The following is a 72,089-nucleotide window of genomic DNA, read 5'->3' on the forward strand; positions in this document are numbered from 1 at the left end:
TGCCTTGTGCATAGTGTCAGCCATAATAATTGTATTATTATTACTAGTATCAGTAGTATTCTTAGTACTACCTTTGAATCATCCTGTATGTTGAGGGGAGTTGGAGCAAGGACATGATATTCACATATGGGATGAAAGATCAAGATCATATCATTGAGTCTTTCTCTGACTAGGGATGGAGACCTTTAGTGCCTTCCAGAGTGCAGTGTACAAAAGCAGCATATTTTCAAGAGAAGCCACTCATTCTGCATCCCTGTGGTCACCAGCCCTAGGCCAAGGGGAGTTCTGACTCAGAGCTTGTGGGAACAATGTGCCAATGGACAGGCTCACCCGTGGATGTAAAATAAACTGCTCTTTTATGCACATATACTAAAATGAGGTTAGTCTAGAAGTGTTTAGAAGGCTAAGTTCTAGTTTTCATGGATAAGGGCTCTATGCAAAAATCATTTAGATTATATATATGTTCCAAAGAAGAATAAAGTTTATTTTATAGAAACAAAGTTTAATGGAAATTTAAAAGAGTAGAGAACACATTGTTCTTATTTATTTGTGGTGGACTTTGGAAAGGAATGTGATTTTATCAAGTAGCTAAAATGCAGGGACTATTCTAAGAGAGGCAGGGCAAAGTTACAAGGGGGAAATCACCAGTAATGTACACAGAATTTTTTACTGGACCACAATACATGCATTTGTATGAAAATATTGCAGATGTTAGATGATGAGTAATTTGAAAGTCTTAGTGTTCATAGAGAATTTAGAAACTTTGTACAATCTTTGATATTGTGCCTGGATATTTAAACTGCTAGCACATGGTTTTGCTGCTTCTTCTGGGACAGTTGTAGTGGTGAGTAACAGATGAGATAGCCTGTTTTATCAGTGGACACCTCTGACTGATAATCAAGTCTCTTCTACATTCATCTAAAATGATACCTCCTTGTAATGTACCACAGTAGGTTATAATTATTTTATATAAAGGAACTCAGGATATGAATTATTTTCCCTTCAAAAATACCACTTTTATACAGAGATGTTATCTACAAAACTTTCTTTTCATATACTTTGATTCTTCTAATCCTTTTTCCATTTCTATAATTATAAGGTCTTTGTCATCTTTCTTTTGTTTCCTTCTCTCCATTTCTTTGTATGTATAGACTTCTACCTCAATTCATACTTGACAATAGGCAAATAAATGCATTTTCAGTACTCAAAGACAGATTTAGTTAAAGTAACCAGCATAAATATTACTTTAAAAAATGTATTTGTTAAATGGTGTTGGGAAAATTGGACAGCTGCATGCAGAAAAATGAAACTAGATCATCAACTTAGACCACACACGAGAATAAACTCAAAATGGATAAAAGACTTAAATGTGACTCATGAATCCAAAAAACTCCTAGAAGAAAATGTGGGCAACAAAATTTCAGACATCATATGCAGCAGAATTTTCACTGATACATCACCTAAGGCAACAGAAACAAAGGAGAAAATGAACACATGGGACTACATCAAACTCAAAAGCTTCTGCACAGCGAAAGATACAATCATCAAAACGGAAAGGCTACCCACTGTATGGGAGAGCATAATCGCCAATGATATATCAGATAAGGAGTTAATTTCCAATACATATAGAGTGCTCATACAACTCCACAAAAGGAAGACAAAGAACCCAATTAAAAATGAAAAGAGGAACTAAATAGACACCTGTCCAAACAGGACATACAAATGGCTAAGAGACAGATAAAGAAATGCTCAACATCACTACTCATCAGAGAGATGCAAATTAAAACAACAATGAGGTGTCACCTCACCCCTGTGAGAATGGCCGCCATCAACAAATCATCAAATAACAAGTGTTAGCGAGGGTGTGGAGAAAAGGGGACTCTAGTACACCGCTGGAAAACAATATGGTGCTACCTCAAAAAATTAAAAATTGAACTTCCATTTGACCCAGTGATCCCACTTCTAAGAATATACCTTAAGAAGCCTGAAACACCAATCAGAAAGAATATATGTACCCCCATGTTTGTATCAGCACTATTTACAATAGCTAAGATCTGGAAACAGTCCAAGTTTTTATCAGTAGACAAGTAGATAAAAAAGCTGTGGCACATATACACAATGGAGTACTATGCAGCTGTAAGAAAGAAAGATCTTTTATCCTTTGAGACTACATGGAGGGACCTGGAAAGTATCACCCTAAGTGAAACAAACCAAACAGAGAAAGACAAGTATCATATGATCTCACTTGTTTGTGGAATATAATGAACATAACAGTCTGAGGAACAGGGTAGTTCCAGAGACGTGGAAGTGGGGTACAGACTGACAATCCCCAGAAGAGGGGGTGGTGGGGGAGAGATAAACCACAGAACTTATATGTATGTATGCATGAACAATGGACATGGACAACAGGGCTGGGGACAGGGCGGGGAGGGAGGGGGAGGGGGGAATTAATGGGGGAAAAGAAGAAACATCTGTAACAAAAATTAATTAATAACAAAAAAACAAAAGGGGTGGGGAGAATCTAAATCTTGAATCGCCATCTTTTTTTCAAACAGAAATAAACTTCTATAAAGTTTCAAAAAAATTTATTTGTTGCATTCATGTGTTCCATATGACAAGCAGCTAAGGACATGTGAAAAGAGAATTTCTGTGCATTTTCTCCTTTAAAGTCACAACATATTAGTGACTCTTTCTTGTCTGCCCCTGGCAATATGAGCTGAACCCTCTTCTCTATGATCCCAAAGGCTTCTGATTAACATGCTGAATTTTGTTATAGCCCATTCCTACATATACCAATTCTGTGTTTGCGTGTCTTTTCAACTAGATTACATAGTCTTTTAAATTAAGAAATATTTTATTTACCTTTGTTTCTTCAGTACCAATTATAGAATCTTGAACATATTAGGCACTTAATGAATTTTAGCAAATGAACAAATATTAACTAATCTCTGAAATATTGCCTATTTTTCTATGATACATATTTATCATTGAGATTCAGAGAAGTAAATGGAAATATCCAGACACATTTTAAAGGAATAGACATCCTGAAACTCAAACGAGTTCATACCTACCTCTAGGCACTTTAGAACACTTATGAGCACTTAGGCACACTTTTACACATTATTCATAGGTATAGCCCATTCAACAGAGCAGTGAGGATCTTACATATGCTCTCATAAACATAACCTCGTCAATCTCCTTCTTTCTGTGAGGGTCACCCCCTCAATACATCTCTCAGATGTGATAGTTCGAGTTATCTATCCCTCACATGAGTCTTCAGCAGACAGGCAGGGTCCCATTAAAAATGTGATAAATGGGCTGAAGCTTCTATGTCAGTTTTCAGGTGACAGAACACAAATGAGTTAAAACTCTCCCCTCACCTGCACCACAAATTCCATTTGTTTGGATGTATATGACTAAGTTCCACATTGTGTGATATTGGATAAAATATTTAGACTACTAAGTAACCTACCCAAGTTCAGTCTTTTCATATGAATCTTAGGAATTGTAATGAAAAATAACCTAAAAATCTTTGTGAGTATCAATTAGATAAAATACGATGCTCTCAGGGCATCAGATAGCAACAGTAGGATCTGACTACATAACTGATTTTATTTTCTCATTGGCATGCTCTGGACTCATGTGAGGTCCAGGCTCCACACTGAAGCTTTTCAAGCTGCCTTAGAAACAGACTTGTTATCTCCCACTTAGAGTTATGGAGTTGAACTTTTGTCATAAGTGCAGTACACTTTCTTATTCCTATTAGAATTAACGTTGCTGGTTTTGTTTTCTGCCCCTCTGTCAATAATACTTTTGGATATAGTTTTCTTATAGTCATAACATCTGATAATGATGCCCAGAGGCTTGGGTGGGCTATCAGAGAAGTCAAGGCTAGTGAACAGAACAAGGGGCCACAGTAAGAAGTCAGAGTAAGGGAGGGACTGGGGAGCATGTCTAATGAAGGAGTATTCACAAGATAAACAGAGACTAAAGAAAGGAAGAGAATGATAAAAATAATATAGACACCAAGTCCTGAGTGATTCCTATAAAATTCAGGAGTAAGAGAGATAGAAAACAGGAGGATCTGTTGTTTAAAATGTATTTGTGGGAGAGTTCTGTATGAGAGATATGTGTTAGAAAGAGACATGGAAAGGATGGTCAAAATGAAATGCAAGTGGACGCTAACATTACCAGGTGAAAGTTATTGGGAAATTGCAGGACAACATTAACAACTATGTATTGACAACAATGCTGTGGGGGGGGGGGGTAGGGAAGAGGGTGTTAATGGGGGAAAAAGGGGAAACATCTGTCTGTAACAAAAATACATTCATTTTAAAATCAATAAAAATATTAAATAAATAAATAAACAAACACAAACAAATAAATAAAAGAGACATCCATGCGAGAAATATTAGCCAACAATAAAGAGGAATAAACTATTGAAAAACACAATAACCTAGATGAATTGTAACGGCATTATGCTGAGTGAAAGAAGCTACTCTCAAAAAGTTACATACTGTATGATTTTTGTTGTATAGCATTCTTGAAAAGATAAAACTACAGTGATAAAAAGCAGATCAGTGATTGCCTGGAGTTAAGAGGGAGATGGATATACAACCATGAAAGGCAGTATGGAGGAATTGTTTGGAGTATTAGAACCGTTATGCATTCTGAACAAGCCAATTTTGTAGTATGCCAATTAAGAGAAAAGAGGAACCAGGTCTAATACTCTTTGCAGATGGAGAAGCTGAAAACTGAGGTGAGGCCTGGAGAAGATCATGTGGCTAGAGAATGTTTCTGGAGACACCTTGCCCCACATACACACATCATCATCATCATCATCCCCCACCCCCTCACTCACACACACATACACACTTGCACACACAGCCATGCTCGTGTCTACCAACCACCCATGAAGGAAGGGGAAGGGGACAAGACCTGGAGAAAGGAGCTTCTTGTGGTTTAGTTAAACTTTAATTAAATGTTTGGAAATGTGGAGAAAAAAGTTTTTTTTTTCAGATTTCAGGAAAAAAAATAAAAGGAAATAAAAACTTTAGCATCTTTATTACCATGCTTAAATCATTAAGTGTCTAAAACTATCACCTCCCATCCCTAAACCAGAATTGTTATACAATTGCCAAATTCTGTGTCTTTATACAAGATGTTTGGAAGCTGCATGCTGCTTAGATATTTGTATCCCTGCTCAAGAACCGCTGAGTTGGCAAGAACACACAACAAATTAATCCATGTAAAGCTCTTGGATAACACCTGAAACAAGGTATTGTCTATGATTATAAATTAAATAAGTCAGCCCTGGCCACATCACAAAAATAAAACTGTTTATTTCTTTTTTAAAAAGACTGCTTTAGCAGCTTTGAAAGTTTATAGAATGGCAGATTCTTGGAAAGATCAGAAACTGATGGGAAAATATAATTACTGATCTGGCTGCACTTGTAATATGATAGAGAATAAACTGTCCTGATTTGATAATCACTCTGGAGAAAAGCACAGACATGACTCCTGCTTTCATGTCAGTACTGACTCAAGACTTCTGCGTAGTTTCTCATGGTTTAGCAGAAGTCAGGGTGAGAGGGGAGGCTAAGAGACCTGTCTGGGAGCTGCACCTATTTGGAAGGATACAATTTTTACTTAAGTCCTACTGTAATTGTTCTGATATATGACTGGATTGGTAGATAAATATTGATTTATTAATTGAAAATATTTTTCAAAGAAAGAAATCATTTTAAAATGTGTTATGAGTTTTATTTAAATCTATATACATGCATTTATTTTTAGAAATCAATATTTTCAATATATATTCTGTTTGTTTGTTTTTTTTCATTGATTTTGACAATGTATACGGGCTGTTTAAATATCAGTAGAGTGTAAAATTATATTATGGCATCTCTTGCTACCTACAGCGTGAGTGAATTTGGGTTATCGGCTCAATTCCATCACTTTTTTATTATTTGTAGCTAGGTTTCTCTTTCTTTCACTGACTGTAAGAGTTTTGTACCATACCTGCTTTTATTTTTCAACACAATGCTTCTAAATTGGCACCACACTTTTATTGTTGTAACCTGTCTTCCTGTAACAATCATGGGAATAGTATTGAAATTCCCCATCTTGGGAAATAAAGTAATGCATTGCATTTCCCACTTTTCTTTCTTTTTTTTGTTTTTGTTTTTTGTTTTTTGGTACGTGCCCCCAGCGGGAACCGAACCCGGGACCCTCTGGTCCGCAGGCCGACACTCAACCGCTGAGCCAAACTGGCCAGGGCTCATTTACCACTTTAATAACAACCCTTCCCTTGCCTAAAGTTTAACACCATCACACTTTTTCTTTTTTATTTACTGATATCTCTGCCACAGTCAACAGGAATGTAGGTTACTGCTATGTAGTTCATATTCAAAAATGATGTTCATTGCAGACCAAATGGCAAAGATAACTAACAACCTATGTCCCTAAATTAAATATACTCAGTATGCCAACTTTAGAAAAATTAAATAAATGGTACATAGAGAAAAACAAGCAAAATGACAATGACTGCAACCTTCAGGTCCAACTTCCCAAGAAGCATCACTAGCCATTTGCATAATGACTGAATCCTTCAGGATTAATTTATTAGTTTTGAGTTGTCCTGTATCCAAATATTCCTCCCACTTTGGATACATTCTTCATTATTTAGCATTTAATGTTTTATTAGTTCTCTCCCATCACAAAAGCTAAAAGGATGTAATTTTTCCTCTCCTCAAACCCCAAATCCAGGGCACAGTCTTATCCAGATTCCAACATTTAGATTCTATAATTTAGTTCAAAACTGATATTAAAAAGTAAAGAATACGATGTAAAGAATGGAAGTTGTAACAGCTCTAGGGTTCATATCTATGCCACCAAACCTCATGCCCTGTTTCTGCTAAAAAGGAATTGATGGAAATCTACTACTTGTTCCATGGGAAATGCTTTATTCCCTGAACCTTTGAAATTATTTTTGAATGTCACCCCACCCTTTTTCCAGTAAATGCCATTTATTAGTTGAAGAAAGCCAGAATTAGTTTCTCTAACTTGCAAATTCTGTTGATTATGAAAATTTCAAATAATACAGAAAATCTTATAGGTGGTATTTTTTATATTAGGTATTATCTGGCTTTGTATTGCTAATAAAAATGTATGTTATAATGTATATATAGTATGTTATATAGGTTATAACATGTATTCTAACAAACATTCTATAAATATATATTCTATTCTAATATTCATATGCTAATACAAGATTAATATTAGAATATATATGTATAAATATATAAATAAATACACACATACACACACACACACATATACTCAAGCAAACTTTTAGCTTTATATAATAATTAAAATCTCATCAAACTCTGAAAAAAAAAGCATGTATATAAAACCAAAGTTCTCTTCCAATAATGGAAAAGGGCAAAACATTCTAGAACTCTCAAGATTCTGAAGTAAAAGATCAAGCCCTATTGTGCACAGAAAATAGGCGAATGATGCTTCTCTGAATCTGCTTGGTCTTGATGCTGTATATAATGGGGTTCATGAATGGAGGAAAGAGAAAGTAAACATAGCTCATGGTAATGTGGACCACATGTGGTACATGTTTTCCAAACCTGTGGATGAAAGTCAGGCCAATCACAGTGATGTAAAAGACCAGGACACAACTAATATGGGAGACACAGGTGTTGAGGGCTTTTGCTCGCTCCTCTGCAGAAGCGATTCCCATAACTGTCTTAAGGATTAAAATATAAGAAAATATGATAATCAGAGCATCTAGGAAGATAGTCAAAGCAACTAGAATAATTGGATATACACGATTAAATGTAATATCAGTACAGGCGAGTTTCATGACATCTTGGTGGAGGCAAAAGGCATGGGAAAGAACATGGGAATGGCAATATGGGAACCAATAGAGAGGCAGAATTGGGGGTGCAATGGACACAAAGCCCCTCATCAGTACCCCTAGTCCTACCTTCATCACCTGGGAATTGGTAAGAATGGAGTTGTACCTCAGAGGGCTTCGGATGGCAATGAAACGGTCGTACGCCATAGTAAGCAAGACCCCCGATTCTACAATGGCCAGGGTGTGTATGAAATAGGACTGAGTGAAGCAGGCATGCTGGGCAACTTCCCTCTGGTTCAGCCACAAGACTCTCAGGACTGTGGGCATTGTAGTTAGTGTCATTCCGAGGTCCGTACCTGCCAGCATAGCCAGGAAGTAGTACATGGGCTCATGAAGACCGTGGTCCTTCTGAATGAGGAAGAGAAGTGTGCCATTGCCAAAAAGAATGGAGAGGTAAATAATAAAGAAAGGGACAGAGATCCAGTGGTGCATTGCCTCTGAGCCCAGGAAGCCAGTCAGCAAGAAGGGAGTAGAACTGCTGTTGGGCCACATGGTAGGTTTTGCAAGTGGAGAAGACTGTCTTCAGGGGTTATGACCTCGAAATACTTAGCAGTCCATCTTCTTGTAGCACATCATCAAGCAGTTATTCCCTTCCAAATGTACAGGATTTTGTGGACTGCCTTACTCTTAATTAACTATGTCTGTATTCACAAAACCTTTGCCTGGAATAACAAAGAATAATAATATTAATCACGTTAATAAGTGTCAACAATGTGCCCTTCAGCTTGCAACATTTATTCCATCAATCACACAACTTACATCTATGTTTCTAGTCTTTACTCCTAGTCCCCAAAATTATTTCTTTGGCTCGATGTCACTGTCTTCACTATCTGACTCCTCCTCTCATTATCTTTCCTACAGACCATTAATGTATTTCTTTCCAGTTTGGACCAATTCAGATTTTCTCTCCAGAAACCAATCAGATATTTGCTTTAAAGATTAATCACTAAGGAAAATAATTAATCAATATAAATGAGTCCATCACCATATAAATGTTTAAGAAATATTAATATCAACATTGCCATCTCAAGTGGCCTGTGAGTAATGAGGTGACTCATGAGGTTCCAGAGAAATCAGAACAAGTGGGCTTAGTTGGTAAACTCATTTTTGAAAGGTGTGATTTCTCAGTGGGCTTGAGATTCAGGATGAGAGATCTGTAACACCAGAGACAACATATAAACAAAAAAACAAGATGGTTGAGAGCTCCTAAAAAAACATACATACATACATACATACATAAATTTAATGAAAACAGACTCCTAGAACAAAGGTAAGCCTAATACTTATATTGAGCTTCAGATTTTAAGAAAAATAAGTATCTTAAAAGATAAAGCAATATCAAATTTAATGACTGAACGCATGTACTTTATAGAACCAGTTCTGGAAAGAAGATAAAAACTCAGATTTAAAATCATATTGCTGGTGGAGACAATCATATAGATATTCTAATATTAATAAATATAGAAAGTATAAAACTTAAATTTGAGTTCTATAGGAAACTTTGAAATATGACTTATAATTATGTTCTTATCCAATCAAATGAGCTTATTTTTGTTTTTGCATATAACCAAAAAGTTTTGTGGCAAGTTCATTACAAAAACAAAAAGAACCATAAGAGAAACATTAGCTTCTCCCAAATTCAGTGGAATCTATATGTGCCCATAGTCTTTTAAATATTGTTTTCTCTTATAAATATCACTAATGTCATCTTTGAAGAGGAATTAGGAAGAATGAAGTGATAGTAATCTTTGTACCACTTCCATTTCACAAAAATCTTTGAAAGCAAGAATAATTCTTTTCTGAAAATTGGCACATGGTGTCATCTTTAATAAGGAGCAGTGGTTGGTGGGGTTAAATGGGTAGGGAATAGATGAATGTGTTTTGGAAATGATCACCACTACAGGGGATACTGTAAATTACAAAAAGCTCAATCTAGGCTCTGAGGTAACAAACATTGTTTATGTGGGAACTGATTCCTGCCAACTAACTAGATCCACTGAACCACAACGGATGTGGGGTGCAGCCTGACGGCACTTAACTACCTCTACACAGAAGTGATGTGTAGATCATCATAAATCATAATTCCTACCTGCTCCATTCCCTTAACCTTCTAACATTGCCTGTCTAACAAAATGTATGAAGTGAAAAGATAGTGAATGAATAAATGCCACAATCTATTGTATGGGATAGAGACAAATGATCTCTTTGGACCAGCTGTTGCCCAAGAAGTAGACCAGAGGGAGGAAACAGGATAGCATCCAGACTTGCTTTTTAGTGTATGGTATTATCAAAGGCTAATATATGGGTTTTGGATTTTAAATGGATTTTGGTATTTGAGCTGAGCAAGGTTTGGGTATCAAAACCATGTGGTAATCCCTCTGGCTAGAATTATTATGATTCACTAACATTTTTTGAATGAATATGTTAGAAGAATACTCTATTTGTTATCTGCAGTCCCTGGCAGCAGCCACATTGATATTTAATTATGGCAAATTTGGCAGTGCCAGGAACTGTCCACATATCCCAAATATGCCAGGGGGAATCACATATAATATGTGGTATATGACATTAGTGACAGTGAAATTTCTCATCATCATCAGGCAAGCCCAGAGACTCTCTCATGGATGCAGAGATGGCAGGAATCAGCTATCCCATCACCCCACTCTGAGGGTCTTATTTGGGCTGAGTCTCAGAAAGCAGCTAGCCCTTAGTCCTCGATAATTTCTGGAAGTCACAAAGACACATCAACTAGAGTTTCTTCAACTTGCCATGCTGACTAGAGGCTGGAAAACATTTCATAAACCAGTAATAAAGACATAAGAAGTTGAAGGATAAGGAAAAGAGAAGAAGGCACATGAAGATCATGTTGGGAAAATAAGAAAATCTTCTTTTCACTTCTGGGTAATCTTTAAGCATTCCATGTAATCAGTGTCTCCTGATTTTCCACGTTCTTCATACAATTACCTATTGCCTGAGAACACGTGCTCCATCAAGGGAAGTGTGTGTGTGTGTGTGTGTGTGTGTGTGTGTGTATGCTGTGGTGCTGGATAAAGAAATCTGGAACATCTCAGCTTTGAAGTGACTGATTAAATCTTTTCTTTGGTATGAATTAAGATGGAAAAGTAGATGTGGAGAGAAAAGCTATAAACGTAGGAAAACCTCTACTTTAGTACAAAAAGAAATATCTCAAAGGAGATGGACAGTGAAGTAGGCAGAAACATAAGAGAATCATAAAGATGATCTGTTATTACAGAGCCAGCGGAATCTTTAAAAAAATAAAAAATAAAAAAAAATAAAACTTAGGTAGTGCTGTAGCTTAATAGAGAAAGATAATGTTAGAATTGCCAAATATAATAAAAATGAAATGTATCCATTGTTTTCAGCAAACAGGTCTTTGCTGATCTTAATTTCAGTAGAATAATAGGAAATAGATGCCTAATGATTGTGAAATGCAAAGTGAATAAATAACAAGCAGTGAAAACAATATGTTGTTTACATTCTTCAGCAAAGAAAATTGAGCATTCAAGAGGTTTAATAATGTGTCCAAGGTCACACAATTCATATGTGACATACTGGAATTCAAACTCAAGTTTATATGACCCCCAAATTCATGTTCTCAACCTACATACATTTAATATAAACAATAGTTCTCCTGTCCAAGAGTGTCTTGTCATAGGGTAATCCCATCCCTGAATTCTTCATCTTATTTTAAAAAATACTAAAATGTTTTCTTACCCTTTGCAGAAGAATTGCGTAACTATGTAGAAGAGTTCTGCTTTTTCAATTGTTTAAAAAATTAATTTATAGTTAACATTCTATATTCTATTAGGTGTATAACATACTGGTTAGACATTTATATAACTTATGAAGTGATCCCCCAATATGTCTTGCACCAACCTGACACATTATATAGATATTATTGACTACATTCCATAAGCTGTACTTACATCCCCTAGAAGAGTGCTTAAAGCATTCATACTGCATCTGAGCCCCTGGACTTCCTCACCTAAACCACAGCTTTCTTTCTGTGTTTCCTAAGCACCGTCTGATGATTGTTTTTGTGGCTGTATCCTCAGTATGTGTTCAGAGTCCTGATGAGAGGTATATTTGTTAAAGAAACAGCTCCCAAGGGAGTATTTCCAACTCATTTCCACATAGGTTATTTGGGAATACCAAATAATCCTCTTTTTCCTTCCATCTGAGAAAGATCTGGGTTAATGAAGTTGGTTCTTGCGCCTTTCATTTCTCCTTGGGAGCAAGAATCTCTAAGAGAAGTGATGTCTCTAATGTCAGATAAAATAAGTTCTAATTCACTCCCAGGTGTTCTATGTGTGTATGGGGGGGGCATCCCATTCCTCTTTTTAAAAACTGTTTGTGAATTATATTCCCACACATCATAGTGTTTTTAGGAATAACAATTTGAAAAGTTCATCTAATCCTGCAACTGTAATTTAAAAATTAAAAATAATATTTTAAAAAAATAAAAGAAAATCTGAACATTCTGATTTAAAAATAAAATTAGTAGACATTTTTCAAGAAAAGATGTTCCAATGGCCAATAACCACATGAAAAAAATGCTGAATATTATTAGTCATAAGAAAAAAGTCAATAAAAAACACATTTAGATACCACTTCATACCTACTAGGATGACTATAATCAGGAGAGCAAAAAACATATGTTGGTGAGGATGTGGAAAAATTAGAATCCCAGGTATTGCTGGTGGAGATATAAAATAGTACAGGTTCTGTGGAAAAGTTTGACAATTCTTTATGACCCAGCAATTCCATTCCTAGGTATATATCTAAAATAATTATAAGAAGTACCCAAACTGATACTTCTTTTTTTTGTTCAAGTCCAAGCATTATGGACAGAATATTAGAAAATACTTGTTTTATAATATAAAACAAACAAAAAACTAAAATAAAATATATTTAGACCATATTTCTGTTGTTCAAACTGATACTTCCATGCCAATATTCATTTATGCATAACCATTCATTTTGAAATCATACCACAATTTATTTATCTATTCTGTTAGTAGACATTTGAGCAGTTAAGAATAATTTTCAAAAATATTTTCTATGAAAACACTAATTTGAAAAAATATCAGTACCTCTAGGTTCATTGCAACATTATTTAAAATAGCCAAGACATGGTAATAAGTTCAATGTCCATTTATGGATAAATGGATAAATAATGACACATAAACATTTGCAGGTGCACGCGCATGTGCGCGCGCAAACACACACGCACAAGTATATTCTGCCATTTACAACCTTGAGAACATTATGCTAAATTATAAAGTCAAATATCATATGCTCTCACTTACATGAGAAAAATAAAATAAACAAACTTATAAAAAGAAAAGATTTGTGGTTAACATAGGCAAGGGAGGGGGGAAGATGGGGAATTTGAAGGTGGTCAAATGTACAAACTTCCATTTAAAAGATAAATATATACTAGGGGTGATAACTATAGTTAACACTGCTGTATGCTACATATGTAAATTGTTAAGAGAGCAAAAGAGTAAATCTTGAGAGTTCTCATCACAAGGAAAATTTAAAAATATATTTTTTCAGTGGCTTGAGAGAGAGAGGAAGGTAGAGGGAGAGAGAAAAACATCGATGTGTGAGAAACATCTATCTGGTTGCCTCCCACATGCATTCCGACTAGGGACCAATTCCACAGCCTGGGCATGTGCCCTGACTGGGAGTGGAACTGGCTACCTTTCAACCATAGGCTGACACTCCACCAGCTGAGCCACACCAGCCATGGAAATGAGAAGTTTTTCTTCTGCTTTCTCTTTTTATTGAGTCTATATGAGATGGTGGATGCTAACTAAACTTTATTATAGTAATCATTTCACAATATATGGAAATCAAACCATTACGCTGTGCACCTTAAACATATACAGCAATGTATGTCACATATGTCTCAATAAAACTGGAAAAAATAGCCCTGGCTGGTGTAGTTCAGTGGTTAGAGTGCTGGTCTGCACAACGAAGGGTCATTGTTTGATTCCAGGTCAAGAGCCTTCCTGATCACATGAGCTGGCCACTCCAGGTGCCCTTCCACCATGTGGGCCATGTACACCCTCTTTTTGTAGTTCAGCCTTGATTGCTATTGGCATCTCAATGGGAGGGATTTACCCCAAGGCCAATGAGCTACAAGGACTAGCTGCGGCCACCTTAGAGGATCAGCTGTGCATCAGCTCACCCCATGGAGCAGGGCTTACTTCAGTAGGACATTTGTGGCCACTGAGTTTGTCCCTTGAGCATCTTGCTCCTAGAGGTGGTTGGGTGGTGCTTCCTCATGGTCTGAATCTGTCCACCAAGTGTGCTGACTCTGGGGCCTTCAGGAAGGGGGAGGCCAAGGTCAGCCACACCCTATACTTTGCCAGGGGCCACCAGACATGAGCTAAAAAACAATCTGCAGCTGGCTGATACTTGTGGTGGGATTGGAGGTTCCCAGAGAGGTCAACCTGTAGTCCAAGGCCAGCTGGCTGCTGCTAGTGCCGGGCCTGAAGCCACTTAGCAAGAGGGACAGGGCACACCCCAGGCCAGATGCTGCTTGTTTGAGAGATGTTAGAGAAGTCAGCAACATGAACCAAGACCAGTCATTTGTATGAAAAAGCCACTGGAAATGGCTGGGGTGGGCCTACAAGTTGGGTGGGGTGGCATTTCAGGAAATCACTCGGGCAGGGCAAACAGTGTTAGACAGGTTGCTGGAAACTCAGACATGATGCCCGCCTGCCGGCTCTGTGAGGGGAGGGTTCAACAAGGAATCAGTGGCCTCTGCCAGCACTTCTGTCTGGGACAAGGCCACCCTCCAGTTCTGGCCCTGATGCCAGACAATTTGGTTTCTCCCTGTATGCCCCTGGAGTCTTTGGAGTTGCTGCTCCAGCACTAGTGCTCAGAGGGGGTGAGTCCAAGTAGGTCCGTGAGTGTGCCCTTTAAAAGGAATACCTGGGAGGGACTCTAGAAGCCCTTAATCTCACTCAGCCTCAATTCCCATCGTTTTTTTTTTACAGCCAGAAGTATGAGGATGTCTCTTCCTGGCATTGGAACCTTGGTCCTGGGGTTCTGATGTGGGGCTGGGAACCCCTCACTCCTCAGTGGGGATCTTCTCAACCAAGATATACATTCTGATTTTCATCTCCCACATGTGGATGTGGGACCAGTTCCACATCTCTCCCCTTCCTACCAGTCAGGATGTGTCTTCTTTATGTCCTTAGTTATAGGACTTCAGTTCACCTAGATTTCAGGTGACTGTAAAAAGACGGTTATTCTATAGTTTAGTTGTAAATTTGAGGTGGTTTGGGGGGATTTGAATACCACGTCTCTTTCCAAATAATTTGACATAATTATATGTTCATATTCTTTCTCTATGTTTCCACCTAGCTCTATCCCCTTTTCCTTCAACATTTAACTCCTGAGGAGTTGTTGCTTATGTGACTGGAAACATTATAACGTTCCCACAGCCTCAGGATGCCAGTCATCTCCACTATTGCCATTTTCTTGGTTGTCACAACTCAAACTAAAGAACCTATTACCTTTTATGCTGCAGCCTTATTTCACCAAAATTCAGAAGCATCAAGGCATGTCTTTATACTGAGCAGGAGAAAGCTTTTCTCTATAAGATGTCTAATAGCAGAAGTAGATCAGAATCCAGACAAACCACAAAGAATCTAACTCTTGTGTTACAAAATACTTTGAAGTTACATCTGCATTGGCATGGTACTCATTGAGATAGAGATCACCAACACTAAGAGATTCTTAAAATTAAAGCACGTTTAGGTCATATAGAGATTTAAATTATAATTATGCAAATGTTTTGTCTCTGAAAGCTTTTTAGGCTTAAAAAGATGGACCTCAACATAAATAGCAAATTGTGAATCCATCACAAAGTCCAAATATCCAAGTGACCAGAGAATACAGTGTGATATCTCTTCCCCCTTGTCTGCTCTTTATATATATTCCATCTCTCCCAAATGGAACAGCAGAAAGGCCCCCATAGACACCAGGGGGATGGGCCAGGGCCATGGTCTCGGGGTTTATCCTGCTGAGTCTTACTGATAATTACTCATGTTCTTTATAAGAGAGTAGCTCCTTAAGTAAACACAGTGTGCTGTTAGGGTCTAATAAAACTATACACTCCTACCCAGACAAATGAATAAAAACACATAATATCACATTTAATTTAGGGCTTTCACAGTTATATAATACCAATCAAAGGGTCCAGATTAGAAAAGCCAAGTCTAGCACAGTTTCTTTAATACACTTATTGAAAAGAAAGAAAAGGTCTGGCTGTAGTGTTTTCCACATTGACTGGGATCTCCTCTCAATCAGTCCCCTGGAAAACCTTTCAAGGTTGTTCTTCTTGATTGCATCTAACATCAGAAGGAAAGGGGGAGGTTTCATGTTTCTGTCTCTTGCATTCTCCCACTTCTGTCTTATTGCTGGAACAGGGACCCATTGCTGCACTATTTGAAGACTCAGTCCAGATGATTTCCTCACATAACCTCCTCAAGAGGCCTCATTAGTAAACTATGTATATAGAAATCTCCTACCCAGAGTTGTGTCTTTTTTAAAAAAAAAAAAAAAAATGTTTTTATTGATTTTTTTAGAGAGAGGGATGGGTAGAGAGATAGAAATGTCGACGTGAAAAAAACACATTGATCAGCTGCCTCCTGCACACCCCCACTGGGGATCAAGCCTGCAACTGGGCATGTGCTCGGACTGGGAATCAAACTGGGATATCTCGGTCCACAGGACGATGCTCAATCCACTGAGCCACACCGGCCAAGCAGAGTTTCATCTTTATAGCCACTCAGAAGATTCCTTGAATTTTCTATTTTATCTCTTCTCTGGGAGCTGGGCCACTCAATCTTCTTAGGACTTTCAAGTATTTCCCAAAGATGTGTGAAGAAAACTGGAAACTCAGATGCCAGCAGATATAGAAATGTCAGGATTTGTTACGTGACATCTTCCCCATACCCAGAGTCCTAGGCATTGATATTTTAGAAATCTATGCACATCCTTTTCATTGTGCCCTTCAAATGCCAAACATTTTTCATTCATCCCAGGGATCACCTGTACCATCACTGGTACAAGTGAATTTCAATTACATTTTTGTCATTTTTATGTCTTTGGGTGAAAATAAGTTCTGACACAGAAAAACATCAATAAATTCCTTAATAGCTATGTGCATGACAGTCAATTTTTTTATAGTAGATTTATTTATTTATTTTTAATTAATTTATTTTTGTTACAGATGTTTCTCCTTTTTCCGCCACTGATTCCCCTCTCCCCCCCTCCCCACCCTGTCCCCACCTTTGTTGTCCATGTCCATTGTTCATACATACATGCATATAAGTTCTGTGGTTTATCTCTTCCCCACCACCCCCTCTTCTGGGGATTGTCAGTATGTACCCCACTTCCACATCTCTGGGACTACCCCTTTCCTCAGACTGTTATGTTCATTATATTCCACAAATAAGTGAGATCATGTGATATTTATCTTTCTCTGCTTGGCTTGTTTCACTTAGGATAATACTCTCCAGGTCCCTCCATGTCATCTCAAAGGATAAGAGACCTTTCTTACAGCTGAATAGTACTCCATTGTGTATATGTACGACAGCATTTTTATCCATTCATCTACTGATGGACACTTGGGCTGTTTCCAGATCTTAGCTATTGTAAATAGTGCTACTATGAACATGGGGGTACACATATTTTTTCTGATTGGTGTTTCAGGCTTCTTAGGGTATATTCCTAGAAGTGGGATCACTGAGTCAAATGGAAGTTCAATTTTTAATTTTTTGAGGTAGCACCATATTGTTTTCCATAGTGGCTGCACCAGTCTGCATTCCCACCAGCAGTGCACTAGAGTCCTCTTTTCTCCACACCCTCGCCAACACTTGTTGTTTGATGATTTGTTCATGGCGGCCATTCTGACAGGTGTGAGGTGATACCATATTGTTGTTTTAATTTGTGTCTCTCTGATGATTAATGATGTTGAGCATTTCTTCACATGTCTTTTAGCCATTTGTATGTCGTGTTTGGAGAGGTGTCTATTTAGTTCCTCTTCCCATTTTTTAATTTGGTTCTTTTTCTTTCTTTTGTTGAGTTGTATGAGCACTCTCTATGTATTGGAAATTAACCCCTTATTTGATATATCATTGGCAATTATGCTCTCCCATACAGTGGGTTGCATTTCCATTTTGATGGTTGTATCTTTTGCTGTGCAGAAGCTTTTGAGTTTGATGTAGTCCCGTGTGTTCATTTTCTCCTTTGTTTCTGTTGCCTTAGGTGATGTATCAGTGAAAATTCTGCTGCGTATGAGGTCTGAAATTTTTTGCCTACATTTTCTTCCAGGATTTTTATGGATTCATGAGTCACATTTAAGTCTTTTATCCATTTTGAGTTTATTCTTGTGTATGGTGTAAGTTGATGGTCTATTTTCCTAGTTTTGCATGTAGCTGTCCAATTTCCCAACACCATTTATTAAAAAGGCAGTCTTTACTCCACTGTATGCTCTTGCCACCTTTGTCAAATATTAATTGAGCATATTGCCTTGGGTTCATATTCAGGTTCTTTGTTTATTATTTTTATATTTTATTGTCTTTACATCATTGACCAGCTTGTGTCAGGTTTACAATGAGTAACATGGTCTTCCCCCCCCCACACACACCAAATATAACACAATAGTTGGTACTAGAAAGAAAATATTTATCATAAGTTTTCATAACACTGTTGTTACTGCACATACGGTAGCATGTGAAGGGGAGCACATGAAACATATCTTTGGGATTAGAGAAGACCTCCCAGAGGAAATATGATTTAAGCTGAGTCTGAAACAATGAGAATGGTAAGGGATATGGTAGTTATAGGGGTGGGGGTACAGTTGAGTTCCAAACAGAGAGAAAATGGTGCACAGGCCACAGGCAAGAAAAAAATATGATGACTTTTTAGAAAATGTGCTATACCTAAAACAAAACATGTGGGAAAATTTGACGCAAAATGAATCCATGGAAGCAGATTCACAACAGGTAGGGTCATACAGATTGTTTAAGAAGTTGGACTTTATCCTAAAAGCAATGAGTATGAAGTAAGGGGAAGGGGGGTCATCATCAGACAATCATTGTTATAAATTGATTGTGGTTAAAGTATGAGAACACAATGGAAAAGTCCAAGACTGAATGAGAAGAGTATATGATACAATTGCAATAATCCAGGTGAGAAATTGTGTTGGTGTGCATGTGGTAAGGTGTTACTAGAATTAGACAGAAGTGGATGGAGAGATTTCTATGATTTAGACAGAAGAGAAGCTTGTGACTTGAGGAGAGAGAATAGTGAAAGATGATATCTGCATTTCTGACTTTACCTGAGTGGAGAGCAGTTGTATTTATTAGGATGAAGATCACAGAAAGAAAATGACTCTATTAAGTAATTAACAATTATTTGTTGTCTGGCTCTTGCAGTAAGCATTGTTTTGAACTGTAGATTTGAAAAAAAGATAAAGAAAACCATCCAGTTTAGCATATTCTGTATTTTAAGTAGTTAAGTAGAAAAGTCTCTTAGACAGTTATATATGTGTGCATTGAGTTTAGAAAACAGTATAAGAGCAAAAGAGATTTGAGAATGTTCAATAATCATATTAAATTAGGTTAGACTGGAAATTTTGTTTCAAAAGACTAGAATTGGTTAAGAGCGTTTTCCATGGAGCCAGACTGCCTGGATGTGACCCCCTAATCCTACTTCTTACAGGTTCCCTGTCTTTAGCTTCCTCATCTGTAAAATAGGGGGATGATAGAAGTTGTTGAAGGGATTGTTGTTAGGATAAAATAAATACTCCTAAGAATAATGATAGAAATTGTATAAGACAATTTATGCAAGTGTTGGTACAGGGCCTGGAAAATATTAAGAGCTCAATCAGGGGTAATTTTGCTTTGTATTGTTATGTTTTCTCAGAAGAGTAGAGAAGAAGGAAATGTCTAGGATGGGTTTAAAATAAGCAACAATAGCCTGGCCAGTTTGGTTCAGTGGTTAGAGTGTTGGCCCATGGACCAAAGAGTTGAGGGTTAGACTCAGGGTGTCCAGGGCACATAGCTGGGTTTAAGGTTTGTTCCCTAACCCCAACCTGGGCTCTGTGGGAGGCAACTAATTCATGAGTGTATCTCTCACATTGATGTTTTGCTCTCCCTCCCTCTCTTCCTTCTACTCTAAACATTGATGGAAAAATATCCTCAGGTGAGGATTAAAAAGAAATAAACTAATAAATAAATAAAATAAGCAACAACAAAAAAGATATTGACATGAGAGTTTTCAAAGAACTGAATAATAAAATATTACCTACTTTTAATGGTACATTAAGACAAAAAGGGCCTGGCCGGTGTGGCTCAGTGGATTGAGAATCATCCCATGGACAGAGAGGTTCCAGTTTGATTCCCCGTCAGGGCACAAGCCTGGGCTGCAGGCTTGATCCCCAGTAGGGAACGTGCAGGAGGCAGCCCATTAATGTATCTCTCTCACATGGCTATCCAATTAAAAATGGGCAGGGGACTTAAAGAGACACCTCTCCAGACAGGACATACAAATGGCCAAGAGACATGTGAAAAAATGGTCAATGTCACTAATCATCAGAGAGATGCAAATTAAAACAACTATGAGGTATCATCTCACACCTGCCAGAATGGCTGCCATCAACAAATCATCAAACAACAAATGCTGGCGAGGGGCTGGAGAAAAGGGGACTCTAGTACATTGCTGGTGGGGATACAGATGTTTATTTTGGCTGATGTTAATGGTTGTAATATAATTAAAAGTATGAATGACAAGAGTAGTATGTATTTTCTCAACTCCTCAGAAAAAGACTCTTTCTTACCAGGTGTATTTTGTTATTCTTAATTGATAGATGAGATAACTGAGGCTCAGAGATTAACTGACTTGTTCAAGATCACAGAGGTGATGGGCAAAGGTGCTTTTTCTTTAAAGATCACATTCTTTCTGCCATACTATGCCATTTTCCTTTACCCGTTTGTTTTATTTCCTAAAAATAATATATACAGGTAAATTTACTATATCCAAAGGTATAAAAATGATTACAGTTTTTATTCTTTTTAAATGTAATGGAATTTTTTTATGTCTAGTGTATACTCTGTCCATATTATCTAGGGGAGTTTGAAAAAAAAAGTGTATATTGTGAAAGAATATAATTTTATACATAATAATATGGTATAAGAATTAGAATTGATTCCACTTCTTACACTATCTTTCTACATTTCTTAGGTGTTTTTGCTTACATATTTTGATAATAAGAAAATGAAGACCATGACTATGACATCTTTATAAATAGTTTATAAATATGGAATTATCTTGTCTAAGTTTGTCTTTATATTCCTTTCTAGGTATCATTCTATTAGATACAAGTGTTATGTTAAACTTAATCATGCTGTCTGACAATTTTTAAGTGTATATTTTCTCCTACTTTTAAGTTCTTGTTATATATTCTTCTTAAAAAAAATTTAAACTGACTGTATTGCACATGTCAATAGGTCTCCTCAGTCTTTTTTCTCATTAAACCAATGGGAAACTTAAAATGAGAAAAAAAGAAAGTTAGATTAATTAAGAATGAGATCAGACAACAATGGAGGAGATCTAAGTCAATAATTTTTAAAGGTTATTTTGATCAGCAATTAGTCCATGGATTTTTTTATTTTCTAACTTGAGAAGAAGATGCATAGCCTATATCTTACCAGGACTCCTGGAGTGATTTTCTAAATTCTATAACTAATAGCCTCTCCTGTAAAAGAATTTAGAAAATCACTCCAGGAATCCTGGTAAGATATAAGGATTAATTGCTGATTGAATACATTAGCATTTAATTTGCCAACATTTTCTATAATTTTGCTTAATGTGCAGAATTCTACCTAACCCTTCTTATCTCTTAATGAACTAATAAAACATAGATTTTCTTCATATATTGCTAATGTACAGATCCTGATCATGCTGACTTCTATAAGAAATAAAATGCATGGAAGGCCCTAAGTTAAGTTTCCTTAAATATCTTATGTGTTTCAAAATTGCAAAATTATAATATTTCCCAAAGGTGGTTTATTACAAACCCCTCATTCTAGAAAAATAAAATTATATTATTAGAATGTTTCCATGAATTGTATCACTTTTTTCATTCAGCATATGTAGAGGTTATGAATTATAGAACACAAAACAAAATCTCAGGTTTGCAAGAAATAAAACTTTCTTTTATTAAAAATAATTTGGAGTCTTCATGTCATTAGTTGAAAGACACCAGATACCGTCAACACAAGGTATTCTCACTAATTCCTGGTGGCAGCTAACCATGCTGGCATCTGTTGAAGTCCTTGCTCTTGTTTGGCTTCTGGTTGTTATGGCAAAGAGACCTCTCTTGGTCTGAATACCTTACTCTCATCTATTTCTGATCCACTCTAATGCCATGCAGCACCAGGGGGTTGTCTAAAACCTTGTATCACCTCTGATGCACTGTCAGGAAATATTTGAACTGTTTTTTCACACAGTGCTGAGAGCTCTATCAAGCTATCTCGTTCTCATTTCTTTGTATAGCTCCTGTGATCATTTCAAGTGTCATTAACCTTGGTTAACCACTAAGACAAGTGATTTTGCCAGAGTAGAAAATGACAAAAATAGAGCAAACCAATCTACCAACCAGTGCAACAGAACTAAGGTCAATGTTATTGGTGATGTGAAGGGGTAGGGGACTGAGAATCAAAGCAATGGTTCTGTGCCTTTTAAATGACAGGAATGCCAGTCCTTTTGATTCTAAGATATGTTGGCATCATATAGTTTACTCTGTCAAGACACTCATCTTTAAATGGGAAGGACCCCCTAAGTAAATGGATCAGGCTCAAGTTCTATGGAAAGGGAGGAGGCGATTGATAGAATTTTGGATCTGCTTGGTCTTAATACTATAGATTATTGGATTCATAAATGGGGGAAAGAGGAAGTAGACATAGCTCATGATAACATGAACTACATGTGGCGCATATTTCCCAGATCGATGAATGAGGGTCAGCCCAGTCACAGTGACATAAAAAACCAGAGCACAGCCAATATGGGAAACACAAGTGTTTAGAGCCTTTGCCTGCTCTTTACCTGAAGCAATACCCATAACAGTCTTAAGGATTAGAATATAAGAGACAAAGATAAGCACAGAGTCCAAGAAGCCAGTTAATGAGACCACGGCTATAGGATAGAATCTATTGAAAGTAATGTCAGCACAGGCCAGTTTGATCACATCTTGGTGCAAGCAGAAGGCATGAGAGAGGGCATGGGATCTGCAGTAGGGGAATTCAGAGAGGGTGATGATTATGGGCACAATAAGTATAAATCCTCTCATTAGAACCCCTAGACCTATCTTCACCACCTTAGCATTGGTGAGAATAGAGGTGTATCTCAGGGGATTGTGGATGGCAATAAAACGATCATATGCCATGACAAGCAAGACTCCAGACTCCACAATGGAGAGAGAGTGAATTAGATAGGCCTGGAAGTAGCAGGCTCCATGGCTGATTTCCCTGTGGTCCAGCCACAGAACACCAAGCACCGTTGGCATTGTTATCAAAGTCACTCCTAGGTCTGTGGCTGCCAAAATAGCCAGAAAGTAGTACATAGGTTCATGAAGAGTGTGATCTTCTTTGATGAGGAAGAGGAGAGTGCCATTGCCAAGGAGTATGGAGATATAGATGACAAAGAAGGAGATGGAAATCCAAGGATGAAATATCTCCAGACCCGGGAAGCCAGTCAGTAAGAAAGGGGCAGCACTGATGTTGGACCACATGACAGACCTCTGCATTGAAACAAACAAACAAACATAAGGTCTCTCTAAATTAGTCTTGTCCAGGAAAAATATAATTTAAGCCACATATGTAGTTTTAAATTTTCTAGTTGGCGCATTAAAAAGCGTAAAAAATGGAAGAGTGACAAATAATTTCAATAATGTATTTCATTTAATCTGCTGTAGTCAAAATATTGTCATTTCAAATGTAATCAGTATAAAAATCATAGAAGAAATATTTTAAATGTTACTGTACTCATGTTTCTAAATCCAGTATTTAGTCTACATTTACAGAAAATCCTAACTCAAGCTAAGTACGAGCTACAGTAGTGAATACCTCTAGATTATAAGGTTATTTCTATCATATCATTTAAAAAATAAGAAATCACAGTCTTTGGGTAGAGTTGTGCTCACCTTGTATCCCTCCATAAAGTTCTCATTCCAATATTCTCTAATTCTAATCCTTCATTGTCTGGGTCAGAATCCTCTACTAACGCTTACCCAAATGGCTGACATGATCTCAACTGAAACCTAAGGTCCCTTGTTCATTTCTAGTTCTGTCCTCTAGTTTATTCGTGTCTTTTTTAAAATTAATTTGTTCATTTTTGTTACATATTTTCATCTTTATTATAAACGTTTTACATTTTAGAAAATAATTTGGTACTTTCATTTTGGATTCACCATTCATATCATATGTTCATTGATTTAATAATTAAGAATTGATGGTACCTACAAAAATGAACATTAAGGGCACAAACCTCATGATCTTGTGATAGTGAGGGACAAAAAACAAGCTTTCTCTTGGTTATGCCATCTTTACTTGGATGGACTCTCACATTACAATAGTCTCTGTGTCTAAATTATTATACAAGTCCACAGGACCACCCCACTTTGGGAGCCCCAAAGAGGGGTGCCTGAAGTCTCCTTAGGTATCATCTGACATCATGGAATTTTTATATTACTAAACTTTGTGGAGTTTACAACTTTCTGCTTCAAGGAAGCATTGCATTTAGCTCCAGAAGACATAATGTGAAAACTTAGAAGTGACTTTTTTTTCCAACTCCTAAATTTTAATTAAAGGCAGTTAGATTTGTCTATTACTCTGTCATCTGATATTTCTTGCTTCTTTAAATCTTAATGTTTTGTGTTAAATGCAGGGCATATAGTGGTTTTTAAAAAGCAGATATTTACACACACATTAAAATGCCTAAAATCCTGTATATTGACAACACCAAATACTGGCAAGGATGTGGAGTGACAAGAACTCTCATACATGCTGGTGGGAATGCAAAATGATTCGCTCATTTGGAAGACCATTTGGCGGCCACATATAAAACTAAACCTACTCCCATACAAAAGGTAACAGTTGCACTTCTTGATATTACCCAAAGGAGTTAAAATTTTATGTCTACACATAATAATCAAAACTTGGAAGCAAACTTGATGTTCTTCATTAGATGAGTGGATAAACTGTGGTACATTCAAACAATGAAATACTATTCAGCACTAAAAGAAAATAAATGATCAAGCCATGAGAAAGCATAAAGTAAACTTTTGTGCATCTTACTAAGTGAAAGAAGTCCGTGTGAAAAGATTCCATATTGTATGTTTCCAATTCTAGGACATCCTAGGAAAGGCAGGCACCTGAGACTTATTACCACAAGAAACTGAATTCTGCCAACACTACAAATGAGTTGGGAAATGGATTCTTCTCTAGACCCTTTATATAAGAACCCGGTACAACCATCACCTTAATTTTGGCCTTAACATACCCTAAGCAGAGAACCCAGTCAAGCCTACTAAATTTCTGACCTACAGAACTGTGCTATTATAAATGAATGTTGATTTATAAGCAGTGCATTTGTGGCAATTTGTTCCACAGTAACAGGAAATAAAGGCAGTAGGGATTGTTATTATTCACATCTTAACTACTAATAAAAAAACTAAAATTCAGATCGTTTATGTAAGTTATTTATTATGTCAGTTAACTTTTGCCACAAAATGGCCACATGGAAAAGCCCTAAACAACATTTCATATTTGTTTTTCATTCATACTCTGGTTCAGCTAATTTTGGGTGATGCAGGCTGGGTATCTCTGATGACTTCTGTTTCTTTTGATCATGCACCTAAGTTTCAGCTGGATTTCATCTCCATCCTATCCTTCTCCTGCCTCTTTCTTTTAAATCCATGAAACTCTTCTCAGGTTTATTACAATCTTACATTTCACTTTGCTCTCTCCTTCTAAGTTCCAGATTTCTTTCCTGTGTCATCCAGGCTTCAGCACAAAACTTAACACAACATGTTTTGTCTTTTACTTTTCTACTACCAGTCTCTCTGACCTAGTGTCTCTAATGAACTCATTCCAATTAAAATATGGTTGGGCCCTGCCCGTGTGCCTCAATGGATTAAGTGTCATCCCATGGACTGAGGGGCACTGGTTAGATTCCCAGTCAGGGCACATGTCTCTCTCTCTTTCTTTCTCTCTAAAAAATGAATAAAAACATATTTAAAACATGGATGTACTCCCAATCCAATACTAGCATTGCTTATCTTGTTAACTGCTATATTAAACATCAATTCTCCTGAAAGGAATGACAGATTTTGGTCTGATAATGAGAGATTTATAAAATTTTAATTATTATTAACATACTGATATGCTGCCTGGTTGGTATGATGATGGTCAAAATGATTTATGCAATAGCAGTGACTTTCAAATAATACTAATAACATAATTGGCTAATGTGGAAGCTTTCTGACCCACACACTATCTTTTCACAAATTTCCAGATAAGAATCATCAAGAGCTCACCAACTACCTATATATGTGCTACCATCAGGTCCTCCAGACTTTAATTTTTCCTCAGCTGTGGAAGTGATTGATTGATCAGTCCTGACTTTGTCTTACCCACTATAGTTCTTATACAATGATCATTGCTAAGCCTTAGTGGAACAGTAACTTTTAAGGATAGGCACTGGGGTAAGAACACACACACACTGTTTTGTTCTGTAACAGAATAAGTCAAATAACTGAAAGCAAAAGGCACAAAGAAGAGGAAAGAGATAGAAGAAATGTTACATAGAAAGATATGAGAGAAAGAATACTGAACACAGAGGACAGAATCCAGAGACAGAGAAGATGTAACATGGTGTCTTACATGTGTCATGATGACCCCACCCTGCACATTCGCTCTCAACATCAGTCTCTCTTTCCCTTCTTGCCTCTTCTAAAAAATAATTCTCTTGTAGAAAAAATATTCTTGGTAGCTTTAGGCTACCAATCTATTATGCTGGACAGAATCCATAAAGACAAATAATAGCTTTCCTCAGTTTTCTATTTACCTTCTTGCAAAACCTACATGAAAGAAGAGTAGTCCAAGGAAAGCAGTTATCTTTCTTTTCTTTTCTATTATCTTCATTCCATGGTAAACAGAGCCTTATCTGGGGTATCAGGAATTAAGGGGAGAAGTAATTGCTGGATCTTGATGTAGAATCTGGTGCAAATGTTATTTTTGAAGGCCGCTAACATTATTAATTGGTCAAATTATATGTATAGAAAAATGGTTCCCCAGGGTCTCTGCAACTGTAGATAATTAGGCTTCTAGGATGTCCTTTCTTTGCCTCTTTGGGGGAAGAAGGTGAGCCCCCAGAGCTGTATTCTGTATCTCCACTTTTCCTTTGCAGACTGAAAACAAAATTGTAGCTTCATCTAGAGGAGATGAACGTGGTCCTGTGAAATCATCTTTGTCCCTTCAAATCCCCATCTCAAAAGAGAAGATACCATCAAAACTACATTTGACTTTGGTATTCCTGATTCCTGGAGCAAGTAAACTCCCTAAATGTAGATGAAGCTTGATCATTTCCTGACACTTACCTTTCCTTGGTTTTAAATGAGATCACTCATTATAGTACTGGACATATGCATTTCTGAAGTGATATTTTCTCACAAATCAATGAAAATGCTACTAAATTCCAACAATAAGTTTCTATCTGTCTCTTAGTTGGTCTTACCCAGAGGTCATAGATCTTGCTGCTATAACAACTCAAGTCAAGTAAAAAGTCTTCTTTTACTTTAAGTATCTTGCAGTAAGGTGAAGTCGTGGGCATTGGTGAAGAGCCATCCTTGGCTCTTTGTAATAATTTGTAATTGAGTGGAAAGGGTGTATTCATATTCTGGCAGAGATGCAGATCTGAGAGACTCTATTGTCTTGCCTGAACCTTGTCTCTAAATTTATCCTGGGGCCTAGCCCAACTGTGAGACTTTAAAATGACTGTGGATGCAATGTGTTCAACCATGCAGGTCACATATTAGCCTTTGACATTTCGGATTCAATTTAAATTCCTCCTGAACTGTCCTCTGCTCATAAGTCTTTGTGAAACTCAGTTGGACTAGGAAAGTCAGGATGAAGAGACAGTCTCTGGAAATGACTTGAGTCTGAATGCCCTTGTACCTGAAAACTCTTTGTCCTGAGTACATATTTAGGGGTGATGACTTGGGAGAGCCATATTTTGAGCTCAAAATGAGATGGAAGTAGTGAGCACTCAGGTAATCCACATAATTTCCAAGCCGTCCTCTCATATGTCAGAAGGTAGATTTACCCTCTCATCCACATAACTCTTCTATCCCTATGAACATACAGCACCTGGAACAAGTGGAAAGTCATTTGTGGGAAGATGCCCTAAGGTTAGAATGACTTCCTAGTGAGGCAGAGACAGCTCTCTGGAGAACAGGAATAGCTGTTAGTATGTATCAACACTCAAAGCCTCCAGGTTTGGGGGCCTGGGAGAATGTGAGCAAAACACCAACAGGGTTTGTCTTTTCATTAAGCAGCTCTTTATGAATGACTCTTTCATGCATGTATTTCCCAAAACTACATTCATTCCCTTCGTATTTCCTGCTGTACTGCCTATAAAGTATAGAATCACTGCAGCATAACCTCTCAAACTGGGAAGGGCTTCTCACCTCTTGTAATGAAAGCCTTTGATGGAGTATTTTCTGACAAGAGTCATCCAGAACAGCCCAAGTGTCCATCAGTAGACAAATGGATAAAAAAACTGTGGTACATATACACAATGGAGTACTATACAGCTGTAAGAAAGAAAGACCTCTTATCCTTTGAGAATACATGGAGGGACCTGGAAAGGATCATCCTAAATGAAACAAGCCAAACAGAGAAAGACAAATTTCATATGATCTCACTTATTTGTGGAATATAATGAACATAACAGTCTGAGGAAGGGGGTAGTCCCAGAGACGCAGAAATGGGATACAGACTGACAATCCCCTAAATAGGGGGGTGGTGGGAAAGAGATAAACCACAGAACTTATATGCATGTATGCATGAACAGTGGACATGGACAACAAACTGGGGAAAGGGCAGGGCAGGGAGGGAGGGGAGGGGGGAATCAGTGGGGGGAAAAGGAGAAACATCTGTAACAAAAATTAATAATAATAAAAAAAAAGAGTCGTCCAGTTCACACATGTCTGTTTTTCAGCCACAGAGCACAATCTTAATGAGACTATGTGTTTTCAAGATATTCCGGTAGTCACATTATTAAAAAATATTTTACTTTTTGAGTTAAAATATTTTCCTCAGGACTTACCATTTCTTGGCTCTGGCTCTGGCTCTGGTGCCACATGGCTTAGGACCCATTTCTGTTTTATATTATATACGGCATAGATACAAGTAACAGTCAGGCATCTAGATACCTTCACTAATGACTTAAGACAGCCTTTACCCAAGAGATTTTGCAATTTGTCAAGTGAGCCTGTGTTGACATTGAACAGTCTCCTTTTTCTTTGGCATTTGATTTTATTATGTCAGCCTTAGACATTTCAAACTCGTCTGTACAGATGCCATCATTTAGTGTTTTCCTCTGGAGGGCTCATCTCATCTTGTCCATCTTTATGGTGCTTCCTCACTGTTCACTGCCACTGCTACCCATCAGATTGGTGACAAGCACTAGTGCCGAAGGACATAAATTCCTAAATAACCTACACAAGTGAATTATGTGTATGAGCTTATTCATAACAATGATACTTCTCTGAGGATTTAGGTTACAAAATAAAAATTGATTTAAATTCTGTAATTGCACAGAGAGATTTCTAAACCCTTTAAACATTTCTAATCCCTCTGGGATTCTAATGTAATACTCATAATGTTTAATAAGTATCATTAAATACATCACCTTTAGTTCACTCTATAAAAGTCTGTACTCCTGCCCGGCCATTGTGGCTCAGTGGTTGAGTGTCGATCCATGCATTAAGAGGTCACCGGTTCCATTTCTGGTTAGGGCAGATGCCCAGGTTGTGGGCCAAATCTCCAGTGGGGACATGCAGGAGGAGGCCAATCAACGTTCTCTCTCGTCAACGTTTCTCTCTCTCTCTTTTCTTTTCTCTTTAAAATCATTAGGGGGTGGGGGGGGAGCCTGTACTCCTGAGAAGGAAATGAACAATTATTTGTTAATTAACTGAATGAAACTCATTTACTGTTCACCTGCCATTAATTCATTTTGTATTTGGAGGAAAAATAACCTGCTTTTTTTATTTTTTATCATACTATGGTTTTTCAGTGTATCGCTAATATTTCTCATTCCCGGATCTTTTTAAAGATTTTTTAAAAATGCATCTTTATTGTTGAAAGTATTACAGATGTCCTCCTCTCCCTGCCCCCCATTGGCACCCTCCTCCCCAATCCCGTCCCCCACCCCCCACCTTCACCATACTGTTCTCTGTGTCCATTGCTTATGCATACATACATATAATTTCTTTGATTTATCTGCCCATCCCCCCATTCCCTTTTTCTCTAAGGTTTGTCAGTCTGTTCTCTACTTCCATGTCTCTGGATCTAGTTTTAACAAAACAAAAAATAACAAGGAAGAATTTTATTAGGCTGTGGAATCAGAGACAAAGTTAAACTACCCTCCTTGTCATTGAGCCTCAGGAAAACACAAAACGAAGGACTTGATGGTTCTTGGGAATTTTTTACTTCTTTATTTATAACTTACTCTAAAATGCTTTTTATAGCCTGAGATCACTTATCTGATAAAAAACATGACTTTTTAACAAGTCTAAGGATTTCATCTTACTACTTCTACCAAAATAAAAGCATAACTTCTTTTCATAATTTTATTTTGGAAAATCATAGATTTGGAGAGATAATACAATATCAGCTCCTATAAGAAATAATACTTTTGAAGAGGAAGGAGAGATTCTCAAAAGAAGGAAGTAGGTGCTGCTTCTATAAGCATAGTGGAGTACAGGGTAGAAAATACAGTCCACTAAAAATAGACTATTTCAGTGGAGTACAATTTATACTGGCCTTGGAATTAGAATATATAAATTTAAATCATAGCTATGGTATTTATAAATTTTATGTTCTTAGATAAGCTATTTACATTTTTTACCTTCAGATTTCCCATGTATAAATTAGCGATAATAATGCCTACCTCTTGATATTATTATGAATAAAATAAGTTGTGGAGAGACTAGAAGTTGAGAAATACATGTTTGAATTCATAGACAACTGAAAACAGGACAGAATGTATCATTACACTCATACTCATATGCAATATATAGTATCCAGACTGCATGACATGAATATCATAGTGGATAAAAGGATAAATAATGAGTAAAATAACATAGACTCCCTTTTTATAACCTTAGTATTTTTACAATTATATTTATTGATAATATAGAAAAGAAATGAGAGTTGGTGGTTTCTTATGTTGAACCCCCTATAAGCATGAATTTGGATGCATGCAATTTATTAATGAATGCTCTCAGGGCACAGGGAATGAAGAAATGCAGGGGATACAGGGAAGGAGATAAGCAAGGAAATACATGCTCCCATCTGGAGTTGAATGTCAGAAGGCAAGATGGTCTACAGCCTTCTTCCTTGGGACCAGGAGCCATAATCATGGTGAAGCAATTACAACTGGGTGGAAAACAAGTAACTTGAAGAAAGCTGCAAATGTGAGCAATGAGCAGGCAACACTCACAGGACCCAGGGGTAGGTGTACAGTTCTTTCAAGTGATCTGGACAAAGTACCAATGAGTCAATAACATCTTCCATATAGTTCCACTTCCTGGCCCACTGGGTTCTTTTCTTTCTGTGATTAATATGTAATGAAGACATAGACTCCACTTTCTGAAGATATTTTAACTTGAGTCACAGGCCCTTTCCTAAATCATTAGACATTTTCAATCAAATAAAAATAATATTATTTTATTCCCTGGGACATTCATGCTCTGTAAAATGGAGTCAGAATACATATAGAAAGTGATGATTTTCCCCAAAATATATGAAAACCTCTTCTTTCAGTCCCTTGGGCCTTTTCCATAGCAAAAGGAGGAAGAGGGGACTACCTTTTCCACCCACACAAACTAGTTAGTCCCTGGTGGATGCTCTGGAGATGGTACCAACATCAGAGCTGAAGATGGACATAGTAGGATAGTAATGAGGACAGAGATGCAGGGGATAATGACTGTCTATTTCTTCTAATTTATTTATTGTTTCTCTTATCTCAATTTTTTTTTTTTGCCTTGGGAAATAAATAAGCTCATGAGTATTAGGATAAAGTCATAGTCATTTGATGGAGTGGGGGAGGAACAAATAGGGTGATTGAGATAACAATTACAACACCATTTAAGAAAGAATTCATACTTTTTTTTCAGGGAAATTCCTCAGGTTCAGGGACCAATCATATAGGCACCCACAGTTTGTATGAATATCTGTGGGGGAATTTGTAGGAGCTAGAGATTGGATTGAGTATAAATATATAAAACTTTGCTCCATTTCACCTAAACCAACTGATAATATTATGTTTTTATAACTCTGTTCCTATATGCCACCTTTCCAATTCCAAAGAAATACATGTTAGTTATATTATAGATACACCTATAAACACATAAAGTATTATTATTACAAGAATTGAGTGGCAAACTAACAGAGATATTTAGTATACAGATTGGTTTTAATGCAGAAACTATGTTAAATCAAAGACCTATGCTTAAGAGCTAACGTACAACAATTTGTAGCTCTACTTTGACAATTATTTTAGCAAGAAATATGATCATGTATGGTTGATATGAAACTTCTTTGCTCCCCCATCACAAATCAGAATTCTTTCATGTTGTGTGACGGGCTACAATGGCCAAAAATCAGGTGTGAACTCTATGGATGGTAAAAAGGTGAAGAATGCCACTCTGGATCTGCTTAGTCTTGACACTATAGATTATAGGATTCATTAGTGGAGGAAACAGAAAATAGACAGCTCAAAATGATGTGGATAATATGTGGAACCTCCTTCCCAAACCTATGAATTAAAGACAATCCAATCACTGTGACATAGAAAACCAGAACACAGCAGATATGGGACACACAAGTGTTAAGGGCCTTGGCCTGCTCCTCTCTGGAGGCAATGCTCAGGACACCCTTGAGTATCAGCACATAGGAGATGAAGATAATCAGAGAATCCAGCACAAATATCACGACTACATACACAACTAGATATAGCCGATTGAAAGTGGCATCAGCACAGGAGAGTTTGATGTTACCCTGATGAAGGCAGAATGCATGGGAAAGGACACAGGAAGGGCAATATGAAAAAAAATAGAGGGGTAAAATTAGGGGGACAACAGATACAAATCCCCTTGTCAGCACTACCAACTCAATTTTCACCACTCGTGTATTAGTGAGTATAGAGGTATTTCTAAGAGGATAGCAAATGCCAATAAAATGATCATAGGCCATAGCAAGCAAAACACCACACTCTACAAAGGAAACTGAATGTATAAAGAAGGCTTGAGAAAAACAGGCTACATTTCCAATCTCCCTGTGGTCCAACAACAGCAGTCCCATAACCGAGGGCATTGTGGTTAAGGTCAGCCCGAGCTCTGTGGCTGCTAGCATGGCCAGGAAATAGTACATAGGCTCATGAAGATTGTGATCTTCCTTAATGAGAAGAAGGAGGGTCCCATTGCTGAAAACAACAAGGATGTAGACAAAAAAGAAGGATGTGGAAATCCAGTGGTGAGCTGCCTCCAAGCCTGGAAAACCAGTCAATAGGAAGGAACTGGAGCTGCTATTTGGCCACATGTTGGGGTCATCCAGAAGACATGCTCTTTTTTTTCTCACTTATTACCACAGAAATGTAGCTCTATGTTCAAAGTAGCATTCCAAATATATCATCCTAGAATTCTTACTGAAAGGTAATAATAACATCAATATAAGCCATTTTTTCTCAAAACATATTCTTTTTTTAAAAACTTTTTTTTTCTTTATTGACTTTAGAGAGAGAGGATGGGAGACAAAGAGAGAGAGATAGAAACATCAGTGAGAGAGAACATCGATTGGCTGCCTCCTGCACGACCCTCACTGGGGATCAGGCCTACAACCTGGGCATGTGCCCTGACCAGGAATCGAACCAGCAACCTCTTGGTACATGGGTCAATGCTCAACCACTGAGCCACACCAGCTGGGCTCAAAACATATTCTTAGGACAACCTGTATCTTTTGTGTTTTTAACTGCATATTCTAGGGACCATCTTATACCTATAAAATTCTTGGAGTTTCATAGGGTCATCTGCATTTTTACAAACTTCACAGAAAAATTTTTATGCACACTACAACTTAGAAACTATTCCCATCGATTATGCACTTTGCAGAAGAATCCAAACATGAGTAATTTCAAGGAACTCAACCCTTATCTAAGTCCAGTCTACTACCCAAAGCTATAATTGACTTCACCATAGTTATTCCTAACCACATTATCTTGCATATGCTTGATTTCTCTGGATTTTCAACAAAAGAGCCAAGAGTAAAGTGTGGGAAGAGAAGCTGAGTCACTCACTACCACTGTTGCTAAGAAGATATATATATATATATACACACACACACACATATATATATATATATATACACACACACACACATACATATATATAAAGGAGACAATTCACTTTCTAATTTCATAGATTAGTGATGGAAAAACAAAACAAAAATGTTTAAGTGTTTATTAACTTCTTCCTGGACATAGCAGAACTACTTAGTCCTCACTACAATAGCCAAAAATAATCAGGAATTAGACGACCATAGACACTTGGGCTGAAATAAATTGACCATAGACACTTGGGCTGAAATAAATGCTTAGGCCAGCCAAAGACATGGCTCATAATAGTTTCTCCTTCAATTTGAAAAAACAAAACAAAACAAAAACTTCTCTATTTCTATAGAATTTCTTTCTCTTTCTCCATTATTTTTCTGTAGGTCCACTAGAGTAACTCCTCAGAAACTGATTTCTTCCTTTTGAATTCTCCATTTGCTTTTAAACAACCATCTTCCTGATCTTCTTCCTTTTATATTCAGCCATAGGTTTCTGAATTTGTCCTATCCAATATTAAATGAAAGCTCTGTTTCTACTTAAACAGAAAGGTGTCTGGAAGTGGGGAGAACCATTTAAGAGGGTATTAACATCTCTTATGCTACTGAATGATGAGTTTCTTGCATAGAGAAATCACATTTTTTTAATCCTCACACAAAGGCATTTTTCCATTTTTTTATTCAGATAGAGTGGGAGGGAGAGAGAGGAAGAGAGAGAGAGAGAAACATGGATGTGAAAGAGACACATTGAGTGGCTGCCACCCACACGACCCAAACAGGGTTGGGGACAAACTGAAACCAAAGTACATGCCCTTAGCGGGAACCGAACCCGGGTCTCTCTGGACCACAGGCCGATGTTGTAACCACTGAGAAAACCAGCCAGAGCTAGAAATCACATTTTATTTGCCTTGCTCAACACCTAGCAAATAACCTACACACAAACACACACTACAAATATACATCCATTATGTATATACATATTTGCATATATACAGGTACATATATACCTATATGTACGTACAAACACACACACACACACACATATATATACACAGTTACACATAGATACATTAATTTACCTAATTTAAAATTTTTTTTACTTGATTTTTAAATAGACAGAAAGGGAGAGGGAGAGAGAGAATCATTGATGAGAGAGAAACATCCATTAACTGCCTCCTACACACCCCCTACTGGGGATTGAGCCTGCAACCCAGACATGTGCCCTGACCAGGAATCAAACCAGTGACCTCTTGATGCATGAGAGGATGGTCAATCCAAAGATCCACACCAGCACGGCTAATTTACCCAATATTTTTGAGCACCCACTGTGACAGGCATGACATTCTACGCATGAAATTAAATGAAAAGACAAAGTCTCTGATTTTATCAGCCATAAATTAAGTTAGAAAATAAATTTTAAAATTTAGATAAATAGAAGTGCAATTTAAAAATAATTGAGATGTTACTTCATACAGGTTAACATTATCGTTTGGATGATCTGGGACTGCATCTCTGAGAAGCTGACATTTGACCTGAAACCTGAATAACAAAGAAGAGCTGGCCATATGAACACCTAGAAAAAGATTGTTCCATTGAGAGGGGAAAATGGGCTTGTGTGGAGCTTGGTGCAGACAGTAGAAGGACTAACTACAGGTTTTGTCAGAGACGCAGGCAGTTGTCTCATAAGCCTAATAGATAACATGAGAAATTTTGTTTTTACTAGAAATGTGATGAGAAGACATTGAAGAGTTTAAAAATCACAGTAGAGGAGAGAGTGGTGACATTTTGAATTTCATTTAAAAATGATCACTTAGACTGCTATGTAAAGAGTGGCTAATGAACAAGATAAAAGAAAGAAAAGCAGTTGGAAGTTATTGTAACATTCCCGGTGATGATGACTTGACTAGGAAAGCAGCAGGGGAAATGAAGACAATTAAACAGAAAGGGATACATCTGAGGTACTGCCAAGGCTTGCCCATATGTTGGAAATAGGAATGAGAGAAATACTACATGAGATTGACTCTTGATTTCTGGTTTGAGCAAATGAGAGAATGGTTAAGTCATTTTCTCAAAAGGGGAAATCTGAAGGAAATACATATTTACTGGGGAGAAAATCAAGAGTAATTGGTATATACTTGTACTTATTTGAACAGTATTTTTGAGCTGTTTTTCCTCCTGAAATTAAAGAGTTTCGAATATAATTTTTGAATTTATCTTGTACCTGTATAAATGGGATCTGGCTGCAAGTTTTTAGCAGCGCTGAGGTGCCAGACATCTGAACATGAGGCAAAGATTCAGCACTTTTAACCTGATCCTAAAGGAAGGAAAATTGACAGAATCCCTTCTATGTCTCCAAATTCTGTGCCCAGGAGTAAGAAATACAAACCAAAGTGTAGCACTTATTAAAAATATGAATAATATTTTTTATTTAGACACTATATGCAAAGATAACCCCACAACTGCTTCTCTTCTTATGTTCTTGAAGTATTACTTCATGCCCTGGCCGATATAGCTCAGTTGGTAAGAATGTTTTCCTATGCACTAACAGGTTATGGGTTCAATTCCCAGTCAGGGCACGTACCTGGGTTGCACGGTTAATACCCAGTCTGATTGGGGAATGTGTGCGAGGCAACCAATAGATGTTTCTCTTTCTCTCCTCCCTCCCCTTTCCCTCTCTAAAAATCAATAAAAATGTTCTCAGGTGAGGATTAAAAAAAAAGTACTACTTCATTCTCCTTACTTCTTTGACCTGTCAGCAATGACCTTTAACCTAAACTCTTATTGCAATTCTGTGAACAATTTTCTCTTGTAAAATGAAATGTAGCACAAATAGTAAATTACTACAGAGAAAGCTACCCAAAGTGGAAGGGATCAATTCTATGTTGCCAGTAACCATCAACTCCATTTCTTCTTTTTCATTCCCAAGAATTCCATGCAAATCTACCTGTATACTTCATGCTCTGGGAAATTCACATGTCTTCAACTAGGAGCTTCCTTGTTTTTTAAGAAGAACCTTTATGGAGGAGAAATAGCTGAGGAAAAACCATAACAAAGGAAAAGGGGTTATAAAGGTTGAGGATAGAACAAAGAGAAAGAACATATTGTTGAGTATGTCAAAATTCAGATAACTTTCCAACATTTACATTATGACCTCTTTGTCTCATTTAAATGTGTTATGGAATAGGAAGTCCCTCTGTGTTTTTCCCCTAAAAAGTATAGGCAACATATGGGAGGGCCAACCATATTCATACCACGGGGAAAGGCATCTTCTATACTCATGCCCAAATCTCTTCCCAAATGTTATCAACTTCAAACTGAGATCTGTTCACTCACCAAGATCCTTCCCTTTTTCTTCTCCTGTCTTCTCTCTAGACAGCTTATAGAAGAGTCTCCTAATGCCCTCTTTCTGCATTTCTGGATGTTTTCCCATGCTTACATTCACTAAAGCTTGTTAGGAAGGAGGAGCGGAGTCCCTGGGTCCTGCCTAAAGAATCAGATCACATGGTTCTTTCTCAAAGTTGGGGAGGTTATTAGATGCAAAAAGCAGTTGCTCAGAGATTTTTGTTTTCCAGTCAATTGGAATCTTAAGAGACATGTCTTTATCTGAACGCTTTCTGTGAAGAAAATGAAACAATTAATCTCCTCTAGGTCTTAAAGCATCTTCTCCAAATAAGGTATGGAGCTTATAGTCTTGGGTTGCAGCTTTCTGTGTGAGGAATCAGGGCATGTGTCTTTATGGCCTCAGGAGACCCTGGATAGCCTATGGGAGGCCATTTATCCTCCACATCTACTTCAAAGATCAAACCTTTTCCAGTTGCTCTCTTGAGAAAACTTACGCATTCTTTTCTTTTTTTTTTGCTGCATATCTTTTGAATCTTTAAATTCTATTTTCTCCTTAGTTTATCTCAAAATTAGCTGAAGAGTGGAAAGTCAAATGGACTAGAGTCAATACAGTAAAAGCCTGTCAGCCCTCCCCAGTATCAAGCATGAACCCAAAATCTACAGCTCACACCATTACCTTATTGAGTTTATCTTGCTGGAATTTTTGTTTCTTTTTTTCCCCCCTAGAAATGCAATCAACATACTTATAGTACAGTGCTTCAATCAGTCAAACCCTTTAGGGATGATAATATCTATAGTTTTCCTTTCAACACTGATAGGTACCACCCTGCCTATTACTGGTTTTAGGTGAAAATGAACATCTTATCAGAAGAACAACCTATTTTGGTTGTTACCAAGCTTGTTATAATTAAAGTAATGTTCAATATAGTTCAGAGACCCAGATGATTCCTGCTTAAATCTATTGACTAATAGATTTTTATGGGTTGAATGGTCAACTCCTAAAAATGAATATGTTGAAGTGCTAACTATCAGTGCCTCACAATGTGATTACAGTTGAAGATATGGCCGGTAACAGGGTGATTAAGGTAAAATGAGACTGTTAGATAAGGCACTAATCCAATCTGACTAATGTCCTTCCAGGAAGAGAAAATTGGGGCCCACAGAGAGACAACAGTATGCACAGAGAAAAAAAAATGTGAAGAAATAGGGAGAAGATGTCTATCTACAAGCTAAAGAGAGATTCCTCAGAAAAAACTAACCTTGCTACTACTTGATCTTAAGTGTAACATGGAAAAAAAACTATTAAAAAATTGAAATGATGAGATACCATCTGAGAGAAAATATTTACAAATAACATATCCAACAAAGAACTAGTATGTAGAATATTTTAAGGAGTATCAGAACACAAAGGTAAAACAAACAAACAAAAAAAAAAACACATCAAGCAATAAAATAAGACATTAGGCAAAAGACATGATCAAATTTTTCACTGAAGAACAAACACAGATAATCTATAAATACATGAAAAGATCTCAACATCATCAGTTATTAGGGAAATACAAATTAAAGCCAAAACCAGATATCACTCTAATATTTCAATATTTAAGAATGGAAAGTAATATGGAGTTTCCTCAAAAAATTAAAAATGGAGCTGCCTTATCACCCAGTGATTCCACTTCTGAGAATATATCTAAAGAAATCCAAAATACCAATTCAAAATATGTATGTCTGTATTCATTGCAGAATTATTTATAATAGCAAAGATTTGAAAGCTGTTTAAGTGCCCATCACTAGAAGACTGGATAAAAAAGCTGTGGTACGTTTACAAAGTGGACTACCACTCAGCCAAATTGTGCTTCCTTCTTTATTTTGAAGGTGTTAACCTCTAATAAATACCTTCCACCCTAAACTCTGTCTCATCATCTACTTCTGGAAAACCCAATCTATGACAAGAACATGGTCATCAGGCAGTTTGACCATCTATGAAAGTTTCAATTTCCTTGTTTGCCATTCTACTAGTGATATAATGACTGTATATGCTAATAGGATAATGTAATAACTGTGTGAAATGGTGCAAAAGAGTGCATCGTCGAACTATAGTTATAAAATCCAGGGTCCTTATTGGATCAGAAAAGAATGTAGGCTAATCAAAGTCACAAAATGAATCTGGACACAAAAATTATTTTTGATATCAACCACATACCATAGACAACATTTAATTTGTAGTGAACTTATTAAAAGCTTAAAGGTAGCCCTGGCTTGTTTTGCTCAGAGATTAGAGCATCGGCCTCTGGTCCAGAGAGACACGGGTTCAGTTACCTCTAAGGGCACGTACCTCGGTTGCAGTTTGTCCACGGCCCTGGTTGGGTCGTGCGAGTGGCAGCCACTCGATGTGTCCCTTTCACATTGATGTTTCTCTCTCTCTCTCTCTCTCCCTTCCACTCTCTCTCTCCCTCCCACTTTATATGAACAAAAAATGAAAAAAATGTCCTTAGGTGAGGATAAAAATAAATAAAAATAAAAGGCTTAAAGATATTGTAAGATAACATAAATTTTTTAAAATTTATTTATTTATTTTTGTTACAGATGTTTCTCCTTTTTCCACCATTGATTCTCCCCTTCCTCTCCCTCCCCACCCTGTCCCAAGTTTGTTGTCCATGTCAATTGTTCATGCACACATACATATAAGTTCTGTGGTTTATCTCTCCCCCACCAACCTCTCTTCTGGTGAGTCTGTACGCAACTCCCATGTCTCTGGAACTAACCCATTCCTCAGACTATTACGTTCATTATATTCCATGAATAAGTGAGATCATATGATACTTGTCTTTCTCTATTTGGCTTGTTTCGCTTAGGATAATACTTTCAAGTGCCCTCCATGTCGTCTCAAAGGATAAGAGATCTTTTTTTCTTACAGCTCTATAGTACTCCATTGTGTATATGTACCATGGCATTTTTATCCATTCATCTACTGATGGACACTTGGGCTATTTCCAGATCTTAGCTATTGTAAATAGTGCTGCTATGAATATGAGGGTACATATATTCTTCCTGATTGGTGTTTCAAGCTTCTTAGGGTATATTCCTAGAAGTGGAATAACTGGGTCAAATGGAAGTTCAATTTTTAATTTTTTGAGGTGACACCATATTGTTTTCCATAGTGGCTGCACCAGTCTGCATTCCCACCAGCAGTGTACTAGAGTCCCCTTTTCTCCATACTTGTTGTTTGATGATTTGTGGCAGCCATTCTAACAGGGATGAGGTGACACCTCATTGTCATTTTAATTTGCATCTCTCTGATGATTAGTGATGTTGAGCATTTCTTCATATGTCTCTTGGCCATTTGTATTTCCTGCTTGGAAAGGTGTCTATTTAGATCATCTGCCCATTTTTTTTTTTTTTTTTATCCTCACCCAAGGACATTTTTTCTATTTTTTGTTCAGATAGAGTGTGGGAGGGAGGGAGAGAGAGAGAGAGAGAGAAACATCGACGCGAAAGGGACACGTCGAGTGGTTGCCACCCACACGACCCAACCAGGGCCGGGGACAAACTGCAACCGAGGTACGTGCCCTTAGCGGGAACCGAACCCGGGTCTCTCAAGACCGCAGGCCGACGCTCTAACCGCTGAGCCAAACCGGCCAGGGCCATCTGCCCATTTTTTAATTGGGTTCTTTGTCTTCCTTTTGTTGAGTTGTATGAGCACTCTATATATACTGGAAAATAACCCCTTATCAGATATTTCATTGGCAATGATGTTCTCCCATACAGTGGGTTGCCTTTCCATTTTGAAGATTGTTTCTTTTGCTGTGCAGGAGCTTTTGAGTTTGATGTAGTCCCATGTGTTCATTTTCTCCTTTGTTTCTGTTGCCTTAGGTGATGTATCAGTGAAAATTCTGCTGCGTATGATGTCTGAAATTTTGATGCCTACATTTTCTTCTAGAATTTTTATGGATTCACGGGTCACATGTAAGTGTTTTATCCATTTTGAGTTTTTTTGTGTGTGTGTATGGTGTAAGTTGATGGTCTAGTTTCACTTTTTGCATGTAGCTGTCCAATTTTCCCAACACCATTTGTTAAAGAGGCTGTCTTTACTCCACTGTATGCTCTTGCCACCTTTGTCAAATATTAATTGAGCATATTGCCTTGGGTCCATTTCTGGGTACTCAATTCTGTTCCACTGGTCTATATGTCTGTTCTTGTGCCAGTACCAGGCTGTTTTGATTACAGTCACTTTGTAGTATAACTTGATATCTGGTATTGTGATCCCACCTACTTTGTCCTTTTTTCAAAATAGCTGTCGCTAACCGGGAACTTGTTGGGTTCCATATGAACTGTTGAAGTATTTGTTCCAGTTATGTGAAATATGTCATTGGTATTTTGATGCGGATTGCATTGAATCTATACATTGCTTTGGGTAGTATGGACATTTTAATGATGTTAATTCATCCTATCCATGAACAGGGTATGTGCTTCCACTTTTTTATATCTTCCTCTATTACTTTTTTCAATATCCTGTAGTTTTCTGCAAATAGGTCCTTTACTTCTTTGGTTAAGTCTATTTCTAGGTATCTTAATTTTTTTGCCCCAATGGTAAATGGGATTGTTTTTCAGTTTCTCATTCTGTGAGTTCATCATTGGTGTACAAGAATGCCATCGATTTCTTGACATTGATTTTTTATCCTGCTACTTTGCCAAATTCATTTATTAAGTCTAGTAGATTTTTGATGGAGTTTTTAGGGTTTTCTATGTATAACATCGTGTCATCTGCAAATAATGACAGTTTCACTTCCTCCTTTCCAATTTGGATCCCCTTTATTTTTTCCTCATGTCTGATTGCTGTAGCTAAGACTTCCAGTACTATGTTAAATAAGAGTGGTGAAAGTGGACATCCCTGTCTTGTTCCTGTTCTTAATGGAAATATTTTTAGTTTTTTCCCATTGAGTATGATGTTGGCTGTAAGTCTTTCATATATGGCCTTTATTATGTCGAGATATGATCCCTCTATTCCCACATTGCTGAGCGTTTTTATCAGAAATGGATGCTGGATTTTGTCAAATGCTTTCTCAGCATCTATTGATATGATCATGTGGTTTTTATTCTTCATTTTGTTTATGTGGTGTATCACATTTATTGATTTGCAAATATTATACCAGCCTTGCATCCCTGGAATGAATCCTACTTGGTCATGGTGAATAATTTTTTTGATATATTGCTGGATTCGATTTGCTAGTATTTTGCTCAGGATTTTGGCATCTGTATTCAGGGATATTGGCCTGTAGTTTTCTTTCCTTGTAGCATCTTGTTCTGGTTTTGGAATTAAAATTATGCTGGCCTCATAGAACAAGTTTGAAAGTCTTCCTTCTTCTTAAATTTTTGAGAAATAGTTTGAGGAGAATGGGTGTTAGTTCTTTTTTGAATGTTTGGTAAAACTCCCCCGTGAAGTCATCTGGGCCTGGGCTTTTGTTTGCTGGGAAAGTCTTGATTACCTCTTCAATGTCCTTAGTTGTTATTGGTGTGTTCAAGTTTTCTATCTCTTCCTGGTCAAGTTGTGGGAGACTGTGTGTTTCTAGAAATTTGTCCATTTCGCTTAGATTGTCGAATTTCTTGCCATATAGTTGTTCATAGTAGCTGTTAACAATCTTTTGTATTTCTGTGGTGTCACTTGTTACTTCTCCTCTTTCATTTCTGATTTTGTGTATTTGGGTTCTCTCTCTTTGTTTCTCGGTGACTCTAGCTGAGGGTCCATCAATCTTGTTTATCTGTTTGAAAAACCAGCCTTTTGTTTCATTGATACTTTGAGTTGTTTTTTTGTTGTTGTTGTTGTTTTGTTTTGTTTTTTAGTCTCTATGTCATTTTTTTCTTCTCTGATCTTTACTATTTCCTTCCTTCTACTTGTTCTGGGGTTTTCTTTTTGTTTGCTTTCTAGTTCTTTAAGTTTTGAGGTTAGACAGTCAATTAGTAATTTTTCTTGTTTCTTGAGGTAGGCCTGTAGTTCTATAAACTTCATTCTCAGAACTGCTTTTGCTGCATGCCATAAATTTTGTGTTGTTATGTGCTCATTTTCATTGGTTTCCAGAAAGTTTTTAATTTCTTCCTTGATTTCCTCGGTAACCCTTTCATTGTTTAATAACATGCTATTTAGCCTCCATGTTGTCAAATGTCTTTGCATGTTCTTGTTGCAATTGATTTCTAGTTTCATGCCATTGTGATCTGAGAAGATGCTTGATATGATTTCAGTCTTCTTGAACTTGCAGATATTTAGTTTGTGTCTCCTATCATGTGGTCTATCTTTGAGAATGTCCCATGTGCACTTGAGAAGAATGTGAATTCTGTAGTTTTGGGGTGTAGTTCTGTAGATATCTATGAAATCCATTTGGTCTAGTGCTTCATTTAAAGTCTCTGTTTCCTTGGTAATTTTTTGTCTAGAGGATCTATCCAGTGCTGTCAACGGGTTGTTGAAGTCCCCTGCTATGATTGTATTGCTATAGATTTCTCCTTGGAAGTCCTCCAGAAGATTTTTAATATATTTTGGTGCTCCTATATTAGGCGCATATATGTTTATCAAGGTTATATCTTCCTGTTGGATAGATCCATTCAATATTATGCAGTTACCTTCTTTGTCTCTAGTTATGGCCTTTATTTTGAAATGTCTTTTATCAGATATCAGTATTGCTACCCCAGCTTTTTTTTGCTTTCCATTTGCTTGGAAAATTTTTTTTCATCCATCCCTTCACTTTCAACCTATGTGAGTCTTTTGTTGTGAGGTGGGTCTCTTGGATACCACACACAGATGGGTTATGCTTTCTTATCCAATCAGCTACTCTGTATCTTTTTATCAGAGCATTCAGTCCATTTACAATTAAGGTGATTATTGATATGTACTTATTTATTGCCATTTTTGTTTAGTGTGGTTATATTTTTTTTCCCTATTTCTTCTACTAATTACAGCAGTCCTTTTAACATTTCTTGAAGTGCTGGGTTGGTGCTAATGTATTTTATTAGCCTTTTTTTTTTTTTTTTTTTTTTCTCTGGGAAGCTCTTTATTTGACCTTTTATTTTGAATGATAGCCTTGCTGGGTAGCATAGTCTTGGATTCAGATCCTTGTTTTCATGACCTTGATTCCCTCATGCTATTCTCTTCTGGCCAGGAGTGTTACTGTTAAGAAGTCAGCTGAGAGCCTTATGGGGTTTTCCTTTGTAGGTAACCTGTTGCTTATCTCTTATTGCTTTTAGGATTCTCTCTTTGTCTTTAATTTTTGGCATTTTGATTACTATGTGTCTTGGTGTGGACCTATTTGGGCTCTTTTTACTTGGGGCTCTCTGTGCTTCTTGAACTTGAATGCCTTCTTCCTTCACCAAATGAGGGATGTTTTCTGTCACTATTTCTTCAAATATATTCTCTAACCCTTGCTCATTTTCTTCTTCTTCGGAGACTCCTATGATGCAAATATTATTACTTTTCTAGTTGTCCCACAGTTCTCTTAAGCTGTCTTTCTGTTTTGTAATTGTTTTTTGTTTTTGCTTTTCTGATTGGTTGATTTTTTCAATGCTCTCTTCTAATTCACTGATTCAGTCCCCAGCTTCCTCTACTCTGTAGTTTAGACCTTCCAATGTGTTCTTTATTTCTGATATGTCATTTTTCATTTCTTCTTGGTGGATTTTAATTTCCAGCTGGTTAATTTTCAACATTTCTATGCCTTTATTCATGGTGCTTATGTCCTTACACATGCTGTTGAACTTTCTCAAGATCATGGCTCTGAATTCTAGTTCTGTTAACTTGCTTAACTGCACCTCATTTATCTCATCTTTGGTGGAAGTCTCTTGTTCTTTCATTTGGCTTTTGTTTCTGTTTTTTTTTTTTTTTATCCTTACCTGAGGACATTGTTTTTCCATATTTTGTTCAGATAGAGTGGGAGGGGGAGAGAGAGAGAGAGAGAGAGAGAGAGAGAGAGAGAGAAACATCGACATAAAAGGGACACATTGAGTGGCTGCCACCCGCACAACCCAACCAGGGCCGGGGACAAACTGCAACCAAGGTACTTGCCCTTAGCGTGAACTGAACCCGGGTCTCACTGGACTGGAGGCTGACACTCTAACTGCTGAGCCAAACCGGCCATGGCTGTTTCTGTTTTTCATCATTTTGGCTATCTCAGTGGGCTTTGGAGCCTGCCAAAATTTCCCTGTGTGTGTTGGTGTTCTACTGTTTGTGGCTCCCTGTATTGGGTTTGGATGAGCTTGGGAGGACCCATGTTATACACCACTGTCAAGTCTTACCTTCCTGGGCAGTGTTGCAACCCAGGAAAGGTTTAGATATTCTCTAGTTTTTTGCCTGGAGGCTATTAGTCGCAGTTACTTGAAGAGCCTTGGCTTCTCAGTGGAATGAAAAACTCCCTCAGATATTCAGAGTAATGGGATTTCTTGAGGGTGGGCAGATGCTGGTTGTTAATGAGCTTCAATTTGCATTTCAATGGCCACTGGGTGGGGTTGAATCTCCAAGGTAGGGGCCACCACCTCTCCCCAGAGCCCTGGGAAAGAGTAAGAGGACCACTGTCCAGCGTAGCCGCAGCTCAGCAAAACCTTTAAGTGTCTTCTAAATTCTGAGTGTCCCCACACAGTTCTAGTTCAGTCTGCTTTCCCTCTGCTGGAGTCCAAGGTGAGTGGCTGTGGCTATTTTAGTGTCTGTCCTCGCTCTGCGCTGTGAAGCCGCTTAGGAGTGTAACCCTCAGGCGCTGCTCACAGCTACAGCCGCTGCTCTCTGTGGGCCCCCAGGCCCCCCGCTCGCGCCCCTGCAGTCCTACTGGGATCGAGTCTGTGTCCCTGGTTATATGGTCCTCCAAGCTGCTTTTCTATTGCTTTTTCCTGAAGATTTGTCTTTATTTTTGTTGTAATTCCTGTTTGGTCTTGGGAGATGGTCTGTGTAGCTTCCATTCACTCTGCCACCATTTTGGAATCCCTGATAACATGGATTTTTATTAATTGATTTAGATTTATGTTCTTTTAAATATTTCACAAAAACAAGAACCGTAAATGAGTCTGCATTAAAAAGAACTTATTGCCATGAAAAAATAGATAAGAAAATAAGAAAGCCATCTATAGACTAGTAGAGATATTTGTTATACATATATCTGACCCAAGACTCACATCAATAATTTATAATTATCTGAAAATCTATAAGATAATATCAGACAATCTACTTCTTTTGTTTAGTGGGCAAAACACTAGAACAGGTTCTTCACAGAAGAGGCAAGTAATCAATAAATATATAAAAATGTGTGCAGAAACTTGATGAATATTGAACACAGAGTATGATTGAACTTTATAAACATTACAATGAAGGAAAACCAGTCCTGGAGGTGGAGTGTATAGGGACACAAAAGGGTTTTGCTGGGTGGATAAACTTCTGTTTCTTGTTTGTGGTGGTTGATACAATGGAGAATTTATTTTGCAACAAATTCATTGAGCTAGACCTTTATGATTCATTCTCATTTTTAAATAAATTAACACTTGTTTTACTAAGGAAATGCTCATTGAAGCCATTCCTGATTGTCAGTTGAGGTTTATCTACAATACATTTTCTCAAACCTGATTTCATCTTCATTTTGTCAATAATGAACTAAAAAATCAATTTAATTTAATTGGTAGTTAAGTTGAATATCATCGTTTTCTTAATAAATAAAGTATATCTGAGTGTTTATTTGTATGTCCTCTATACAATTTTAGTCTATGACTAAAATCTAATGGAGTAGATTTAAATTTCCTTCTTTTGCTAAATAGAATGATATTCATTAGTTAGTGGTTTTAATATGCAAATTAAAATTGCTCTCCATCAATCAGAGACATATCATTAAATTGTCTGTGAAAGCATCTGCTTCTGGGAGTAACTAGAAACGTTACCTTGATGCTAGAGAATAATTATTTAGTTCTCTACATGCCATAAATTGTGAAAGATGGAGTCTATTTTTCAATAATTGAATGTTCAATGGGAAAAATTAGTGCAAAATACAAATAATTATATTAAGTGTGATTGATTATAACAAGTAATAATAGCTGACATTGTCTAACTGCTTATTACGTGTTAAACACTCCTCTAAGTGCTTTATATTTCCACTTCACACCAGCTTCGTGTAATAATTATTCCACTCATTTTAGAGATAAGGAGCAAGGAGTTCACATAACTTTTCCAAACTGGCAAATAAAAACCAGACTCTCAATGTCAACCAATCCCCAAGTTCTAATATTCATGCTCTTAATCACATGTATACTGAGTTGTCAGTTTTCTATGAGAAGAGAGAGTAAGACCCATGGAATCCAGACAATGGGTATTATGCTTCCTGTCCTCCATATCTGACTCATAACTTGAATAAAAATGACTCCCATTTATGAACAAATTGATGGTTCCCAGGTGGAAGGGGGGTTGGTGGGATGGGTGAAAAGGTGAAGGAATTAATAAATACAAACTGGCAGTTACAAAATAGTCATGGGGATGTAAAAGTAAAGCACAGGCAATGTAATCAATTATATTGTAATAACTATGTACAGTAGTGGCAGGTGGGTAGTAGACTTATCAGGGAGACCACTTTGTAAATTCTGTCAATGTGTAACCACTATGCTTCACAACTGAAACCAATATAAATATTGAATGCCAGCTGTAATTGAAAATGAAAAGAAAGAAAGAGTAATGGACACACATACCACTGAGTGAGTAAAAAAAAAAACCACAAACTCCCATTTTGTCCATTTTGTTCCATCTTGTGATGGAGAATATGTAGATGGAGGATGTAGAGAGAGAAATGAGGGGAAATCAGGCACTGGAAAGGGGTTCTTCTTTTCCATGAGACAGGGCTCTCAGTTCCAATCCGCTGCAACCAGACAGCAAAACTAGGAAAAAGAAGATGAGTGGGAGGACTTATTTTACTTCACCAAAACTAATGTGTTGCTCTCTTATAATTTGTACACATTCCTTATTATAGGGACAGGGGTTGAGAGTTCTCATAGTCAGCTAGGGAAAAGTGGTCCCTTAAGAACTATGCTTTAGTCCAGTTCCTTAGTTAATCTATGCTTTCTTCCATATCCTGATAGCTATAGCTAATTTACCCCTCTCATAACAACAGGGCTTACATAAAAAGCTAGGACACAGAATGAAACCTTGGGGACTGCTATTCAAAGCCCCAGATATTCAAAGTCCCAGATCTGCAAATTGGGTTGACAAATATAGAAGGTGGGAGATGTGAAGGGGAGGAGGACAATGAGGGAGGGACAATGGGTCACCTACATCAGGAATGAACCCTGGAGAGGAGCTTCTAAAATAAGTGTTTGTACCAGCCAGGATTGTGTGCATATTATGAAAATGATGGTGTTGTGATTGAATCCTTGACAAGGCTAAGGATTCCAGATTCAAGACTATGGAACTAAAGAATGGGAGAGAACCAAAATTCAGGTCAGTGAAGGTATCTCATGCATCTTCTCTCTGACACCTCACTGCAGGCACCAGGATAGAGAGGGCAGGAAACAGGGAGCTGATTTCTCAGGAGAAAAAAGTGATAGTATTATCTGTCAAGAGTATGTAGAGAATAGGCACAGGTCCTTAAGATTCTCCTTAAGCTCTAAAATGTGTTTTATTTAAAAATTATATACAAAGGTTTATAAAATAAGGGCTTGGATAAATTCTGGAACCCATGAACCAAAGAAAAGTTGTGGGAGCAACCAGATGATAGATGTCAACTCGGTGCTGAGTTATGTGTTTCAATTTCTTGCTCTCTTTGTGTCCGAACTTTCAACATCTCGGGCATCATTCTGACCCTGTGATTTCCCCTAGAAGTCCAGATCAGTACCAAAGACAGAATCTTTATAAAACTAGAAAAACAAGTAGCTTTGTAATCATCAGAAGTTCAAACACTTTCTAGTCAGAAGTCATTATCTGACCACTACTCAAAACTAATAAACCAAGTCAAAACTAATCTAGGATGGGCCCTGGACTATGTGGGCTTTCAGATAAGAAATGGTGATTTACATAATTGCATATCTTCAGCACTTGGAAAGTACAGAATGCAATGGATATTTAATACCCCCTGAACTGAAAATAGGGTAGAGTTTTTCATTCCATATCCCTTTTAACAACCCTCAGGGCATTTCCAGGTGCTGACACACAGCTATGTATTCAGACAGTCAATCAGCAACTTGGTAGGTTATACCAGTCAATCTATGTGCTTTGATGATTTGAGAACCTGCTAAAAATCAGGTCCGTAAGATGATCAAGACCAATCTGTGTGTGTGGGCAAAACAATCATTCAGTGACTGGAAAAGAACACACTATTATGCTGGGCATTGAGAGAAAAATTAAGTATTGCGAATGAAACCATGGGAAGCCTTGTAGACAGAATAAACAATGAATGGATTACAATTTTGAACTATACAGAAAGGAATGATAAGGGCCAAAGGGTAGGAGATAAAACAAAGGAACACACCAAGGGGAGAGGAATTAAGTATTTGAGATAGAAAAAGAAGTGGCACCGAAAGTGAAGGAAGGAGCTCAACGGAAGGTGAGGGAGAGTGTGTGGTAAAAGTCTGAGCAGTGTATCTGCATGGGGCCCCCAGTTCATGTGTCAGAGTTTGAGACTTTGGGGAAGCCAAGTCCACTCTAAGACAGAGGCTCTTAGAATGGTGAGTGGTTGCAGGGCAGAGGAAGCATCTAGGATTTTTAACCATTTCAAAACTCACAGATAATCTCTTGTGCCCCCAAAACAACTGAGTAAATCAAATAAAAATGTTCAGTTTTTCAATATTGAAGCAAAAAAGAAAGAAATCAAGTTTTGTTGCATCCCCAAATACTACCAAATTTTCACCCACTCCTGAAATCTTTCTCAGGCGTAGTGCACATGAAGGATGCTGTAATTTGTGTAATGTATCTGCCACCTTGGACATGAAAATAGTGTGATTCTATGAATGGAGAAATAAACTATTGTGATGTTTCTACAGCAAAAATGAGCCCCATGCAATGTTCTAGTGCCCTGACATGTACTGGAACTCAACTATTATTTGTTTCTTGTATTTGCTTTTTAACTCTCTCTTTCTTGCTTGGTGCCTTCCACTCCTGCTTCTTTAACCCAAAATAAGCTGAGCATTTCTTAGCCTTTTACTCACAGGCAGGAGTCAGCTATTTCTTCTCTTTTTACCCCCGTGAACACAGAGTTGTTTATCCCTCAGATAAGTACCAAAGAAAGAATCTCTTCTAAAACTGTGAGAAGAGGTAGCTCTGTAATCACCAGTTCAAACCCTTTCTGGAGAGAAGTCACTATCTGACCACTCACTCTATCCTCCAGGCTGGTGCTTCAGGCATGATGCCTTCAGCAGCCACCATCAGAAGGTCCTGCATTCACTTTCCTTCTTCCCTTTTCTTTTTTGCTCAGACCTATCATCTTTTATCCACTTCTCAGACGGTTTCTAGTGTAATACTCTTATTTACAGTCAGCTCCAACCTCCTCAAAATTCCATTATCTAATTTCTGTACACCTGGCTTCTTAATCAATTTGATAAATCTCAGAATCAATGACTAATCCTGCTATATACCCATTAACAGTGGGAAGGCTTGTCTCAGTAATAACAACAAAACTTCAAAAGTGAAGAAAAACTTACTTTTGCAAAGCAATTCCCCTTTTGCACTTCCATTCCATTCTGACACCCTGTGTCAAGAGCATGACTGGGCAGAAATTACTAGTAGCATTTAAACATACTGAAACCAAAGCTCATGGTTAAGTGATGTTCTCAATATGATGATTGTTACACAGTAGCAAAACTAGAACTTCAACCAAATTCTTCCCAAGGTAAAAGCCCAGTAATCTTGAAGAAATTTTTGCATGCACAAAATGTGTCCTGGAGTGAAGCATTAAATTTACATCAAGATTTTTTTTTTAAAGCACTTGAGATGCACTGTCCATACCAACCATATTAGAAGGTGGCCCCATTTTTCTCTGGTTAATGCTAGAAACATTAATCAATTCACACTCTTTTTACTCCCAGAGAATGGCTGTCTGCACCAGAAGAAACCTCAAAATTTCAATGTTACAGAGCCTTCCTACTTTTGTTAAATCTCATCAGACGTTATAGCTTTTAAAAATGTTTTCCTTAAACTTGCTTAAATCATTGCAATCTTTGTATCTGCAAATAGGTGATATGCAACAGTAATTGGTCTTGTAGTGTTAACAAATAGTGCTCTCAAATGCCTATTATAAAATCCACCTTCTATTGCTTTTTTTATATCTATGTTATGAAATTTTAAGTTCTCTGAGACACAGTATAATAACAACTGAGGTATTATTATATTAGAAAACATGGATTTTGAGGTGTTTGTATTTTGAAAAGAAACATATATGATTAACTCATATCATTTTTAGACTCTCAAGTCTCTAGAATTTCCTCAGTTGAATTGTGCCTCAAGATATATTTAGTCTTAGTTACTCCCTCAAAGCACCTAATTCTGTTTCATTTTTTCATCACCATTATCCCTTCTACGCTTTATTCCACCTCTACCCAGCCCTCCTCACTCCCACAGTCACCATGCCGTTGTCCATGTCCATGAGTTCTCTCTCTTTGTTTTATTTTAAATATGTTTTTATTGATTTTTTTTAGAGAGAGAGGAAGGGAGACAGAGATAAAAAAAATTGATGTGAGAGAGATACATCGATCAGTGGCCTCCTGCACAAACCCCACTGGGGTTTGAGCCAGTAACCAGGGCATGTGCCCTGACCCGGAGTTGAACTGGGACCTCTCAGTATATGGGATGATGTCAATCTGCTGAGCCACACTGGCCGAGCTTTTTTTTTCTCTTTTGATCAACCCCTTTCCCCCTAACATCTCTCCCTGCATCAGAGCTGTCTGCCTGTTCCCTATGTATGAGTTTTTCTCTCTTTGGCTTGGTAGTTCTGTTTGTTCCTTAAATTCCACATATGACTGAAATCATATGGTACGTATCTTTCTCAGACTGGCTTATTTAACTTAGCATAATACTCTCTAGGTCCATTCATGCTGTCGCAAATAATAAATTTTTCTTTCATTTTACAGTAGAGTAGAATTCCATTGTGTAAGGGTACCACAGTGTTTTTATTCACTTGCTTATTTATTTATTTTTTGTTTGTTTGTTTTGCCCTAGGATGTTTGTACTTGTTCTTACCACATTGCTCAGGACCAATTTTCTACTGATCGTCTAGGTTTTATAGATCTGGAAAACCTTCTTATCCTCCCTGATACCACCAGTCAAGATAACAAGCACCGTGAAACACACCCTACAATTGCAACACTATTATGGCACTTGTGAAATGCAGTGATTTCTTCTTCATTCTGTCTTTATTTTCTAGGGTATATAATTTGTAAGAGTATTAACCAGGACTATTCTGTATACATAGATTTATCCCAGAATATTGTTCTATAACCTTATGTATAGGCAATTCTCAATAATTTGTAGTTGTTTTTTATACCGCCTATTTTTCAATGCCTAATAATTACTAAGGAATGCCTAAACTACCATCCTTACTGTCTCTGGAAGTCAAGACTAATAAATACCTAATGAACAGGTAGCACATTCAAAAGGCAACTTCTAAAGAACTTGAGATTCTATTGCATTATCTAAAGGAAATATTTTCTGCTTTGCAAGGCCTGCGATGTCGTTCAATACCACCACTTCCCCATTTCTGCTTACTGGCTTCCCAGGCATGGATAAGGCACATCACTGGATCTCCTTTCCATTACTGGTGGTTTACATCTCCATACTTCTCGGTAATGGCACCATTCTCTTTCTCATCAGAGATGATCACAACCTTCATGAGCCCATGTATTATTTCTTGGCTATGTTGGCAGCTGCAGACCTTGGAGTAACATTGACCACAATGCCCACTGTTCTGGGAGTCCTGTGGTTGAATCACAGAAAGATTGGTCGTGCAGCCTGCTTCTTTCAGGCCTATCTTATTCATACTCTTTCTATCGTGGAGTCTGGTGTTTTGCTTGCCATGGCCTATGACCGTTTCGTTGCCATCTGCCACCCCTTGAGGTATACTTCCATCCTTACCAACACTAGGGTAATGAAGATTGGGATGGGAGTATTGACAAGGGCCAGTCTATCAATTATGCCAATAATTATTCGCCTTCACTGGTTTCCCTATTGTCGACATCATGTACTCTCTCATGCTTTCTGTCTACACCAAGATATCATAAAGTTAGCTTGTGCTAATATCACCTTCAATCATCTCTATCCAGTTGTTCTTATATTTGCAACTGTTTTGTTGGACTTTTTTATCATCTCTTTTTCCTATATTTTGATCCTCAAGACTGTCATGGGTCTTGTTTCTGGAGAAGAAAGGGCCAAGGCTCTCAACACATGTGTCTCCCACATCGGCTGTATCCTGGTCTTCTATGTCACTGTAGTTGGTCTGACACTTATCCATAGATTTGGAAGACATGTTCCTCATGTGGTCCACATCACAATGAGCTACATTTATTTCCTTTTCCCCCCTTTCATGAACCCTGTCATCTATAGCATTAAGACCCAGCAGATCCAGAGAGGAATCATCCGCCTATTCTCTCTGCCTCGTACTAGAGCATAACTTGGACTCGTAGTTCTTTGAGGAATAACTCAGGAAACCTGGAACAGCTGACACCTAGTTGGTAGAAACAACTAGAGAAAAGCATGCCCACGGAAAACAACTTCTCTGCTATTTAAAATATCATCTTATCCTGCCTACTTATTGCTAAGTTGTATATGATGTATGTACAGCACTAAGCATGTATCTCAAATTTTCACTCATTTACTATTCTCCCAGATAACTAGCCCTGTTTGTTGAGTCTATGGCACCTGAAATATTATTCTTAGAACTATTGTATGGATCACCAGTGTTTGAGTCAAATTCATTATTGCCTCATATGTTCTGCATGTATTGGCTCTGATATACCTAGTAATTACATTCTTCACCTCCACTTTCATCCATTTTCTCACTTGCATGGAGCTAGTTGCCATCTGGAGAACTGCACTAAGTGAAGCAATGAGCCTGACCTTGTCCTCAGTTCTCTAGGCCAACTCCAGGGAAAGTATACCTAAGTATGTTCAGTTAAACTTTTGATAAACATTGGTTAAATATCATTTTTGCTAATAATATATGTAAATAGTACAACAGAAATATAATTATATAATAGTAAACAGAGATATAATTCTTAATGCATATGGCCATTGTCTTGATGAATCAGTCCCAGATATTGCTGAACAAAGGTATGTATTTTAAGATAGTAAAGTGGTATGAAGGTCCAGTGTGGAAGTATGTTATAGGTAAGGTTAAATGGTTGCCCCTGAAATGTGCAAAATAACAGAGTTGAGAAGGAGTTGGCCAAATGTGACAGTGGGGACGAAAGGGGAGGATGGAGGCAAGGCTGTGACAAAAATGATCTTTTCTGGCCCCAAATATCTTTTTTTTTTTTATCCTCACCAGAGGACATTTTTCCATTTTTTGTTCAGGTAGAGTGGGAGGGCGAGAGAGGAACAGAAAGAGAGAGAGAAAAATCGATGTGAAAGGAACACATCGAATGGCTGCCACCCGCACAACACAACTGACCAGGGCCGGGGACAAACTGCAACCGAGGTAAGCGCCCCTAGCAGGAACCGAACCCGGGTCTCTCAGGACCGCAGGCCGACGCTCTAACCGCTCAACCAAACCGGCCAGGGCTTTTTTGAAGTTGATTTTGTTCACAGTCTATGCACAGTAGGAGGAGTTTGTGTTTTTATGGTCCACTGAAGAGCCAATACCCATGATTCTGGTGACAAGTTTTAAAGTGGATCAAAGAGATATTCTTATGAAGAGAAGGTGGAGTATGGAATGCTAGGATTACACCGCATGGGACTGCTGAGTGACTGGTCACTTCCCCTCCTATAGTAGAAGCTGTCTCTGAGCTCTGTTATCCTGGCTTTGAAAGTGGCCTCTGCCTGCTACACCTACTCTTGGTCATAGAAAGGTGAACATTTTCCAGAACTCCTGAGATTTATGAGTAACACGAGAAAACAAACACAAAACCTGATCTTTAGAGCAGCTTCCCACCTCGTAAGTGATCTTTGCCAGATTGGTTAGAGCAACTGTTTGGTTATTTATTAATGTATTTATTAGTTTACACTCAACTTGGCTTGGTGCGTGTAACTGTGTGTGACATTTGTATTTCTCTTTTCATAGCTTTTAGACTGTGTGCTCCAGGAGGATAATGATGTCTTAGGTCTTTTGACCTACTGTATTACAATAAATAAAAAATTTTGAATAAAATACATTTTTTTTAATTAAAATGAATGAAACTTAAAATTAGCTCTCTCTCTGTGTGTGTCTGTTGGGTCTTCTGTTTATGTCTCTATTACTATGCCCCATAATGCCTTCATATATCCAGGAACCCTAAATTGTGTTCTCATCTAATACCCTAAAATGTATAAGATCACGACTCTTTTTTTTTTATTCTCACCCGAGTACATTTTTCCATTTTTGTTCAGGTAGAGTGGGAGGGAGAGGGAGAAAGAGAGAGAGAGAAACATCACATAAAGAATGGCTGCCTCGCACACAACCCCAACCTGGGCCAGGGACAAACTGCAATGGAGGTATATGCTCTTAGCGGGAACTGAACAGGGGTCTCTGGACCACAGGCCAATGCTCTAACTGCTGAGCCAAACCGGCCAGGGCAAGAACACAACTCTTTAAGTCACAGTTCACCTTGTCCTTATGAACTCGGAAATTAATTCAGGGGTTTCTTAGCCACATCAAAGGAAATATTTATTGATTTTTTCTCTTGCCTCAGTGATCCTGGGACCTGCCATAGAAGACTAAGATAAAGGGTAGTAGGCCCAGCCGGTGTGGCTCAGTGGATTGACTGTAGGCCCATAGACTGAGAGGTCCTGATTCCCAGTCAGGGCACATGCCCAGGTTGTAGGCCCAATTCCCAGTAGGGAGTGTGCAGCAGCCAATTGATGTTTCTCTCTCACATGGATGTTTCTATCTTTCCATTTCTCTTTAAAAAAAACCAATAATATCATTTAAAATAAATAAATAAATAAACAAATAAAGGATATTAAGATAGCAAAATCTTTTATAACGGCTTCAAATGGCATATTTGATTGACACTCTCAGAAGTTTCTCTATTCCCTTTTTGTCCTTCCTTGTCTGCAGAAATGGGTAAAGAGAGCAGACAAGAGTCCTGTAGAACAGAGCAGAGCTCTGAGATCATTATGGCCCCAGCTGAACATCACAAGAGTAAGAAACTTTCCTAACAGAGCAATATAATACCCTGCCCTGATCCTAATAGTCACATATTCTTCAGTGTAGAGACAAGGTTCTGGGAGTTTCAAAGAGCCAGACAGAGAAAGACAAGAATCATATGATCTCACTTATTTGTGGAATATAATGAACATAACAGTCTGAGGAAAGGGGTAGTCCCAGAGACGTGGAAGTGGGGTACAGACTGACAATCCCCGAAGAAGTGGTTGTGGGAGAGAGATAAACCACAGAACTTATATGCATGTATGCATGAACAGTGGACATGGACAACAAATCTAGGGACAGGGCAGGGAGGGAGGGGAGAGGGGGAATCAGTGAAGGAAAAAGATAAATATCTGTAACAAAAATAAATAAATAAATAAATAAGCAGCAACAACAAAAAAAAACCCACAAAAACTAGACTTAAAAGGTCATTCTTCCCACCCCCCTTTTTTGTTTCCGAACCACATGTAATGCTTAAAGTGAATCACCTTCCCGATGACAAGACTATCGCCCAAACCATGACCAGGATGAGATCCTGGGAGATCACTGTTTCTAAACTCCGAACCCCTAAGGTTAGGAGAAAAAGGAGGAGGGAGGAGGCAGAAATGGGCCTTGGGGAGAACCTTCTGCAACAAATGCTCCTTGAAACTGGGTTTCTGGGTGTGACCTAAAGAAGTGGCCTCAGAACCAGGACCTGCACCAGGCTCCTCATTCCAGGGTCACAGCTATGGCTTTGATGAACTAAAGACCGTCGAGCAGATCAGTAAGTGGCTCTGGTGTCTCTTTTCCTGGAAGGTGCACCACAGGTAACAAGGTAACACAGAGCAGGGTAGGGTACAGAGAGTTGGCTTATTGGAATTTACAGAGAAAGACAGTGATATGTCAGTCAAGAGGTGATGGTGCATATGAGCATATCCCAAATGCTCCCCCCAGAACAGGGCTTATGAACAATTTTCCGTTGCAGATTTTTGGAATTGTGAAAAGCAAAAATCTGTTTTACCTCCCCTAATAGGCAGATATATTTTGGAAGAAAAAGCAGAAGATTTGTGGAAATAGAGGCAGATGTCGTGGTTTCATTCAAGACTGCAGGACGGGTTGTTTCCTTTGTTGCTCTCCTCAGAGGCTCCAGCCAGCTTCCTCTTTCTGCTGTGTTTGCATGAAGTGTTTACTCCTCAACAGCATAAATCATGTTGAGGAGGGGAGGCACTATCAAGAACAGGGTATAGATTGACAGCAAGAAAACTTGCCAAATAGACCCGTCTCAAATTAAAGCAGAGGCAGACTTTGAGGACTTTGATATTAGACACCCTGCTTTAAATAATGGCATCTTCCCACAAGTGAGCTCAATATCCATCAGGAAATACATGTGCCAATTGTGTAAACTAAAGACAGAGGAGAGCTTCCTTGTTCAGGTACGGTAGATTTTGAGAATCTCATACCCCACACACATAGGGAGATACAGCAGACCTGGTTTGGGGAGGAGAAGGTGGTCACCAGCTTTACCAGCAAGGATGCTACAGAAGCAAGAACACTGCTGGATGCTTTGGTAGGAGGATCCAGAGTCAGTTTGCATTGGCAAGAAGGTCAGGAATTTAGTGTATCTGTATAGGTCAGATGATCACTTCATGGCTTCGAAACAGCATAAACATTATATACTGAGGTTTGTAATGAGAATTTGGTGCTTAAGTCAGGTCTACCGAATGCCATACATCAGAATAGATAGCATGGAACAGAGATTAGGTTAGGGCAGGAATGCAGAAGATTAAAAAAAAAAAAAGTATAAAAGCAGACAAGGATTGGAGGAATAAAGACTGAAAACAAGGGAGGAAAGGAGGCCATAAAAAGGCAAATGTCAAGTTGGTTAAATACCCGGGTGGGGTTGCTCCATGAGAAGACACCTAAGGGAAGAGAGATCCAGAGTATCTTCTTAAAGCCTCCAAATTTCTGGGACAGAATGGTTAGTTTGAGAAAATAATTTATCTTCAATATGTGATCTCAGGGGCTTTTTAGGGATGGACCCCCTGCCTTATGTACTGACGATATACTTTTTCCCTTGGAAAACTGCAAAATAGAGCAGAAAGCAGGAAGCTCTTACAGGATAAAGAATAAAGAACAAGGAAGAGGAAAATTAAAAATATCTGGCTGGGGCTATTTTGTCAACCTTATTTGGGGTGAGAACACCCAGAGTTGGCTGGTGTTTGGGGATTGGCTGATTGGACTGACTGTGTTTCTGGTTGAGCAAAGCTTTTACCAGGACACCAAAGTTATCTAAGTTAGTTTTGGGTTGCTGATGAGGCATCTCAGTATCAGTTCTTGATGGGCATTCTATTGAAAAACAAGGAGCAGATGCACCATGTCCAGGCCGTGTTTGCTGTTGACAGGAAACAGTTTGCTCTCCAGCTCTGCCTTCTCTCTCTGGTCCCCCTACCTCAGCATGGCACAAAAACAACACTGATTGGAGTGGTGAAAATATGCAATGCAGACTCATATTTGTCAAAACAAGTTTCTGGTTTTGTTGTTTTATTTTTGTGTGTGTGTGTGTGTGTGTGTGTGTGTGTGTGTGTGTGTGTTTTACATCCTGCTCCTCCTTTTCTGAACGCCAGGAAGGCTAAGTCTGCCCCTCCCCACCCCGAGAAGTTCATTGCCTCAGGGTTCAATTGGTCTGGTCTGCCCTTACCAAAGAGCTCCTACCTTTTCTCACCCCCACTCCCCAACACACCAATAATCTTTCACTAGATCCAACCCTTAATTCTTTTAATCCTCACTTGAGAATATGTCTTTACTGATTTGAAAGAGAGATACATCAATCAGTTGCCTTCTCTAAATGTCTTGCTCAAACCCACAACCTAGATATGTATCCTTACCAGGAATTGAACCTGTAAACTTTTGGTGTATGGGAGGGAACTCTAATCAACTGAGCCACCCAGCCAGGGTGCTCCAAGCTTTCAAACTAATTATCCCCTACCTCTTCACCAAACATTTTGAGCAAATTGAAATGATTCGACACATCTGAGTGTGAATGACCCTGGTCGGCCACTGCAGAACAGAATTAGAATGACCCTTTACAGGAAATGTAACAAGACTACAGCAACAAAACCTGACCATGCACAGCATTTCACCACCTACAATCCACTCCCCAGTGAGATTACACTTTCCTCCCAGGGCAAGGCAAAGTGGACTAGTCTCAGTTACTTCCAGATGAGGCTCATAGACTGAGAGAGTCAAAGAGATTTGCCCAAAATTACAGGGCTAAAAATCAGAGGAGCTAGAATTTTCATTAAGGAGTTGTTTAAAGTGAAAAACAAGAGGGCTTGGAGGCCCTGTAGATATATGTTATGAACTCTATGATATTTTCCTTGATGCCCATGGTGATATGTTGGTATTCCTCTATGTCCCAGCATCCCCATGTCCTGTCCAATATGGATGGAGGTATCTGGAAAGCATAGATGTTTAAGGGTGTCTGCACCCTCCTTGTGGTAGGAGAGTTACCATGCTAGTCTCTTGCATAATTTTTGAACCAATAAAATGTCTAATCATCTGTTACTGTCATCTTGATTTATCTAAATGCATTGAGTATCGATTATGTCTTCAAACCCATTCTTGCCTTAGGAATTTCTCCTTGGTTCTTCCCTCAGAACAAAGATATCCCTCCTTTATACCTGAGTAATCTCACACATTTCTCAGATATTACATACGCTGCGAAGTTTTTGTGTACAGGGTCTGCCCATTCTTTGCTGAGCATGTACTCTGAGCATATGGAAGCCAAATTCACAGGACGTCTTTTTCAGCTTTTCTAATTTTCCACTGGTGAATTTTCATCTTAATGTGGTTATAGAAAGTGTTGATTTTCAGTGAATGATTTTCAATCATTGTGGTCTCCATGTTTTCTTAACAACTGCAGGGACCAAACAAGAAGAAAGGAGAGAGAGAGAACGTACAGACAGAGCCTACGAGGGGAGGCTCAGGCTGCTGCTGCTCCGCCTCCCACAGCAGCCACTCGGTCTGGGGCCACTAAGAGACGCTCAGTAAGACCAAGTGTGCTGCTGATAATATAACCTTGAATTCAAGTTGTGCTTTATCTCAGCTGCCAAAGAACTTCTTTTGTTTCGCGAGGTGTTCTTTTGATGTATGGAGCCCCAGGGCTATGAACTGGGCCAGACATTAAACTAAGATTTTTATTATATCGTGAGTCCATGGAAGTATCTATTGAACCTGGAAGACCAGTGGTCACTCAATAGCAGGTTCAGTGCCTTGAAAACAGTGCCATGAGTCTCCTCAGTGCTGGCCAGCTGGAAACCCTGAGTTCAAGTGCAGAGTGAGGCCAAAGACAAAGCTTCCTTCCAGCCTGGCAATAATTAATCAGTCATGTGGTAGAAAATACTGTGACGAGATGCACTTAGATAGACTAAAAGCACTCCAATAGATTCTGACTTGTCAGTCAGCAGCCATGTTCTCTTCTGTGCTCTGGAGTGGATATGATTTCACTACCATAAAGAAGCCTTCCACAAGGCATATTCATACATTAAAACATTAAGGAGACACACATGTCATCTTGTTGCCCTGACAGGGCTCTGGGTATGAATCGGCTGCTGGCTTCATGCCTTCCAGGTGCACTAGCACCGGTGATATAACCTGGCGGTAAATCACGCCTGACTGCCTTCGACACAACCTGACACATTTACATTAGGTAGTAATTTTAAAAAATTCAGATATGGCTTTAAAGGGCAGTTGCTATGGTCCAGGCATCACCTCCACTGAAATCCACATTCTGGATAACACCATAGATGTTCAATACATACTGGCTTAATGGCAGGATAACCTTTATGTCCCTGACTATTCTTATGGGGCCCCGGCCTGCCTCTCTGGGGCTCTGAGGGCTCTGACTGTGGCCACAGAGGCATGACTGTTAGCTGCAGAGAAAAGGCCCAGTGTCCACCCAGCACTGGGAACCACAGAGTGGATACACTGCTAGGTGCTCCTTAGAGGGAGCCAGAGTCAGTCAACCACCTGAGGAGAAGCCAGCCAATCAGCGTGTTTGTGGTTCCTGTGGTAACACAAGGGCTCCTAAGGGCCATGCGTTGCTTGGTCAAGCTCCTTGCTAAGGACGAGGACTTAGAGGTCAGCCCAAGTGTCAAGATAAGAAACCCTGAGCGAAGAGGAGAGAACAAGCCTTAGGTCGGAAGTTAAAGGCCTGTGGCATAGAGGGAAGGAACATGAGTGAAGTAGCATAGAACACAAAGAGGGCAGCCTGGGACACAGGGATGAGGAGCAGGAAAAGCGCAGGGGACGCTCTCTCTGTAGGTGGGATGTTAACGGAAGAAGAATGATCGAGGTGTTCCCCTGGGATCCAATGTCTCTGGGATAAAATTTTAAATTCAGAAATATAATTCCTCATCAGAGACTACCTGGTAGGAGTTTCTGTGCACACAGGTCAGGAGGGCTCTGGAGGGGTGCTATCTGAGCCATGAGCAAACAGGCCCAAACTTTCAGCCCCTCCCCGGACCCGAGTCTTATCTCTTGGGCACAGCCATATGGTCTCTGACAATTTCTCTCCCACAGCTTTGCAAACACTGCCACCTCCCTCGCAGTGGAGGGTTCAGGATGAAGCCCTCCTGGGCCTGGGCAGAGGACAGTCTCTGAGGTCTCAGTGCGGTTCAGGTGGAAGAGAAGCTGTGCCACACACAGGCATGTGGCCTTCAAAGGGACTTGACCACTGAGTTTCAGTTATTTCATTAACTGCAATCAAACCATTCTTAACTGAGTTTTTTCAAATTAAGGTTAGAAAATGATTTTTCTAATGTGCTGGGCATTAGGAAAGAGGCACTAATGCAGTACGTGCAGTCAAATGTATGCTTTTACTCATATGTTCTACCTAAATCTATTTTTATGATCTCATGCTTCACAACCAAGTTGCATTGAAGACTACATACTTCCTGGGCCTTACTCAGCACTTCGGAGTCTGGCATTCTTCAGAGTTTTACTTCCACCAAAGCAGACTTGTCCCTCTTCCAATTACATCTCATATGTAACCCAATCTGAGATTCTCTAAACTAATGTTACTTCCTTGATCATGTTAAGCTAGTGATATGCTTTTGATAAGAAAAACAAAACAAAATTTAATAAAAAAGAAAGAAACGAGATGAGAAGGCTACTGAAAAAGACAGAGAGGAAAAGTTAGCAAAAGGTTTCAGAAGGTTGTGGTTCTACCAGAGCCCAAACCACAGACGATTACAAAGGAACTAGGAAGGTCACAGGGGCTGGGTAAGCTAGAACTGACAAGACCTCAGGGATAAAGTCATTTGAAGATGTATTTATTCAGCCTCAGGAGAATGGGCCCGGACTGCTGAGTTAGGGGTATATAAGTGTAAATGTGTCAGTGTATCAGATTTGATTCACACCTTGATAGTCTTAAAGTTATCTAGTTTATACTCTCTTAACATGTGCCTCGTTGGTCTCACTTTGCCTCTACCCCTTGATTTTATTCATTTCCCCTGGAAGTATCATTAAGTTTCCTAAATATTTTTCAATCCTCTGGCACCCTAACACCAAGGTTGGTTTTTATTCCTCTCCATGAAACAATTTAAATGTTTCTGATCTCTCAGAATCATTTCTCGAACATGTAGAAAGATGGACTGACTGTAGACAGAATCGAGTCTTTGTCTTTCTGTTGCACACAGTACAAGAAATGTCCAGTGAGCTGTAGCACACTCACTACAGATTCACGGCCACTGGTCGAATAACAAAGACCAGAACAAGAGAGAGTGCCTCTTCTCCAATAGAATTTTGGAAGAGACAATAGAGTAGCCTAGGAACTACTTTGGTAAATGTCCTACTGCTTTGGTGAACCAGGCGTTTGAAAGAGGTGTCTGACTTCCCTGAGCCTGATGGGCCATGAGTAGAGACAGACAAATGAAGACAGGCTGACCTTAGCCCACAATGGAGTTGGAGCCAGAAGACAGGGATGGATCCTTGGCTTTCCAAAAGGAGTCTTTTCAAAAATTTTGCATAACAATGATACAAACTGGTTCCTCTTCAGGACAAATGGAGAAAGGTTAGGGTATAAGGAAAGAGGAGCTTTCTCAAAAGACTACTATGAGAGGCTGTGGAGCCTTTTTGTAAAGAAGCATCTGAGGGTTTCCATGGTCACACAAATGCAGGTGTCCAGGGAGGCAGGGGAATGGACAAATAAACTCCAACTAAAGCTTCCTTAAGGATGCTGGACCAGTCTAGAGGATTCCTTTGGCAACCCCAAACTCTTTCCAGCCTGAAAGAGGTTGAATAAAATGGCATTCACCCAGGGAAGACTTCATTCAACAGTCCTGGATCTCAGATCAGAGAAAGAATGAGCTCATCCTCCAGCCAATTTTTTTTTTTTTTTTTTTGTCAGAGACCCCCCAGATTGAGTCTGTGACTCTGGAGAGACTGAGAACCTTGAGTAAGGATTTCATTTAGGTCCATGTCTATTCAGACTGAGGATCTGAAGCTTGATCAATATGACTAAGACTAAAGGCATTCAGAGAGGTTTGTGTTCTGTGAGGTTATTGCCTTTAAAATCTGATAAATTGAGGGGGGTGGGGAAACATCTCTTCGTCAATTTCAGGATTTTACGTGGGTGTGGGTATGTGTATTGTGTGTATGAATGAGACAGAGAAACTGTTTCCAGAGACATAATGACCTGGCTGGTGGTTTTCAGAGCTAAGTGATAGTTGCAAGGAAGGAAAGAGCCACTTTCTTGAGGTGGATTTGAATTGAAGCCCACTTTCGGGCTGATCGCTCCCCCTGGTGGTTACACTGGAAAACCACAGTATGCATATTTCTGCTTAGTTGTGCAGAAATCTCATTTCCCACCAAGCCTGGCTCAGGGGGCTAGGTATCCGTTCTGGGTAGAGGATCCCTTAAATATAACCTACATGAAGACCCTAAAAGGCATGCCAACCTCAAATAGGCTTTCTCAATCTCTGTTACACAACAGGCTCAGTTGTGTTCCTTGTAGACAGTGAACCAAGACAGTGTCTCACACACACACAGAGCCAGAAACAAAGTCTCTCTCTGTCTTCTGTCTCTGTTTCTGTATCTCTGTATCTCTTTCTTTCTGCCTCTCCCTCTTCCTCTCTCTCTTACACACACATATACACAGATGTACATGTGCAACTATTACATGCATTAAAAACCACTAGCACATATAAAATATACACACTCTTGCATTGATACTTGTGGTAATAGATTTAGATGTTTAGTAACAGATTTTAATACATTTAAGGTTAAGGTCTGAATGACTCACACCAACATATTGATACCCCACCTCCTCCATCACATACCCACAGTCATTTCACTTCATACCCACAAGATTCCAGCATTACCCGTGGTACAGAGATGTGGCCAAAGCCTGTTCCTTCATTGTTCCCTGCTGCCAGCCTTCAGAAACCAATTCTGCCTTCCTAGCCGGGGACAGTCACACTGTTTGGTGAGCTCTGTTTAACCATATATTTTCTTCACTAAATGTGAGCTTCATGAAGGCAAGTTTATTTCATGTTTACCTGGGTATCTGTGAGGTGCTGCTCAGGGTTTTTCAGAATAGGCACTTAATAGATACACAGTGAATAAAAGTTGATAAAGGTATTCTATATAATTCCAGTCTTCTTTCTAAGAAGGCTATTTTGTAATATGATAAAAATGAAACTAATGATTGTTTTTAATACATGACTATTTCTTGGGCACTCACCTGTAAATTATTATATAATTCAGAGAAGCAGGGTAGAAAGCTGTCATATAGATGCTAGTAAAATATGAATATATATAAAATATATATAATAAGGTAATTACAAATATCTACATAAGTGTCTGATTCTCCATCACATAATATTAACTCTGGGCAAAGCATCAGTTAAGTATCCTCACTTAGCTCCCTATACCAGGACTTTAAATTCTTCCTGCAGACTGGAACAATGTTGTCTACTAGAAATATAAGGCTGCCCTGGCCGGTTTCACTCCATGTTTGGAGCGTCAGCCAGCGGATCAGATAATTAGTTCCAGGTTCAGTTCTCACTAGGCACTAAGGGCACGTACCAATTAAAAAAAATACACATACACACACACACACACACACACACACACACACACACACACACACGGCCATTGTCTGCCTTTTCTAACCCAATCATCATTATGTGTTGTCTTTTTTTTATCCTCACCTGAGGACATTTTTTCATTTTTGTTCAGGTAGAGTGGGAGGGAGAGAGAGAGAGCAATATCAACGTGAAAGGGACACATCGAGTGATAGCCTCACACATGGCCCCAACTGGGGCAAGGGACAAACTGCAACCAGGGTACATGCCCCTTGTGGGAACCAAACCCAGGACTCTTCGATCCATGAACTGACACTCTAACCGCTGAGCCAAACCGGCCAGGGCAATATGTGTTGTCTTTGATGTGTTGTATAAACCCTTGCAGTCTTGTCCCTACCTACTTCCTCTACTGTCTTATGCCAGGTGTTACTTCTCTTGAATTTCATATCTGAGTATTAAAAAATTTTATAGTTCTCAGAACACATAAATGTTTCCTTACCTCAATGCCCTAGCTATTCTCTTCTTTCTCCCTGATAATCCTTTCCATAAAGTCCCATCTCAACGTCAATTCTTAGTCTTCATAGCGCAGGTTCGAGTGCCTTCTCTGGGCCTCCAAGGTGGGCTGGTTACCACCCACCCAAACTCACATAATTTCTATGTCCATCTCTTTGGTTGCACTAATGATAATTATTTTATCATCTCATATGATAGATGTTCCCAAATAGTAGCAGGTGTTGTTGATGGTAATAATAAATGTTGTTGCTACTATCCTATTCCAATTCTGTCTTTAACTGGGCTTCTTCTAGGATGTGGCCAAAATTATGATCTCAATAAAAGCAGACTTTTCTCAGATTTTTCTGGCAAAGGTCTTCTTTTCTACAAGTCTACAGAAGGATGTTCAGTTCTCTCCTTTTGTACCCAAGCCAGGACTCTCTTTATGCATGACAATTTGGTAAGATGTTCTGGTCTCTGCACCTTGTCCTGCAGCTCTGACTGAGCCTGCCTTCCACTCTGGCCATAACCTAGTTACTTACATGGTCTAAGGTGGTGTCACCTCCTGTCTGGGTGTGTTCTGATCACACTGGCATGTCATAAGCTTAAGCTTCAGAGACCTTAGTAATCTGTATGTCCCATTCCAGGGCGTTTACTGTCACACAACTCTGATCAAATATTCCTTGTTTGGAGGATGTAATAATATAACACATTGTTCATGCCTACTGTGGGGTGTGTGCGTGTGTGCATGTGTGTGTGTTTGAAAAGAAAGAGAACTGTGCATAGGACCTGACTACAAATTGATATTTCTAAAAGTTGATGGTATTTGTTACCAGAAGAGGGAAGCAGTCAAGGAGACAGGAAACACTGAGGAAAAACTGCATGTCACAGAGTTTATTGAAAGAATGTCCTGAGAGATTCTAAAATGGCAGCAAAGTGAATGGAAGCTACACAGACCATCTCCCAGGACCAAACTGGAATTACAACTAAAATAAAGACAAATCATCAGGATAAAGCAACAGAAAAGCAGCTTGCGAGGACCATATAACAAGGGACACTGAAATGATATTGGTAGGATTTTGGAGGTGCAAGAGGGGGGCTGGGAGCCCATGGGCAGAAGCGGTCTTAGCTGTGAGAGCACCCTAGGGGTTAAACTCCCATGTCCGCCCCATAGCGCAGAGAGCTGAGACAGAGTGCTAAAATAGCCACAGCCACTCACCCTGGGCTCTGGCAGAGAAAGGGCAGACTGGACTGGAACTGTGTAGGCATACTCAGGATTTTGAGGGCACTCAGAGCTTTTGCTGAGTTGCGGCCATGCAGGAGAGTGGTCAGTTTACTCATTCCCAGGGCTCTGGGGAGAGATGGTGGCCCCTCACTCAGAGATTCAATCCCACCCAGGTGGGCCATTGAAATGCATATTGAGGCTCATTAACAACCAAAACCTGCCCCACCCTTGGGAAAACCCTTACTCTGAAAACCTGAGGGAGTTTTTTTATTCAACTGAGAACCCAAGGATCTTTAAGTAACCTCAACTAATAGCCTCGAGGTAAAAGTTTAGAGAATAACTGAACCTTTCCTGGGCTTGCAACTCTATCGAGGAAAGTAAGACTTAACAGTGGTGTTTAATGTGGGTCCTCCCATGCTCATCCAAACCCAGTAGAGGGAGCCAAAAACAGCAGAACACCAGCACCCACAGGGCAGATTTGGTAGGCTCAAAAGCCACTGATATAGCCAAAATGGTAAAACAAAGAAACAAATCCCAAATGAAAGAACAAGAGATCTCTACCAAAGATGAGATAAATGAATTGCAGTTAAGCAAGTTAACAGTGCTAGAAGTCAGAGCCATGATTTTGAGAAAGCTCAACAGCATGAGTAAGGACATCAATACCATGAGTAGAGACATAGAAACATTGAAAATCAACCAATTGGAAATTAAAAACCACCATGAAAAAATGAGGAATGACATAGCAGAAATAAAGAACATGTTGGGAGGACTAAATACCAGAGTAGAAAAAGCTGAAGACCAGATCAGTGAATTAGAAGACTGGGTAGAAAAAAATTAACCAATCAGTAAAACAAAAGGGAATAAAAACAATTAAAAAACAGAAAGACAGCTTAAGAGAATTGTGGTACAACTGGAAACGTAATAATATTCGCATCATAGTAGTCCCAGAAGAAGAAGAAAATGAGCAAGGGTTAGAGAATATATTTGAAGAAATAGTGACAGAACACTTCCCTAATTTGGTGAACAAAGAAGGCATTTAAGTTCAAGAAGCATAGAGAGCCCCAAGTAAGAAGAACCCAAACATGCCCAAACCAAGACACATAGTAACTAAAATGCCAAAAATTAAAGACAAAGAGAGAATTCTAGAAGCAGCAAGAGATAAGCAACAGGTTACCTAAAAAGGAACCCCCATAAGGCTCTCAGCTGACTTCTCAACAGAAACACTACAGGCCAGAAGGGAATGGCATAAAGTAATCAAGGTCATGAAAACAAAGGATCTAAATCCAAGACTACCCTACCCAGCAAGGCTATCATTCAAAATAAAAGGTCAAATAAAGAGCTTCCCAGACAAAAAAAAAAAAAAAAAAAAAAAGGCTGAGGGAATACATTAGCACCAACCCAGCTCTACAAGATATGCTAAAAGGACTGCTGTAATTAGTAGAAGAAATAAGAAAAAATATATAACAATACTAAACAGAAATGGCAATAAATAAGTACACATCAGTAATTACCTTACGTGTAAATGGATTGAATGCTCTGATAAAAAGATACAGAGCAGCTGATTGGATAAGAAAGCATGACTCATCTATATGTTGTTTCCAAAGACCCACCTTACAACAAAAGACTCAAATAGGCTGAAAATGAAAGGATTGAAAAAAATCGTCCAAGCAAATGAAAAGGAAAAAAAAGGTGAGATAGCAATACTCATATCTGATAAAATAGATTTCAAAATGAAGGTCATAACTAGAGACAAAGGAGGCCACTACATAATATTGAAAGAATCTATCCAACAGGAAGATATAACCTTGGTAATCATATATGTACCCAATATAGGAGCACCAAAATATATTCAAAATCTTCTAGAGGGCTTCAAAGGAAAAATCAAAAGCAATACAATTATAGCAGGGGACTTGAACACCTTGTTCACATCTTTGGATAGATCCCCTAGACAAAAAAATTAGCAAGGAAACAGAGACTCTACATGAAGCACTAGACCAAATGGATTTAATAGATATCTACAGAGAATGACACCCCAAAACTTCAGAATTCAAATTCTTCTCAAGTGCACCTGGGTCATTCTCGTAGATAGACCACATGTTAGGACACAAACTAAGTGTCTTCAAGTTCAAGAAGATTGAAATCATATCAATCTTCTTCTCAGATCATGATGGCATGAAACTTGAAATCAATTGAAACAAGAACATGCAAAGACATTTGAACATATAGGGGCTAAATAGCATGTTATTAAACAATGAATGGGTTACTGAGGAGCTCAAGGAAGAGATTATAAACATCCTGGAAACCAATGAAAATGAACACACAATACAAAAATCTATGGGATGAAGCGAAAACAGATCTGAGAGGGAATTTCATAGCACTACAGGTCTACCTCAAGAAACAAGAAAAAATTCTAATATATTATCTAAACTCACAACTTAAAGAACTAGAAAGCAAACAAAAAGAAAACCCCAGAGCAAGTAGAACGAAGGAAATAGAAAAGATCAGAGCAGAAATAAATGACATAGAGACCAAAAAAAAAAAAAAAAAAAAAAAAACAATTCAAAGGATCAATGAAACAAAGTGCTGTTTTTTTGAAAAGATAAACAAGATTGATGAACCCTTAGCTAGACTCCCCAAGAAAAAAGACAGAAGACCCAAATACACAAAACCAGAAATGAAAGAGGAGAAGTAACAACTGACACCAAAGAAATACTAAAGATTGTTAACAAATGCTATGAACTATTACATGGCAACAAATTCAAAAATCTAAGCGAAATGGACAAATTTCTAGAAACACATAGTCTCCCAAAATGGGACAGGGAGGAGATAGAAAACTTGAACAGATAAAACTAGTAAGAAAATTGAAGAGGTAATCAAGACTCTCCCAGCAAACAAATGCCCAGGCCCGAATGGCTTCACGGGGGAGTTTTACCGAACATTCAAAGAAGAACTAACACCTATTCTCCTCAAACTATTTCAAAAAATTCAAGAGGAAGGAAGGCATCCAAACTCGTTTTATGAGGCCAGCATAATTCTAATTCCACAACCAGAAAAAGACACTACAAAAAAAGAAAACTACAGACCAATATCCCTGGTGAACAAAGACACCAAAATCCTGAAAAAAATACTAGCAAATCGAATCCAGCAATACATCAAAAAAATTATTCTTCATGATGAGGTGGGATTCATCCCAGGTTTGCAAGGCTGGTACAATATTTGCAAATCAATAAATATGATATACCACATAAATAAAATGAAGAATAAAAACCACATGGTCATATCAATAGATGCTAAAAAAGCATTTGACAAAATCCAGCATCCATTTCTGATAAAAATGCTCAGCAATGTGGGAATAGAGGGATCATATCTCAACATAATAAAGGCCATATATCAAAGACCTACAGCCAACATCATACTCAATGGGCAGAAACTAAAAGCATTTCCCTTAAGTACAGGAACAAGGCAGGTATGCCCACTTTTGCCACTCTTATTTAACATAGTACTGGAAGTCTTAGCCATAGCAATCAGACATGAAGAAAAAGTAAAAAGGATCCAAACTATAAAGGAGAAAGTGAAAATGTCATTATTTGCATATGACATAATACTATACATAGAAAACCCCAAAGATTCCATCAAAAATCTACTAGACTTAATAAATGTATTTGGCAAAGTAGCAGTATACAAAATTAACGTCAAGAAATGGACAGCATTCTTATACACCAATGATGAAGTCACAGAGAGAGAAACTGAAAAAACAATCCCATTTTTCATCGCAGCAAAAAAATTAAGATACCTAGGAATAAACTTAACCAAAGAGGTAAAGGACCTATTTGCAGAAAACTACAGGACATTGAAAAAAGAAATAGAGGAAGATATAAAACAGTGGAAGCACATACCTTGTTCATGGATTGGAGGAATTAGCATCATTAAAATGTCCATATTACCCAAAGAAATCTATAAATTCAATGCAATCCCCATCACAATACCAACAACATATTTCACAGAACCAGAACAAATACTTCAAAAGTTCATATGGAACCAAAAAAGACCTCAAATAGC

The 72,089-nt window shown here is 38.3% G+C and overlaps 4 protein-coding genes across 4 annotated transcripts; 1 reads left to right on the top strand and 3 right to left on the bottom strand.

Moving 5' to 3' along the window:
* Positions 1–7,483: 7,483 nt before the first annotated feature.
* LOC118627622 (olfactory receptor 51B4-like) lies at positions 7,484–8,419 on the bottom strand. The gene has a single exon (XM_036257985.1). The coding sequence runs from the start codon at positions 8,417–8,419 to the stop codon at positions 7,484–7,486; it is 936 nt and encodes a 311-aa protein (XP_036113878.1).
* Positions 8,420–22,832: 14,413 nt separating this feature from the next.
* Positions 22,833–23,765, bottom strand: LOC118627623 (olfactory receptor 51B2-like). The gene has a single exon (XM_036257986.1). It carries the CDS (start codon positions 23,763–23,765, stop codon positions 22,833–22,835), a length of 933 nt encoding a protein of 310 aa, XP_036113879.1.
* Positions 23,766–32,988: 9,223 nt separating this feature from the next.
* Positions 32,989–33,858, bottom strand: LOC118627624 (olfactory receptor 51B5-like). Its single transcript, XM_036257987.1, has one exon. The coding sequence runs from the start codon at positions 33,856–33,858 to the stop codon at positions 32,989–32,991; it is 870 nt and encodes a 289-aa protein (XP_036113880.1).
* Positions 33,859–53,636: 19,778 nt separating this feature from the next.
* On the top strand, positions 53,637–54,575 carry LOC118628451 (olfactory receptor 51B6-like). The gene has a single exon (XM_036259426.1). The coding sequence runs from the start codon at positions 53,637–53,639 to the stop codon at positions 54,573–54,575; it is 939 nt and encodes a 312-aa protein (XP_036115319.1).
* Positions 54,576–72,089: the final 17,514 nt, after the last annotated feature.

This window comes from Molossus molossus, unplaced genomic scaffold (assembly GCF_014108415.1).
Source record: "Molossus molossus isolate mMolMol1 unplaced genomic scaffold, mMolMol1.p scaffold_m16_p_13, whole genome shotgun sequence".
In the NCBI taxonomy this organism is placed as follows: domain Eukaryota; kingdom Metazoa; phylum Chordata; class Mammalia; order Chiroptera; family Molossidae; genus Molossus; species Molossus molossus.

Coding starts and splice junctions, on each gene's coding strand:
- LOC118628451 (XM_036259426.1), top strand. CDS start 53,637: ATGTCGTTCAATACCACCACTTCCCCATTTCTGCTTACTGGCTTCCCA.
- LOC118627622 (XM_036257985.1), bottom strand. CDS start 8,419: ATGTGGCCCAACAGCAGTTCTACTCCCTTCTTGCTGACTGGCTTCCTG.
- LOC118627624 (XM_036257987.1), bottom strand. CDS start 33,858: ATGTGGCCAAATAGCAGCTCCAGTTCCTTCCTATTGACTGGTTTTCCA.
- LOC118627623 (XM_036257986.1), bottom strand. CDS start 23,765: ATGTGGTCCAACATCAGTGCTGCCCCTTTCTTACTGACTGGCTTCCCG.